Source organism: Lates calcarifer, linkage group LG12 (genome assembly GCF_001640805.2).
Source record: "Lates calcarifer isolate ASB-BC8 linkage group LG12, TLL_Latcal_v3, whole genome shotgun sequence".
NCBI lineage: Eukaryota > Metazoa > Chordata > Actinopteri > Centropomidae > Lates > Lates calcarifer.
The window spans coordinates 27,416,112-27,477,059 of record NC_066844.1 but is presented as its reverse complement, the minus strand read 5'-3'; the positions used below and the strand labels follow the sequence as shown (position 1 = coordinate 27,477,059).

The following is a 60,948-nucleotide window of genomic DNA, read 5'->3' as shown; positions in this document are numbered from 1 at the left end:
TGTTGGATGTGGTGCGCTTTTTCCAGGGTTTTGGATTTCTCATTATATGTTAGGTACATGAACTTGCATATGGTCTGATACATGGTGTTAGAGTTGACTGAGTACAGGGGTGTTCCCTGTTCAACTTAAAATCACAAATAAAATATTCTTTCATATAGCAGACGATGTTTTATTGAGGGGAAATGTTGTGGTGAATTAAATTCTTAATGTGGGACTTCTTGCACATGGTATAGCATCACTGTAGTTCTGACAGGAAATTAGGAAAAGTCTCCACAACTGCCTTTATATGATATTATCCCTTCATGGATTACAGGATTTTTGTGCTCTAGGTCTTAGGAAGTTTTGTGATGTGATACTGAAATAAGTTCATGTTGTTGAGAAAGTTAAGAGTGCATGATGTGGAGGTCAACATTAGCTCTGAATTCTGTTATGGGAATCTTCTGTTGAATAAAGCACAGAGTCAACGGTTGTCTTTCTGTAGATTTAATTCTTACGTTTGCTAACAGACCCACTGCACTTCTCAAGCATGCGACACACAATGAGTACCGAGTACAATAGATTACAGGTTAAATGCAAAAGAAACAAGGTTATGTCTGGAGACGAAAAGACAAAAACATTTTCTGGAGACTACACAACAGTGCAGCTCTGAGAGAAAAATGTCAGAGATTACACAACTATGCAGCCCTGTATCAGCTCCTGTCCTTGATGGGGCGAGGTGCTCTGTCTTACTGACATGTGGAAAAGTACTAAACATGTGAGATTTCATAAGGCACAATTGTACAAGTACAACACAAATGGTCAGGATTATTAATAAATCACAATTATCATGAATCATACAAGAATTTCCAATACAATTCATAATTTTAAAAACAAGTTTGATGATTAATTAATAATCTCAGTTATTTATCCATATAAAAATGCCTTTATAGAGTTGTAAATGATAAATTACTGGTTGGACAAAACAAGTCCTTTTTTTAAAGTGTAACCTGAGTTTCTCATGTTTAACAAAACATTTAGCATTTAATAAAAAAATATAATAATCAGAGAAACAGATTAATTGACAATGAAGATATTTATCAGCTGCAGCCAGGGCTGAGTTATGGTTTTTCTTTAGTAAAATGTTGTTTCTAGATTAACTATGTTAGGAGCAAAACAGCTCTCTAGGAAAAAGAACACCATTTGACTCTAAATGATCAAATTCATATCCTGAAGATTTCAGCTAAAAGGGGAAAGAAAAGCTTCATCTCCTCACCATCCCCCTGATGAATCTGGGTAAATAGCCCTCTGCTCTGTTCCAAATAATTTCCTTCCAGCTCTGTCCAGAGAGATTCCAGGGACAAGGCAGTTTGGGTTTTCTCCTTCAGAGAGCTTTAGCTCGGTTGGCTGCAGGGCTAAGGGTCCGGCTCTATCAACTAGCGCCAATGTAAACACAGCAATTCCTCCCCAATTAGAAACGCTAAATGCATTGGACTCGGTGCTCTACCAGGGCTGGTTGGTGCAATTAATGCAGCCTTGGTCTCCACCGGCTGCTTCGGATGGCTGGGATGGCTGAGATGTATACAGTTTCAGTTCAAGGCCAGGCAGTGGAAGTCTGATTGGGCAGGTTGGACTCATCATGGAAGTATAAACATGAGGTTGGATGGGCTGCGTGGTGGTTGGGGTTTTCTTTGGGTCAGCCGTGCTGGGTAGCACCACAGCAGGCCAGGAAGATATGTGTGGTAGGAAGGTCAGTCAGAGGGGGAGATGAGGGGAAGAGGAAGCTGCATTTCATCTGTGCAAACTCTTCAGATTCAATGTTAAAGAAGAAAAGATCCGATCAGGTCAGTGTGTGTATGTACCGGCAGTGATACATTCTAGCTTTGAATGAAATGACAGGGATTAACTTTTCTGTTTTAAATCTCTTCTGATAAAATATGAATGACCTACAAATCACTGCTGCCTCTTTTTATAAGTGACTGACTTTGAATAGGATAAATTAACATGTAGTCTGCACTTTGAGGTCACAGCTAAAGTTTTCCAACCCGTAAAGATTTTTACTGACCATTGTCACTGTTGTTTCAGGGTACCTGTGATAATTCAGCTCAAGTGACACCAAACATCTACTCATTTCTGGATTACCTTTGTCAAAATACTGGTGGTTAAACATATTTGTGTTTTTAATTGATGGCTCATAAACTGAAAAACTTGAAAATGTATACCACAAGAGGAAAAACTGTTACTTGAGACACTTTCCACTTAAAGGATCTCTCTAGTATATTTGTATAATTAGGAGCATCAGGTACAAACCAGCATGAGACACTGGAAACTACAGTAAAGCACAGAAACACAACTCTGAAACTGAAGTTTTGACAAAAGTAAAACATGTGAGACAGGTAGAGCAGACCATTGTTCTTATCTCCCTTTGTCCAGTGGCCATTGTGCATTGTGTGTTCCTGAGGTGTTGGTTTGCGCTCTCAGCTCAGGGCCCTCCACTCTCTCAAAGATAGTTTGCTAACAGAGCTTTCACTCCATTGCCTCTAATGAAAATCCATACTAAACATTTAGCTCTGTGTGAGAAAGGGGGGAAATTCAATAAGACACGTAACACAATTTATAAATTACAGGAAGAACCAATCGAACCAACAGGCAGAATGGAGAAATGTTTTTCTGTTTATATCTGTTCATTTTTGCTACATTTTGGGAACCACAGCAGCAGCTTCCTGTGTGCGGTGAGCGTAAAGAGGTCAAAATCTATTTTCTCAGCCAAAATGAAGTCCAACGCTGTGTTTTTACTCAGTCTTCTTTTCCACATAGATTATCAGTCATGCCGCCAGAGATGTCTCCACTGGGGTATTCCCCAAACTAATGGTCGCTCTTGGACAGCGCCATCGATAGTAAACTAATCTGCAGCCTGCAAGGCACAGGAAACAGATCTCATTAGCACTCATTGAACTATCTTCCAAGGAAACTTTCATCTTTAGACCACTCTGACAACACGCCTGAAAGCCAGACTAATGTCACTTACTAGTTCTGGTTTTAATGGCTGACTGAAAATGTTTAATAGATGGATGGGCAGTAAGAGAGGGCAGTTACATGGGTGAAGTTGTTTCTTGCATGTTTACATGCCCAACTACCGTTGTGTAAGGTGGTGTAGTTACAATAGTTCTGCAAGACCATGTTTTTTTTTCTTTTCTTTCTTCTTTTTTTTCAGAAACCTTTCATTGTTAAAATTTTAACATTATGATGATACTCCACAATTTTTCAGAATGTTTGCTTATGCTTTTATTTATAAGGTATTTGTATATCATACCAAAACCTTCCTCTACCCCTCTGTTGTATGTATTATTACTTTATTATATCCCCTGCTTACCAGACGATTATATAAACATGCTATAAACACTGGTGAAAATGATAACGATCATCAGAAGTGCCTCTTAGTAATTCGTTTCTGAGTAAGTAAAATATTATGTCCATATTTCCACAGCCTTCTGTTAAAAATAAAATGTTTATTATTATGGTGAATTTCCACTAGTGTCCCGCGTCTGGCAGCTCCATCTGAGCTGCTTGTTTATCAGAAACTAATGAACTGATGTTTGGAGTGATGTCTCCACGCTGTGGCCTGAACGACAAAATACAGCTAAAATTTTTTGTGACGTTTTATTCGGCCGCTAGAGGGCAACATCAGTTTAGACGAACATCCCGCGAGGTTTGCAGATAATCTCGTTGTTTGTTTACAACCTGGAGACTTCCTGTCTGTGAGTAGCTTCGTCCATAAGAAGCTAACTGGTAATTAAACTTCACAAGTCGGCTGTCAGAATGGGATGTGATGGTGGTACAATTCCTAAAAGACACGAGCTGGTGAAAGGCCCTAAAAAAGTCGAGAAGGTTTGTTATGCTTCTTTTTTTCTACCTTTTTCAGGTCTTTGCCTTTGGCGACGTTGTGGAAAGCTAGGTGTAGGTTGCTAACTGTTAGCCAGCTAGCAAGTTAATAGTATAACCATGTATTAACAATATTATGAGATTGTTGATTTGGCGGTTGTTTTAGGCACACTGGGCAGTCATAAAGATAATCTTCCCGGTGCCAATGGATTTAATGTTTAATTTTTTTTCTTGTTGAGGACGCTGTGTACACGAAAGTATGGTAGTCAGATAGCTAACGTTAGCTTCCATCGTACAGTTAAGGCTGTATAACAGTCATTAGGAAGTTAAATAATCCTCTGTTTATATGCACTTATTTAATCTGTCTTTTAACCAGGATCTCTCTCTTCAGGAAAAGGGTCTCTTTACCTGGACCCGAGAAGAGTAGTAATCATGTAGGCGCTATACAACCTTTACTGACAGCATCCAACACAGTAACATGAGAGACATAAAGGAGAGAGCTTGACTTCACTCAGAGCATGTTTTGATTGTAGCGTTTGAAAATGTGCGTCTAGGTCGATAAAAATGCAGAACTGGCCGCTAAGTGGAAGTACTGTGCCCTGAGCCAGGAAAAGCTCAGACGCCCCATCGTTTCCTGTGACCTTGGAAGGTGAGAGCTCACTTCACGTTCCTCCTCCATCACACAAAATCACAATATGTACTGAACTTCAGAACTGTTGCAGGCTCTACAACAAAGATGCCATCATTGAATATCTTCTGGATAAATCTGCTGACAGACCCAATGCTGAGGCTGTTACACACATCAGAGGGATAAAGGTATGATAAAGTCGCTCTCTGCATGTGTCTGAGTTTGTGTGTAGGAGAGTTAAATACCTTTGCATTTCTCTTGCGTGATTTAGTGCCTGTGCATGTTCATTCCTCTGCTCCTTTTCTAGGATATAAAGGAGCTGAACTTGACTGATAATCCTGAGTGGGAGGGAGAAAGAAGAAATGCCAAGGGAGACCGTTACGAGGACATCCACTGTGGCATGTTCATTTGTCCTGTTGTTGGGTTGGAGATGAATGGCAAGCACAGGTAAACTAAATCAACACAACCACACAATCAAAAGCAAACAGGGTGGAAGCCAGAGGGGAAAGAGAGAAAGACTGGATCAGTTTATATAGTGCAGCCAGGCCAGGTGAGCTGAATATGCCTGATGACCAAACTCCGCCCAGCAGGCTCCACCTGTTCAGGCAGGGTTGTTGGAAGGCACTCATCAGTTCTCATCACTCGTATCAAATCTCATATCCGTTTAGATTTAACAGTTAGAAATATACCAAACACAAGAGGTCAGTTACAAGTTTTAGTTGTAACTAAAACGTTAAGTTGTTGAACCTCAATGTGCATCAACAGAACCAGAAGGAAGCCCACACAAATCAACCTGGAGAATCTCAAGCCTGGGCCAGCTGACGTACAACTAACCGTGTGAACTCAACCCTAGTCTTCAGGCAGCTACTTATTCAGTGGAAACCAGTGGGTCCAGAAAGTCCCAGTTATGCAGTTACCCCCAGAAAGCCACGGACATGATCCCAAGCACACAGCTCCACCCAATTTCACTGCCACTTTAAGAGATCAAGTTGCAATAGTCTTCTACCAAAACCAAACAAGAGAAATCCCCAGGAATCAAATAGGCACCATAATGGAGTAACACTTAACCAAGTTTCAACCAGAACAGAGACAAAAAGGACTAGAATATTGCCCGCCCCCCCCCCAAAAAAAGAGGAAACACTGAACTAATGCATGACACTTCCCAGTTGTATGTAAACAAACAAACCCCCATTTCCACAGGAGGTACCAACACAAACGAAACCAGGTCAAAATACCACAAAGACCAAACTGATTCATTTGATCCCAGGATGAGCCCCAAATAAGGAAACTAACATTAATACTAACAAAATACAACCAAAAGCAAACAGGGTGGAAGCCAGAGGGGAAAGACAGAGACTGGATCAGTTTATATAGTGCAGCCAGACCAGGTGAGCTGAATATGCCTGATGACCAAACTCCGCCCATCAGGCTCCACCTGTTCAGACAGGGTCGTCACACTAAATATTATGAAAACATTGGAAGGCACTCATCAGTTCTCATCACTAGTATCAAATCTCGTATCCATGAGTTTAGATTTAACAGTGTTACAAATGCACCAAACACAAAAGAGCTCAGTTACAAGTTTTAGTTCACTTTGAGCAGTGAAGAGCCCCAGAAAAAAGGCAGGAAAAGTTAAAAAAAAAAAGAAAAAGTTTGTGTTTTATATTCTCTGATATTTTCATTTTCAGGTTTTGTTATCTGCAGACCTGTGGCTGTGTCTTCTCTGACCGGGCCCTGAAAGAAGTCAAGACAGAAATCTGCCACAAGGTGAGGATTATTTCATCTCGTCTTCCCCTGTGACTTATTCCTTTTATGTTTATGTAGCCTGCAAAGCCTTGTAGATGGTAGAAAATGTCAGACCGGAAATCAGATAGTCAATAACTTTTCATTGTTTATTTCAAATTTTCACTGTTTAGATTAGTTCTCATGAAACTCATGAAAACATGGCTACATATGATCTGCTTCATTTATAATTGACAATACTTGAGTTTGCAGTAGAGTTCTTTGCTGGATTAGTAATTTACCAGCTGTGTTTTTCCATTTTCTTGATGGATTTTAAATCTATTACTCCTTGCAGCTGCTCTCCATCACTAATCTCTCAGTTTCTGACAGTGACTCAGCTTGTTTGATTCACATATAGAGCAGTGGTGTGCCATTAGGAGCAGCAAGGCAAGCAGTGCTTGATCAGTTAAAGCTAAAAATAGACCCACAAAGTATCTGGTACTGCCTGTATGCTTTCATCTTGCAGTTTACTGCCCTCTTGTTGCTGCAGTAGGGTATTGTCTCTGGAGGCCAGGTTGGCCACTGACAAAGGCTGGGGCTTGTTAATTGGGAGCAGCTTTTTTTGGGTGCGTCTTCATGTACATTTTGAATAATACTGGGATATCTGAAGGGTGACTAGCTATAGCCACACGTGTTGCTTCCACTGTGGCTTCCACTGTTCTGAGATCAGTTACAACTCTGCACGCTTTACACACATTCACAGATTTGTGTGGAAACTGTATTGTGAATTAGAAATTACTCAAAAATCTTTTCTTCCTAAATGTTTCAAGGTAACAGTCACAAGTAAATGAGCAGCTTACATTTTGATTTATTACCTATTATCTTTAATCAGAATACACTGTCACTCAGAAGTTTTAGAATGTTCCATTTGTCCCGCGTCTCTGGAAATTTAAGGAGTTCAAGTTCCAGTTAATAACCTTAAATGGTACAAAGGTAAGCAAGATAAAAAAAAAAACAGCTCCCCAAGGTTAAAAAACAAAAACATCGCCAAAGCTGAAAAAGCAGGCAAAATTAATAGAAAACAGGCCTTTTCAGGAATTAAGAAATTAATTAACTTGGAAGTAAACGTTGAAAGGTAATGCAAACAATTCTTACACGTGCCCCAACTTCTGTTGATTATTTACAAACCCTCTGTTGGTACAAAGGCAGTGTTGGAGCAAACAGTTTCTACACCCTCTGATTATCAGGACAATACCATACTGCAGGAAGTAGTTCTGTATGTAAGGATCTGAATGATGAGGAAAAGGAAAACAGACTGGTTGGTAAGGAGTTCATCTTACAGGAAGATAATGACTCAAAACATTAGAGAATGAATTTCACACATCTGTTTGAGTCTGGTTTTGAAGTCGCATACTGCAGATGATTTCCTGTCTGTTGGTGTATCCATATCTCACCACAGATGGGCTCTCAAGGACGTAGTGCTTCTGGTGTGGAAGTGAAACCTAAAGAAACTCAGAAAACTTTTAGCAAATACAGATAATCATAATTTAGTGAAGTTTAAATGATTTTTAAAGGATTTCAGGAAAAAAGGAGCTGTTCTTTACATAATAAACTCTGCTTTTTTAAGATGGAAGAAGAGAGAGAAGCTCATTCTTATAACTGTCTTTATTTGTACCCCCTTAATTCATTAAAAAAGAGCAACAGACAATAGTCTTATCAACGAGTGCATTTTTCAAACAGGACAACATACTGAACAATATTACATAAAGCAGTATGAAATGTTTAATTAAGGCAAACAATATTTTATGTATGTTGCAGTAATTTATTCAATACTTGGTGCAATCTAGTTCTCTCAAAAGGAATCTGTTATTTACTTGTGTATTTTTTATGGCAGTCACTTCTGCTTCAACTGTATTGCTTTACTGTGAAGATATTTTCATCCTCTGACATACACACTGTCTGCTGCATATAAAAACAATTAATAGACATGTAAATTTTGTACATTTCAGTTTGTAGTTGAGTCTTGTTTTGGAGAAGCATATTGCAGATGATTTCCTGTCTCTCTTAGGTTTGACTTTACCAGAAATAGGAGCACCGCCGCACTGCTGAAAAAGGTGCTTCTGGTGGGAAAGTGACTGTAAAACCTTTAACAAATACAGTTGATCATAATGTAGAGGAGTTTTTTGAGAAGGATCAAAGGAACAAAAGACCTGTTCACTTCACCCTCTGGCATATTCACTGTGTCCTGACTATCAAAAAATAAATAGACAAATATATCTGTGAACAATAGACATGCTACAGGCTCTGGAAGGGTACAGTGCATCATCCCTTTGTTCTCAGTTCATTTTTGACATTCACAGCCACTGAGCAAGTGCAAATGTTCTGAACTGCATGTAGCCTGACTTTAGTTTGGGATATAAACAGTGTTTTCATGCTCCAGCACTGCTGTTGAAGTAGCTGCTGCTGCTGCTGCTCGAGTTGCTCTGTGTAGCTAGCAGCCATGACGGGTCTATGGGAACAGTTGCCTGGCTCAGCACCTTGTTTCTGTGCCACTGCTCCAGACAGTCCAGTGCCTCTGGAAAGGTGTTTCTCTCAAACTTATTGGCAAACATGCTGTTCCTGTTGATGATCCAAGGCAGGTCTTCTATTCCATAAATACAGATGTCTCGTACATAATGCCCTGGGAAAAGACATCAACAGTTTTCATCAGGTAGATGTGTGTATTTTATTTTTACATTTTTCTTTCCATCTTCTACCAGTGAAAGGTCATGTAAAACAGACTAAGCCTATTACATCATATCAGATGAATCTTCCCATCACTTCTTTTGTTGTGTAAATCTTGAGTTGGCTCTGCCAGGAACTGGGTCTGTACCTTTGCAGCCATCGTGCGTCCTTCCCTCTTGATCCCTCCACTTGATTGCTCGTATGTCTCCTGCCCAGCCTCCATCTATGTGGCTGCCTGGAGCTTCTTCAAACACATAACCAGATAAAATGAACCATTAGCATGCAACCTAATTGAATTCTATGGTTTTACTCAGCTCCATTTGGGACTCTCAGATCCACTGTGTGGGAGATGCCCCCCTGGATGCTTCTCATAGACAAGCTTAGGGAACCGGCTGTGTTACAGCTCTTTAGTGGAAGTAAGGAAGTTAAGCAGATGTGCATTTTCCAACTGTATGAAAGCACTTCCAATAAAACATAACTGTCATTATCACACTGATTGCAAACAGCATATTCATCATTTCCTACCGTCATTCAGTGCTATCATATCTGCTAATGTGCCAGTGCCACAGAAGCCAAGTTTACATACAATTTGTGCAAGTTAAACAGAATTTCAAGAAAATCTGCAACAGAAAATGTTAATTACTGCAAACATTAAGGCTTTGCTACATTGAGATAAAAAGCTGGCGGTGCTAAATCTCCAGTGAGGTGCCATTAAATCATTTCTATAGTATCTTCAGTCATGCTTCATTTATGCCTGTTTGTGTTGAACTTTGTCACATTTTCTCTTTATTGATACACCGACTTTTACACCTCCACCAAATCTACAAACGTTTTTACAATAGTTCCATTCATTTTCCTGCCACAATCACTGGAGACACTGCTGCCACTAACGTCTTCTCTCTCTGACTATTGACGCTCAGAAAAGTTGGTGAATTTAACTCCGGCCTTCCTTGTTTTCCATCATATAGTTTTAGGTTACACAGCCTTTGGAAATGTGAAATGACCTTTGCCATAAAAGCATAGTCAATGAGCCAGTGCAAAAAATGTACTAACCACCAAACATGCTGTTTGACCTTGTTGCATTGATTGTGTTTCTGTATCTCACGTCTCCTCGTGTTTAAACATCGTAATCACTCTAGTTAATATTTAATAGTGCCATACTAGTATTTGTGCTTCAAAACGTAGACAAAGGTTGTGTCAGTGGTAGAAGGGAGTTGTTGCTGCACATCTGTATACCCATTCAAAACAGGCAGTTTACCTTTGATGTGGTTGAGCGTCACCCAGTAGTGCTCATCGGGGCTGAATGTGTCTTTAGACCACTCCAATAGGTCGTGGGCTATTGTGCTTTTCAGAACAAAGTCTACAAAGGCCCTTGTGAGAGCATAGTAGGCTGTTCCAAAGTACACCTGCAGATTGTGGGGAGGAGGACCTTTCTTCAGCCCTAACCCTTTCAGAGCAACATGTGACCCCATGACCTCTGTGTGCTGGAGCTGTGTCCTGTCCCTCATAGAGGGAGGCTGTTTGACGCCAGGCGTCATGTTTCTGTCCCTCCACTCTTTGCTCTGCATGTACTGCACCAGTTCCAGGTTGCTCTTAACAGGGAAATCCTGTCCACACAGATTCACCACCTTCCTCCAGCCTATCTTGGACTTTGCCAGATCCTTCATGCAGTTCAGATCTGCTTGCAGGCGGGAAAATCCAGCATAGGTCACTGTCTCGCTGCGGCTGGAGAGGAAGGTGTTTTTAAAGCAGCTGACTAGCTTCCGTACGGCTTCCTGGTACTCCCATGGAGCCTTAGCGTCCACATGAATACAGTAGACATTGTGTGGCATGTAAATGGCCCGCAGCAGGCGCACAAAAAGTTCCAGCTCTTTGTGAACAGTCACAATGAATGCTAAAGGGTATTCTTCCTCCTCACGACTCAGAGGTTTTGTGATGAAGTGTAACTCTTTGGTCAAACTGGAACACTGCAGATGACTATTCAGAATATAGCTTTCCACCTGTGGACAGAAGAAACACGTTACACTGCACCTGTTCATTCATTATCGCAATGTCTTATTTTACATGTTTGTTTTCAGAGTCTTCAAACACAGTGAACCAGTATAACTGGTAGTCTTGTTGAGTTCTGTGAATTTATTTAAAATGTTACCCTCCCGAATGATGTGTCTATAGCACCACTTCACAGTTTAACATACATTATGGAAATGCAGACATGAAGAACAGGCAAAATAAACTAAAACATACCTGGCAGTCACGGCGGTACCACTCTACTCCTCTCTCAGTACCAGGCAGAAGAGCTTTACATTCAGCAGATAAGGGCCTGCAGCTCGGTGGCTCTAGGGGCTTGGGCTCTGTTGGTGTCATGGCCCTCAAGTACATGACTGAACAGATAATAATACTCATCCCCAGGCACAACAAGAAGCTGCATTTCGCCCCTTCAAGCTGGCGCATAATAGCCCGGCTTCACTTTACCCAGACAGCACCACCACAGATAAAACCTGCAATAAAGACATCCAGACTGGTTATTTGCAGAGGGGTCCTGGACCTCTGAGGGATATTAAATAGGGTTAAATATGTAGGTTAGTGCTAATTGATGAGGCCAGTTTTTAGCTCATGAAATGTGGTTTAGTGTGCCAGACTTAGACTGTTGATAATTGTTATCTGAGATGTGACATAACTGGCAACATGTTGTCTCTTCTTCATCTTTCTGAAACACAACATTTAATCATAGCATTGGAACTGATCTTCCTGTTGTGGGATTTTTATAATGATGCAGTGGAATAAATTTCATCAGTAGAGAGATGTTGTGTCTCGACTTTGACTATATTTGATCATTTCATAGATTGAGCCAATAGTTGATGTTCGTTTTCATTCACTGAAAAATAATTGTTAGCGATACTGAAAGTGATTTCAGCCTTATTTAAAAGTTGCTATAGTCTCACTGAACAAGCCTCAACAGATCATCTGGAAATTCAGGAATTCTTTAGAACCAGGTTCAACAAATAACATGAAGTGAACAAATGTTTTTGTGAGATATGAGCGGACTTCAGAATAATTTAGAGGGCAGCTTCCCAGTGAAAACTGTGACACTGTACTGTATGTCATCAGCTTGTTAACATTTAAAACACATTTGTTGTTGTTATTTGTTTAAGCCTTTTTGACCATTTTGACCAAGTCATTCTCAGAGCATCTTGACAAATAGTTTTTCACTCTTTCCACTCAAATCTTTAATTTTTCTCCTCGCACTTATCCAACAGATTTAGTATTTAGTGCTTAATTAAAGCCCTCCAGCTGCACTGAAGCTTTAGTGTTGTTCCTCACTTGTAAATCACTTTGGAATAGAAGCTTCTGCCAAATATGTAAATGGAATATCATGGTGCCAATTACTAAAATGAACTGGCGTGGATAAAGGTGGCTAGAGCATTTGCATCACATAAGTTGCTGTTTGATGTGTGGTGACGGCAGCATTTGTACTCAACATTATGCAATTTTGGATAATTAAATGAAACCTAATATCACATTCATTAACTCCAGAGGTGCTTTCACTCGGAGCTGTGACCTGTTGGGTTTGTGTAATGCAGAGTAAAAGACAGAAGGCAGATAAGTGCTGTGTTCAGAGCAGAGACTCTTCTCTGAGAACAGCTCTTAATCTCATGTCAGTGAAACTTTCTTATTTTAGTCATCCTGCTGTTAAACCCCCTCGTCAGAGATAAAGAGGTCCATAGGGGAGATTCCATGGAAATATGTGGCTTTCTAATCCACTGCTTCCCACCCCCCCACCCTGTCCTTAACTGACATTGACAGAAAAAACAACTGCTACCCAGCATGCAAATAAGGAATGGCTTGCTGCTTGATTTCCCTCAGTGTTTGTAGTCTGGGATTTTTTCTCAATTAAAAACCTTCAGGTCTTAGTTTGAGGTGATAATCATTTCACTTTCTAACATTCATTTTGGGATTATATCGGTCATGGTTGTGTCTGTCTAGATCACACATCTAAAGCTTAAAGCAACACTTGTAAACACACAAGGTTAGCCAGTTACCTTTGGGGCAGTTCAGTCTGTAGTCCTCACAGTGGAGAAATTAAACATTAGACATAAGCACCTTCTCTGATCATCGTTAGTGTAACAGCTCCTCCAAATCAGTTGTTATAATCCATCCAGAGTCTGACGGAGAGCATGTGTTATTTCCATCATCAGCAGCAACAGGAACAGCATCAGCTGAACTGGTTTCTGTTCAGTCTGAACTCCGTTATCAGGCGTGTTTCCTTGTTGTTTGTGGCAGTGACAGACCTGAGAAGCTGTGTTCTCTGAGAAGGAGATCGTATCAGAGTGAGACAGATTTTTTTTTCCTCTCTCTAGTTGTATTCGTAGCTTCCCTCCTACATCCTCGTGAGATTTGGTTCCTCCCTGCTTGGTTACCAGCAGTAACGCACACACCTGACTCACAAGAACACAGTCATACACACACACACACACTCTCTCTCTCTCCCTCCCTCTCTCTCGCTCGCTCGCTCGCTCGCTCGCTCGCTCCCTAAGGGTTTTCCACTCTCCTCCCCCATACAGTTTCCTACTCACTGCTGCATTGCATGTTTTTTTGTATCTTCTTGTTTTACATTATTTTTCTCACTTCCCTTTACCCCAGGTTCATTTCTGTTTTCTCCACAGTTTGAGGCGCTCATATCAAATTATCCACAGTGTGTCTCCTCTGAGTATTTCCTCTCAGTCTCCTTCAGCTTCTTGTTGCCCATCAGGTAGCTGGTTTAAAGCTGAAGCAGTGTCCTGGTTGACTTGTTCACTAACTTGTTCACCGATTCGGTGCTCAGCTCACCGTTGGCCTGTGTCATTGGGGTGATAGCAGCAGCAGAGTGATGGACTTCAGAGCGGCAACCACAGAGTTTATTTGCTGCTTGGTCAGCTTCTGAGATTATCCCTGTTGTGTTGAACAGAGCACATGGCTGGAGCTCACACCCACTGAGCCTGCATTACAGCCACACAATAGATCCCCTGCTGGTAACTCAGGGGTGCAATACTTGTGTTTGTATATGGGTGTGTCTTCCCCTTTTTATGAAGCAGCTTCTGTTAGTATGAATTTTAACTAACAGACAAATTCTGATTGTGAAATATGAGCCTGTTGCCGTCCTGTTTTGGGTTGGCCTACCTGAGAGAGATACAGCTGTGTTTAATGGTTGTTGTTTCTCTCTCTGTTCTTCTTCTATGAACAATTTACAAACTGATGATAAATTAAAGTTTGTCGCCAGGTAGTAAGGTACCCAGTAATACACCGGTCTGTAGAACTGGACTAGCTCGTTTAGCTCATGGAGGAGCTTCATCTGAGTTTTCGATTTTGTAGAATAATAGATTAAAAACACTGTGACTGTGCTGGAAGATTCACTGACATGGCATCAGAGTCATGTGCTTCTGATTGTACTTCAGAGTTAAAGAGCGAGGTTACAAAGCCCACCAACGTCTGTTTGTCTGTCTGACTGACTAACTGACTTGGCCTGTTTCCATCGCCTTGTAATCTGTAAGCTGAACCAAATGCATGCAAATAAAATCAAATGGAAAGTGATGTGGCCTGGATGTAATTTGGCATATTGAGCTTTCACAGTCATCTTCATTAACGTATCCAGCGTATTAAATGTTTATGTATTCACTGAAAAATGATAACAGATATAAAAATAGCTTGACTTATTTTACTGTGTCTTTTCAGTCTTCCTGTCTCTGCCACAGAAACTGCACAAACAATTTTCAAGATTTCCATGAAGCACAATAAACAAATCACAGCTTTGCAAGTGAAAGTAGGACTACATTTCTTCTTGTGCACCTGAACCTTTTAAAGAAGAGTTTTTGGTCTTTTAGTCTAATCATACATCATGGTGTGAGATGATGTGTTTTTAAAGAGGCTTACTGGATTATTTTTTCTTTTAAGAGGGATATGTCTATAAAGCATCTGTGATATGTTTCATGGTAGGAGTCAAAATGCCCCGCTCAGTCACATACTGTAAATATGTGGCGTGGAGGAAGTTTCCACAGGAAAACTCAAACATCGTGGTAAGACAGTGTAGCAGAGGCTTTTAGCTCAGTGGAAGGTTTAACTGAGTTTCTTAAACAGCCCAACCTGTGATTCAGTTATCAACAAAAGTTTACCCTGATCACAGAATATACAGGATCCTGGTTTCAGTCACCAAACAGCTACATTTTGAGACATGAATGTGCTTTAATGAAGTTAACTCATTATTTGACACTATAATGTTGTAATAGTTCTGTGCAGGGCTGGAGGGTACATTGAAATTCTAATATAACACATGCATTGATATGAAATGATCAGATTTCATTACAGTCAGCTTTGATCCAGTGATATGAATTTTATCAGCCAAAAGGTTTTGCTATTCTGCCGGTCACAGTCAGTGTCTGTTAACTGTTTGTGCTGTAGTGTGGGGACCCGTTTAAAGATGAGGATATTGTTGTGCTCAATGGCACCAAGGAAGAGGTGGAGAAGCTGAGGGAGAAGATGGAGGAGAGGCGGGCCAAAGCCAAAACCAAGGTCAGTTTTAACTTGAACTGAATTACAGATAATTGAAGGTAATGAAATGATCTGTGAGTGATTTGTTTGATCACAGTTGAATAATATTTGTCTTTATAGGACTAAAATCAATACATATTTTTGTAATGAATACATTTCCCTTTCTGTTGTAGAAATCAAAGAAGAACAAAGCAGCTGAAACTGTGTCCACACCATCTGAATCAAAAGGTCTGTGTCCATCTATCTTGTTCAGACAGATTTACATAAACAAAACCAAGCAGCTAACAAAACACTAGAGCCTTTACTTCTTCATTTGAATAATGTTTTCAACATCCTGTTGTGGAGTATTCAAACTCTCAGTTAATACTGAAGTCATTTGTGGTGAGCGACCTGGATCCTAACACATCTCATAGATGATATTTGATATAGATGATACAGCATTTGATTTGGGAAATAGCTCATCTGCTCTTTTCCACTGACAGTTAATGTTGTAGTCCATAAACGTGTATTTATTTATTTTTTAATGGAGAGTGGAGGTGGTGTTTGTTTCAGATGAGGAGGTCCACCTCTGTTGTGAAGCACTGGTGTTATTTCTGTATCAGAAAAGTTACTCTGGGTTTTCTCAGTTAGCAGTGACGTGTCATGGATCGGTCACACAGCCACTGTATTTCTGTTATTTCCTCATTCTTACATACTGATATCTTCAGGCTGGTCATCATCTCTCAGAAACACATCAATCGTGTAGTTACTGAAGATTGAGTTAGTGAGTTAGTCATGTTTGAAATCACTTCTATTTTAATCATTTCCCAGAGTGAATATGTGGATCAGTCTTATCATTTATATTGGAGCAGATGCAGTGTTTTTACAGTCTGGCTCTGTGTGTATGAACCTTAGATCAGAGACCTCCAGCAGTCCGTGTCCTCAGAGAGCATTGGTGTGGTTTCCTGTTTAGTTTTCCAGGACAGCACAAGGCTTTCACCTCACAAGTGAACCGGGCGTTGGCTGAAAAACACCTGATGTTTATTTGTGTTGCTCAAAGTTTCAGAGAAACCATTATCATTTTTCCTGACCATTAAATAAATGATGTTGGTCATTTGAACAGAACATTGAATTGATCCTCTGTCCTGTCCTGTGTTTCCTGACTGTGGTTTCTTCCTGCAGGTGACACACAGTCTCCACCAGTGGATGTAACAGAGGGGAGCTCACTACATGGTGGTGGTGAGAGCAGCCAGTCAGGTAGCTAACACTGTGCACAGATTAAATGTAGACCTTAACTCTGCATCTGACCATAGCATTGGTGTTGAGTGTAGCGTGACTGGAGTCAGACAGCATCGCAGTCATTCTTTTTGTTCTGTTGTTTATTGTCAGATGTTGCCAGATTAAACATAAAACGATAACTCAGCAGTTAATATTAAACTCGCTTGCTTAACTTGCTTAAGTATCCAGTTGACTTCTTGTTCTTAGCACATCGGGTTCTCAGTCATATTCTAGAGAGATCATCTGTTTGTTCTAAAACTAAATGAACGTAGAACAACATTGCTAGAGATAGTATTCCCCTCCTCTTTGAAATATTCGGACTCTGTTCTTATCCCCATCCTGCTGTCTTCTTTTCTCCCTTTCCTTTGTCATTTTACTGCTCAGACGTGGCTGGACCCTCCGGATCCTCCAAAGGCACAAAGTCTTCGACGGCGTCCACCACCAAGAGGTCCATCCAGGACATGGAGGGGAGGTCAGAGGCCTTCAAATCCCTGTTCACCACCCACAGCTCCGCCAAGCGCACTAAAGAGCAGACATCCAACTGGGTTACCCACACCCCATATCACTTCTAGTGACTCAGCCCGAAGACGGATGTTTTTAGATCGCTCCAGAAATTCTGACCCATTAAAGACCAATTACTGATAAATCTAGTTCTGCATACCCAGCCCCATCACACACACACAGATGTGCACATACAAACACACACATCACCCACATGACCTCTAATAGAGTCACCAATGTGTGGACTCTCCCCACTTGTCTCCTCAGTCCCCAGTAGCTCAGTGTTTACATGTTGTAAACATTTTGTTAATAGCTCCCCAGGCTGCTCAGACTCTTTGTTTTGTAATCTAATTCCTCCCCCATGTATTCTCCCTGCACCAACCTATTCACAGTCACAGGTGCTCTGAGAATTGATGCTGGGGTGACTTTATCATCTCTGTCACTCTGCTGTCTCCTAGTGGACAGACTGCAGCTCCTCTACAGAGATCTGTAAAAGGCTGAAACCGTCACAAAGCTGGTGTGAGGTAATGTGTATAGGCTTGATTTTACTTTTCAGTGAAGGTGAAAATCTATTTTACATTTCTAAAGCAGGTTCTACTGTGGTATACCTGTCTTCAGTCATTATTTTTCTTTTCTCATGAGTTCTAACAGTATGAACTTAGCCCTCATTTTTCTTTGCAGCATATTTAACAAGGTTAGCAGAGGACTCTCCAGTTATCTGTGTCTTACTGTGTTGATGACTTGTCTTTCTTAAAGAGTCTGGTAAAAAGCCAGGTTAACAATATAAAGACCATTGGTATTTATTGAAGCTTTGGGTGCTCATAAATAAATAGAAACTAAAACTGAAACAGCTGTAAACTAAGAAAAACTTTAGGTTCAGTTCTTTTCCTCAATTTTGAATATTTTCAGTTTTATTTTTCCAAACAAAGTACTTCCATCTGCATCTTTTTGGAAGATCTTTGAGGTGAAAAGTAACCGAATATGTTTTGTTGGTTTCCAGTTTGTGATGGCAGACTGTAATGAATTTAGAATCTTTTCTACACAAATGTCCTCAGACAGTTTTGGTTTTTTAAAGCAGATTAAAAACGTCTTCTTGTTTAAAGTTGGGCAGTTGTTTCTTTTTCTTCTCTTTTTTTAAACCTGTAATGAACGAAATGTCAAAATAAATTTCTGTTCAGTTACATTAAGTTGAAAACCGTTTCCTCACTCTGTGTATTGGCACACTGCACAACAAGTCGATTTTATTTTGTGTTGGATCTGTAATGTAAAGCTTGGTTATACAGTCCTAGGAAGAGCAATAATTACCTGTGGTGACAGCATCAACTCCCTGTTGAGCTCTTCACAGGAAAATTCACATCATAAACAAACTATAAAAAGCTCTTATTACACACAGCAGATCACATGTGTTTATGTGTATGAGGTGTGAAAATGAAATCTGTTGTGGGGTTTAGTGTTTGCTGTGTTGATCAGGAGACACCTCGCTGGTACCATCAAGAAAGAAATCATCCTGCTGCTGGTGTGGGTGTGGTACGGTGTCTTCTACTGAGCCAGGGGAATGGGTAACAGCAGCGTCTGGTCACATACTTTATGTAAGTAAAAGTAGCAACGCAGCACCACACAAATTTGGACAAGTAAAGGCGCATCTAACTGTTAGATCATTCTAAACTCTAATATGTGCACGTTTTGCCACTGGTGAAAATAATGCCATCAAGTAACTTCGTCGATGTTTGTAGGCCACGGTGATTTTTCTAAATGAAGAGTAAACCTCAGCTGTGATGTGAGGATGCGGCCAGCAGGGGGCAGCAGAGGCGTCCTTATCTGACCCTCTGCTTTTATACGATCAAACTGTGGCAGTGTAAAACACGGAGCTTACCAAGAGGAGTTCTCCTGCTTCTCATTAAATGTAAGTTACACCGTAAATAATCCAATCACTGCGGCTGAAAATTTAAATAAACACTGCATCGTCCTGTCATCATCCAGCTGCAGCCTGTCACCGGGGTTCAGTGTGTTGGTGAATTCTGTCTGCGCACGCTGAGATCAGTCAACACGGTGCTTTACAAAGAGATAATGCAGCAATAATAAGAACCACAAATGATCATGTGAGTGTTTTTTCTTCTCTTTAATTGACCTACTTTATTTGACCACAGAAACTCAGCTCTGTCCTTTGTTTTATATACATCAGCAGCTTTTTATGTGAGCCCATAATCTGGGGAGCACCAGGACAGATTTTCTGATGTGAATGGATGTTTCTAAAGATAAACTGACCACAGGCTGCATGAAGGACCAACAGGGACGGGCTGAAAGCTACAGGAACCATGAGATCTATACAAAGAAAATGTATTGTTGAGAGAAGGAGCCGTTTCAGAGTCAGACACACTCCTTTGTTTTCATCATCTCCCTCATTATTTGAAACCGTATTGTGAGGTGAAACCACAGTTTGATGGCAGGTGTCAGAGCCACACATCAGACAGGTATGAGGTTATCTTCTCAGGACCAGATATGTGAGCGACTTTCTCAACCACACAGCGAAGACACTTTGATGTGTTCATTAGTTAAAGCTAAAGTATTTGGGAGATCAGATAACAGGAGCCATTTTAGGCCTTAAAAAGCTTCAGTGGCTTTTGAAAGCAGATTCTTTTGGTCAGCCCGGGGCGATGTGGCTTTGGGGGTGGAATTACCTCATCTTGAAATTTCCCCACGTCTTTTTTTCACCTTTTCTTAAACTGCAGCCTCTGACGCTGTTTCTCTCTAACTTAACAATAAGGCCCAGCACATAATTAGGAGATGGACTGTGAGTCTGTCTCAGCCGGAGGTCTAATGTGAGTCAGTTAGACAGATATTTCATATTTCATATTTACATGATTTCAAAATGTATGGTTTAAAACGCGCTCCTTTTCTCGCCTGAGCTTCTCTGAGTATGCACACTACTGAACAGCAAGCAGGATAAATGCGGGTTTCCATCGAGGAACTACACGTGAGTTGTTTTTGATTTACCCCATCTACCCCACTCAGGTGTAGTACACTGGTGGCGCATGCGCACTGCTCGACCATCAGGTGAAGTCGGCAAAGTAAACCTCTCCTGGTTTCACTCATTCGCTGCGTCTCAGTGGGATTGCTGCGACTGGAGCCTTTCAGATGTCTGTACTGGAGAGGATAGACTGGAGGGTGAGTTTTTCCTCTTACAGCTGATTTAATTTAACTCAACCTGCATCACGTTTATCGCTTTTTCTGCCGAGCCCGTATTTGTTTTATTACTCTCCACGATAATCACCTGTTTGTAACCGCGCCGCGCCGCGTGCGCTTTGAATAACCCGTGATTAATGTCAGTAAGGCCAGAGCTGTATTCTCTCCAAAGACTTCCAGGCTACTGGATCACACAGCGGAGGCTGTTTACGGTCAATACAATCATTATTAGGCACAGGCCAGTGGATCGCTTTTTTTCCTCTTTAATTATTTCTACCTACACAGAAAACACAGAAGAATTTTATTTCGCTTTTCATTCTTAATTTTCGTGTTTGTATTAAATCATTAAAATGTCACAGAGAGCCGTTTTACAGGGATAGCGGGGTGAGGGAATCAAATGCTCTCATTATGGTCACCACTGACACACTCTAATACAGACCTCATGTATATAACGTGATATAGGTCAGGCTAATATTTATATGTAACTTACTACTTTTAATTCTTGTGGTGTTTATCAGGGGCTGATGCTCAGTATAAATAAAAACACTTTGTATTTTAAAAGCATTTATTTTGAAAAGTCACCTCAGCTTTTATTTGTTTAATCACAGTAAAAATGTATTTATGAAGCAAATTTAAAAACCACACGCGCTGTTTCACAAAGAGATTTAATGACTATCATTTGATTGATGATCACAATCAAACAAAAACTCGGGAATAATGAAAATAAATACACTGACAGACACTGTATCTGCAGCTAACTAGTTAAAAAAAAACAACAAACCAAAAAAAACTAAACAAAAAAACAACACCAAACAAAAAACAAAAAAAAACAAACTGGCATGTGTGATTTTTTTTATTTTGTCCCGGCATGGATCCATTTAATCTTTACACCTGAGCTGAGCTGAGTCGGTGATCACTGCAGCAAACTCCCATTAAAATGACAAGCTGAGCATGCAGGATTGTTGAAAACATCACCGTCAGGCCAAGCGCGATTAACTTCCTGCAGGTCTGCTCCAGCCTTACAGAACATTTCATCAGCACGTTTCACTGCTGCGTGGCATCACAACAAACCAAAGACCAACACGAAACAACAGATAATCCTCAGTGGACACGTCCTGTTGTTCCCAGGCTCAGCTCGGGTGGACGGACGCCACAGACAGACAGACAGACAGAGGTCTGTCCAGTAATCTCACTAATTCAAATCTGACTTTTAACACTTGTCAAATTATAAAGCAATTCATGAAATAACTCCAATTAATTTGAATTTCTGTTGAGGAGAGTGGAACCAAAATCAAATAAACGAACTTATCTAAATAATGAAGAGTTAGACTGAAGGAGAACACCGTCTTTTGTCTTCTCTCTGACATGAGACGCATATCAAAGCTTCAGAGCAGCTCTGTTTTGGATATTACAAAGCTCCACCAAAAATGTAAATGAAGTTAAGAAAGAGTTGTTTGTTGAGCTCCTTTGAGCTTTAGAGGTTTTTCAGAGACTGATGCTGCTAAGCCCCCGGGTTTACTGCGGTTTCAAACAGGCACTTAAACATCACTGTGAGACTCCGACATTAAAATATCACGGCCTTATTCCAATGCCTGTTCTTCAGTTTAGGCTCTCAGAGAGGACACATGCATTAGCCCAGTACAAAAAATAATAATACTGATAATACTGAGAATAATAATAATAATAATAATAATAATAAGTTGAGTCGGTAAATTCTGCTGCACGTCCACTGCACATACTGAGAATAATTGTTCCTATCAATAACCTCATTCTTAATGTGATTAGGTGTAATTAAAACAGCTTTGACATGAATGTTAATTATTTCTAGTGACACAGTTCAAATCTGAAATAAATAATGTGTGTCATTAACCTTCCTGAAACACCTGATGATAAATACAGTCTATCCATCAGTCCCAGTGAAGGCCTCTATCATTAAACCAACTGCAGAGAACTCCATCAAAACTCTAGAACAGCTCGAACCGAGCGATTTGATTGGCCGAGAGCCACCTGGTAACCTAGTAACCCCCAACCCGTCACGGCAACACTATCGGTCCACCTTGAAATGGTTCTGGTCTCACACTGGTCCTTATAGAAAACAGTTCCTACGTTTCTTCTGTGTGTTTGTTTGAACAGAAAGGAGTCTCGACTCACCGAGCAGAGAAAATGCTAATCTGAGGGATTATTTCAGAAGGATAATCTCTGAACATCATCCTGAAACAGAGCCTGCCTTTCAAATTAAAAGCCCTGTCTTTAGGTTAGTGTCAGGGCTCGAGGACACAGTAAAAACAAACCAGTGGGTGGTGAGAGACTTCACTCACTGTGAGCCACGAAGAAGGATATACCCAAGTCCTGTCTGTGACTGTCTGGTGCTGTACAGACGGACAGAACACTGATTGGACCCTCGTCCCGCCAATCAGCAATATTTTAACGTTCCCCTGTCACCTACATCACCGGGCAGGGTGCCGCCCACTCGCAGCGCCTGTGCAGATATAGCACACTGCTCATGTTTGCGCCAATAAGACTGAACGTCGCTGTTTTGTCCATAAGAGGGAGTCAAGTTTCTTAAATGCACCGTTTTCGCCCACTTCACCACCACAGCACAGAGCGCAGTGACCGGAGAGGGGGAATATCGCCTGACAAACACTCGTTTCTGCCATAGTGGCTGTGGAGACTCATCTCTGTGGTCGGAGAGTCCGTCGGTCTGTCAGTTCGTCCCTTCAGCCTTCACCTATAACTTCACCTCTCTCCTCAGCTGAACAACAAGAGGGTTCATGAGCACCAGGAAGCTCTGCTTTTTCCCACACCTGGATTAACTCACAGGCCACCGTTTATTTCTGTCTTTTGTTCTGTTTTTGGAAGTGGAGAGTTTTCCTCTGTCAGGATGTTGTGGAAATTAGCCGACAACGTTAAATATGAGGATGACTGTGAGGTGAGTTTCGGTGGAGGAACAGAAAGAAAAGAAGAAAAAAAAGTGACACCGAACCAAAGTTTGTGATTCAACGACAAGAATGTCAACGGCTTGATTTTTTCATCTGGTAATGATAATGATAAGATGAGATAAAGGAAGAGGTTTGTTAAACAGACAGTACATGTGGGGACAAAGTCAGTTAAAAAAAAAAAAAAAAAAAAAAAAGTTGAGAGACGCCTGCAACCGTAGAAATGTGACGCAACTTTCAGAAGAAATGTGTATTTCTGTCAAATAAACTACAGCGTTAGACCTTAATAATAATAATAATAATAATAATAATAATCTAAAAATAATTTCCATCCCTAAAGTAGTAAATAATTCTGCTGCTTTATTATTAATTATTATTATTCATTATAACCATGTGAGAGTTAAATAAATAGACCTCTTTATTTCTCCGGGCTTAAAGTAGAAGAGTAAAATAAACAGCGTGTTGAATTAAATATATTCCTGCTGCTCCCTAATTTTTTTTTTTTTTTTTTTTTTTTTTTATTGGACTGACAGACACTAACTTCCCCTGAGGGACAAATGTTCCCGCTACCTGCCGTGTTGTTGTCCTGTCTCAGCCGCTTTGTTTCTTCCGTCCCACAGGAAAGGCACGACGGTAACAGCAATGGGAACCCCCGGCTGCCTCACCTGCCAGCGGTCAGCCAGCACCTTTACAGCCCGTCTCCCGCCCTCTCACACTCGGCCAGTTCGGACTTCCAGCCGCCGTACTTCCCGCCTCCCTACCAGCCCATCTCCTACCCTCAGTCCAGCGACCCGTACTCCCACCTGGGCGACCCCTTCAACATCAACTCCATACACCAGTCGCCGTCGTCGAACCAGCAGCAGCCGTGGCCCGGGCGGCAGAGTCAGGAGGGGCTCGGCGCCCACGCGAGGAGCGGCCTAGCGAGTCAGATCCTGGGCCTGGAGGGAGGCTCGTCCGGGGTGAGGAGGGAAGCGTTCCGCCGGCCGGAACTGCTGCCGCCACACGGCCACAGCCTGGAGTCGTCAGTTATCGGAGACAACATGGGGATGCACGACATGGGCCACGGACTGGAGGACGTTCAGGTGAGTGGATCTGAGGCGGTGAGGGGAGAGAGGCTGAGCTGAGTCAGTGTCCAACCATCAAACAAGAAAGTCAATGAATCTGCTCTATTCTTCTATTAAACATCTAAAATCTATGATCAGAGTTTTTGTCTGTTTTGCTGTGGACAGATTTGCAGAAATTAATCTCACATTGCTACTTGTTTTCTTTTTTATCAGCACGTAGATGACCACAGTATTATAATGGCAGATCAGACAGTCATCAAAAAAGGTGAGTTCACATGTTTGTGTGTGTTGGTGTTAAAGAGCAGCAGCTCTGACAGAGTGTTGGACAACACTGCCTGGGGTACATGGGCCTCTGAACAACCAAATAAAGATGCAGCAGTTTCATTTACTGGAAGGACTGTATTTTTTCCACTCTCTTCATACTTGGAAATGTCATAACAATTACCTGTATGGTGGCATGTCAAGGCACTCAGTGTGAGAGAACAGCAAAGGAGGAGGCTTCCATTCGTGCTCACACTGCATACAGTGATAATCCTCACATAGCCATGAGATGCACTTATCTAAGCTCGATGTGATCCATGGCCTATTCTGTTGGTGAAGGTGCTTGAATGGATGCCCAGTGGGAAAGAACTGATCCCTTTGAAAAAACGGCAGGCCGTAGCTGACATGACATGAAAATTGAGCAATCTCACAGCATCGGTGTTGACTGTGAGAGAAGAGGAAAGCTTTGGATCATCTTTAGGCTGGTTAAGCTCGCAATTGCAGCTCTTTTCAGATCACGTTAACAGGAAATTATGAGTTGATCTCGAAGCAGTGTTTGGCTCTGCAGAACCAGCTTTTGCTGGGGTGTGGCATTAGGCTTGCATGTGAAGGACAGTTTAGTAATTTGTTGGGACATGAACTGTTTTGAGGGAGAACGTATTCCTGCTGTTTTGTCATCAGGGCTCCATTAAACAGACTGAGTTAGAGAAAGATCAGCTTGAGCAACTTTATTCCACTGCTTAGCTTTCAGTTTTTATTTGAACCATACACAGGAAAGACAGATAGACAGATAATACATTTAGTTATGTCCAAAGCTGTAGTACTTCATCATATTAAGATAAGTCTTCACGTTTCAGCTTTTCATTATCATGCCCGATCGGTATCTCAGCAGAATGTGATATTTGACAGTGAATAGAGAGTTGTGTTTTAAAGCACACTGGCAGAGAGTGTGACAGCGTTAAGGTGCACACTTAGAAGCAGAAAGCTATTGGCATAGCACAATAAACCAACCAGTCCATATTTGTCATGGAAATCAGTGACAGCTCATTATATTCTTCTCATGCTCAAGGGCACGCTATGGGCGATCTAGGTTTTCCACTTGTAAACAATGGCATGTCATTCCCAACCATGTGCCCCAGAGGAGCCTGAAGCACTCATGTGACTCTGTGATTTCTGTCTCAGTATTAGGACTACGAGGTGGCAGGAACCTTGATCGCTTACAGAGGACTTATTATCAGGGGGGCATTCTTGCGGGTGAGGATGAAGATAGTTGTGTTTTGTAGTGTGCTGTACTGTTCTGTTTGTCCGATGCCTGTCAGTGCTGTTGTGGGTGGTTAAAAAATTTTGACTCTATAAACCATTTGTCCATCTTTTGACGGCAGCTAAAACAAAAAACCAAAACAAAAAACACACACACTTTTGACACTTTAGTGCTGAGAAGAATCTGTGGTATAGATGAGAGGCAGTCTGTATGTGTGTACCTGTTTGTGGATGGTGTTTGGCATGAGGGCACTTTAGCTGTTTCACATCAGGCATCCAGTGTTTGGAAAACCACACAATATTTAAAAAGTGATTCTCTCATGCGGCAGACACTGGTTTCCTCAGTTGTGCAGAGCTGCTTACGCTCTCCTCCTCGTGATTACGAACAAGAAAACACAGATTCCTTGTTGCTCAGAGAGGATTAAGTTGATTAAAGCTTATGTACATACACAGGAAAACTACACATACAAACAAATTCTGTTGCAAAATCACAGTCTTTTGTTCTGTTCTTTTTTTCACTATTCAGCTTACACACGTATTTGTCTGCACCCTGCAGGTCCTGTCACTCTGCCCAAAGGCAACGCTCTGGGTCTTCCCTTCCAGAAAGAGTCCCTGCTCGGCATGGTATCAAACCCCACAGAGGTGTTCTGCTCCGTGCCGGGCCGCCTCTCCTTGCTGAGCTCCACTTCCAAGTACAAGGTTACCGTGGCCGAGGTCCAGAGACGCCTGTCACCTCCAGAGTGCCTCAACGCGTCGCTCCTGGGAGGAGTTTTACGCAGGTCAGAGCTCACACTCCTTCAACTTGACAGCAGGCTCGACATATTGGTGTTTCTCTCCTGTTGTTGTTTGTAAAAGACTTTAACACGACACAGAAATCCAGCAGCACTGACTCACAAAAACCAAGGGTGACTAACCCACGCATAATTCATTCAATTGCTTTCTATCAATAGCTGTGTTGTCTGAGAGCTGTTGATGAGGATGTGTGATTGCCTCAGATATGAACGATCATTAAACTGAGGAGCTGTAGCTCTGCAGATCTGGAAACTGAAGCTCGGCCGCCCATGGGAAAGGGTTTTCTGAAAGCACAGCTTGGCTCAGTTGCTCTGGCTCATCAGTTTTTGTGTAAGGTTCGTGACATTCTTTGTGTGGTCTGCAATTTTGGTTCTGTGCTTCCTCTGGGGATAGGTTACATCAACACAGTTAGTACCAATCTAAAGACTGTGTGGGTGTGTTTTCACTGCTTGTATTTGTGTGTTTGTCAGGAGCAGCATGGGTAAGGTTTATCTGTGGCAGAGCCATTGACCTTATGGCACATATGTTAGTGTGGCAGTCTGCTGAGGGACGGTGACGTTACCGTATGTCCTGACCGGAGCTTTTTGTGCTTGGAGTGCACGTTTGCCACTTCCCATGTGTCTGTGTTAATGCTGACATGAACACACACCAACACACACGCAGACATTTTTAAGTAGGTCATATAGCAATAGGAGCAGGATCGTTATCTGAGGGACAGAGGGGGGAGCAGGGGATGAAGGGGTGGGGGCACTTGTACACACACGCCCCCCCCAAAGATGCTCCCTCTCTCACCCGCCGTGGAGAGGGAGAGCCTGCTCTCCAGTCATGCGGAAAACTGAATTGGCCATGGCAAGTGCAGAGTTGAAGTGTCTCTGCAAACATGTGTATGAGTGATTTCTCAGCTATGCTTTTTGAGTGTCAGTGTTTTTTAGGTCAGAAGAGCCTGCTTGTTTCTTTAAATCCAAAGTGTAGGATGAGGCCCTCCACAGGAGCGAGTGCAAGGCCTCTTCTGTTGTATGGGCTTTAATGAAAGCACAACCATACTAATTTACCCAGTTTGTTCCACATCATTTTTGGTTTAAATGTCCCCAAACAGATACTAATCAGAAGAAGATTATCATGATAAAGTGTGAAGAGAGCGGAAAATGCCATATTAATTTCCTAATCCTCCATGAGCAATTTTCTACAAACTTTAATTTTGACATGATGAGTGAAAAAGAGGTCATCTTCTGTAATAATCTGTGAATGACTTCATGACTGGAGACTTAACATATGTTTTTGTGTTTTCCTGCAGAGCCAAGTCAAAAAATGGAGGTCGTTCTCTGAGAGAAAAGCTGGATAAAATTGGACTGAACCTGCCTGCAGGAAGGAGGAAGGCAGCCAACGTCACTCTACTTACCTCACTAGTAGAAGGTAGGACATGTCACTCAGTGGTTCAGAGCACCTTCACAGGTAATTGTTGTTTGCACTGGCAGGAATGTCGCTCTCATAGTATGAGAACGTGGGAACGTCAGTCTCTTCCACATAGCATGTGTTGTTTAAGCGTGTGCACCTTCTTAACACATTCTCCAAACACCATTCATCACTGTTCTAAGCAGCAAAATGTGTTTTCATGAGGAATTTGATTTTTCAAGTAAATCTGAATCCGAGCAGAGCTGACATGTAAGTGTAAGCTGTCCTCAGCTATCAGATGTAATCCTTGTCAACTCAGTCTTTCTCATTTTGTTTAAACCTTGTGGGGAAAAAGAAGAGCTCATAGAACAAGTCAGCACCAGTGTTATCACTCTATCATCCAAGGTTCAACACAGCACTGTAAGCCTGACTTTCTTTAGTACATCCCTCCTTTAACTGGTCTGCATCATGTGACATGGCCACAGTTGTTTAATGTCAGGCAGTCATGTAGTCATGACGACGCAACACCTTTACCTTCCTCTGTCAATGCTTTGAATAGTAAAACTGCATCATCAGTCATACCTCAGCCCGACAGTGACGCTCCACCGTGATCATCGTATCACTTTAATCACATCTACGTGCCGCGGGCTGAGGTAGAATATTTTTTCCTCTCTTGCTCCCCACACGCCTGATTTTTATAAATGGGGCTGATGATTTTGTGCAGGAGAATGACTGGAGGCCTGTGTTATTTAGAGACCTTCAAAGCTGAATTAAGCCTTGTTATCTTGTGTTCGGCTCGCCAGGAGGGCCAGCTGACCTTAAAGCTTGTGCTTCTGAATAGCTGCCCGCGTCCTCAAGTGATGTGCGTGTCTATCAATAAGTGGTGCTGTTGGTGCCGTGGGCACTCTGTGCTAGCATTTATCCACATAAGCCCGTTATGACCATGCAAGTCAAACCACCCTGAAGACGGAAATATATTCATCTCAGTAGTTCTTCCCGCCCCGAGCTAGAAGACTGAGCGCAGCTGATTATTCTGTAGTTCAGCTGCTTCACTTCATGTGCCCTGATGCTTGGGTAATTCAGGTTTAAAATGGACGACCAGTGTAACGCTGTAAACTGATAAATTACTGAGCTGACCAGCTTACTGATCTTTGCCCAGTATGTGGAGGAGCATGCTGTGATAATGTCTGTGTAAATAATAAGAGTCTGTATGTATTCATAAACATACAGTCCTGTGAAACAGCCACAGGAGAATATTTCACTTTAACTCCAGTGTTGTCATGGACTTGGGTTTACAGATGACTGAGTTATTTCTCTTCCTTTAGGTGAAGCTGTTCATTTAGCAAGAGACTTTGGTTACGTGTGTGAGACGGAGTTTCCTGCAAAGGCAATTGCTGAATACCTCGGCAGGCCGCATGTGGAACGCAACGAGGTTAACTCTCGCAAGAACATGCTCCTCGCTGCCAAGTAAGTGGTTCTTCTGGATGGATACCTCTAATTTGCATAGAAATACACCTCTAGCAAAGTAGGATGTAGCAAGTTGACACAGCCTTTTTTTCAAATGCGTACATGGGTTTATAGCATTTTTGGATTACTGGAGTATTTTGCTTTTTGAATTAGCTGCAGTGTTACCTGTGGAATTTGTTCTCCAACCACAATGATCGAAGTATTTTCCTCTGTCCTCCTAAATCACTGCTTTTTTTTTTCTTCCTTCAGGCAAATCTGCAAGGAGTTTACTGATCTGCTCACTCAGGATCGTTCACCTCTGGGAAACTCGCGGCCGGCGCCCATCCTGGAGCCTGGAATCCAAGGCTGCCTGACCCACTTCAGCCTCATCACTCATGGCTTCGGCTCTCCGGCCATCTGCGCTGCCATGACCTCACTTCAGAACTACCTGAATGAGGCGCTCAAACAAGTGGACAAGATGTACCTGAGCTCTGGTAGCGACACCCAGGGATCCTCAGACAGTGGGAGCAAATCTTCCGACAAAATGGACAAGCACAGGAAATGAGAGCTCAAAGGAAAATCCCTACGAACTCGAGATCCCCCCTGAGTCCCCTCTTGCTCCCTTGTCTGCCCTTTTTGGACTTTTTTAAAATCAATATTTAGTATTGTCATTACAAGAGCTGAATCTGTGTGTGTGTGTGTGTGTGTGTGTGTGTGTGTGTGCTTGCACTGTTGAATTTATATCATATTTTTTAGAAGTTGAGGATTTCTAAAACCTTGTCACAGCTGGCTGCACATCAGTCTGTTTGGCACCTGTGGTAAACGCCCGTGGACTGATTCTAATGCGAGCACCCCCCAACCCACCCCCCCGAAGACGTAACACACACCGTATCATAGCACCCACTATGCAGTCCTATAAAGTTGCCAATGTGCCGATGCTACGACCATGGGACCTGCACTCTGTTGACAAGAAGAGGAAAAGAACAAAGTGCATACTGTTTTTTTTCTCCCTAGAGGACATCATTTCAAGATGAGTTGCTGTGGCTGTGAATTCCTCTCAGCTTCCCCCCTTCTGCTCCGTCTGGATCCAAATCCACTGATTTCCTGTGTCTCAATGGACTTGCAAAGGACAGTTTTTATATATGAGAAAGAGAGAGAAGAAAATCCACTTCATTTTCTTTGCTTTTTTGTGCTTGATTCGTACAACCACTTCAAAATGGCTCCAGTGTTATTGTGCTTTGTTCACGAGATGATTTGAATCTTATGTAGGTCTGAATGAGAAAAAAGCGATTTTTGGTTTGTCAGTCTGTGTTTGGTCAGAAACCAGAGACTTTAAAGTCGGTATAATAGAAGCCTCTTCAGTGTTCATGTGGATTACAGGCATAGCAATGCTTCCATTGTTACTCTATCTTTTCTACCTGGCAGTGAGAACATGTTATTTTTGTGACTGTATTTGGTATTCATCATCCTTAGTATTTAAAAACCCAGGTTAACATCAACCTACCAACCAGTTCAGTCCAGAGTGTGTGTGTGTTGTGAGAGTGTGTGTAAATGTACATATTTCTTTCTTTAAAAATGTTTTTAATTAGACATTAAATTCCAAACATAGAATTTTATCCAGTGTCTCATTCTGGATGTAAATATTTTCTAATTTATGTTGTAATTTAATGGGCTTGTGTAAATAATGGTATCATTCTGGTGTATGGTTTAACTTTTTATGATGATGTGTTAAACTTTTATAAATGGGTTAGTTTTTTATCGAGTAGAGGTTAGGAAGTGGGCATGATATACTTTTTTGAAAATATGTAAAACAAACAAAAAAAAAAACTGTTTTAAAAGTTTCAGGAAAAATAAAGATAAAATGAAAGACTCAAGTCTGATTCAGTGAGTCAGCGATGTCGCCCAGGCCACACAAACACACACATATTTTGTTAATGGATAGCACTATTGTTCTGTAGCCTTCTTTTCAGCAGTATTTCACAGACGATGGTTAAGTCATGTGTTGGAAGATTTTCCTATTAATAAACAGCAAAGAAAAATCCCCCAAACTAATGGGAACAGTGGCCATCATTATCTGCTCTCACTTAGCTTCACAAATAGGCTGTGTGGCTCAGTGAAGGCGTAGACCTCAAAACGACATCATGTGATGAACAGAGATGCACAGCTGAGAGCAGACAAATGCCTTATTTATGTTTGAACTTACTGCTGAAAACTGTTGACACGTACTGAGCAGACTGGACTGAAGGCCCGCCACTTTCTGAAATTTCATTTTCTATTTCCTGTGCTTGGAGCAGGTGTGTACCTGCTTCAAGTGTCCCTCTGCTTTTAGTTTGAGGTGCTTTTGATGACTGGAAATGCGGCCCTGCGAGTTTCACACTGCAGATGACACTTGCTTTGATGTCTGTGAGAAAGCGAAGCAATGCAGAGCTGCAGATGGGATTTACATGTGGCACAGGCTTGCTTAATCATCACTAGCCCGGCCAGTCCCTGCTGATTCATGTGGTCTGTCTGTTTATGTGTTTCGGGAGCTTCTTGCTAAATGGCTTAGCCATAGTAACACCAAGCAGAGACTTGTTTCTGCAGTTACGACTGGACATATAACTGGATTTCTGAGTAAAACTATTACAGAGCTGTAATCCTCAACAATATATTACCACAACATTTCTCCTCAAACGTGCTGCAGTAGCCATATATCCTGCTTCGGAGGTCAGTAGGTGAAAGCAGTGTTTCACAAAGGCCAGGCTACACGTTACAGAGACATCAGCGGCAGCAGCAGAGTGCTGTACCTAGCAGTTAAACAAGTATCAGCCTCTCCCCTCAGAACCTGTTTAACCAGACCTGTCAACCCGGTGGATCTCTGCCCTCGCAGCAGGTTGACTTTTAACTGCCTTCAGTTACTCTTGTTAGCTTGTACGCTTGGCCCTGAGAGAGCAGATAAAGGGAGGAGGAGGTGGTGGCAGGAAAGGAGCAGGAGGTACTGCTGGAGGTTGGTGGAGGGGGAAAGAGGATTTCCAGCGCCTTTGATGACCGGTTGAGCATGGTTGTGGCGACACCTCCCTGTGTCTGAGGCTCTGATTGGAGGTTTTTCACCTTGGCTGTCGCCATGCTCTCTCTGTTCTCTTTCATGTTGTCACTCTGTTAGCTGTGTCACATCACAGGGCTCGTTTTGGCAGCCGTGAGCTATTAAACATGTCCTGTTCACTTTCATCACCTTTATTGTCAGAGGAGGAGATCCTCTCTCTGCAAGAGCCTGTCAGACGAGTATCAAGAAGTGTCCGGTCTAAAGTTGGATTTACCTGATTTTATTAACAGCTCCATGTTAAATGTCAGTGAAGGTAAACCATGTATACACAGTACCATTAAAAATACAGAGGTGAATAAACATGTACCAACAACATTTAAAAACAGCCACAGCCTGCACTGGAAAATTATCATGTCTTCAATCAGACCACAGTGCACCTGTTTAATATGTGTCATTCCTTATCGTGTGTTTTCCAAAACACAGGCAACATGGTAACTGGTCAAACATTTTCGTCTCAACTGTGAGACATTATGAGTAATTCACCTCTGACACACCTAATAAAGCTGGGAAAAGAAGGCGAGCACAGACTTGTTGAGGTTACCTGTTACCTTCACTTCTTCTTCTTCTTCTTTTATGGAGAAAAAAAGAAAACGCATATACTTCTTTTATTTTCAGAGATTATATCTGCACACTAATATAATCTTTTGATCTCATTAGAACGCCCAGGGCTACTTGTCAACTCCAGATTCACTGAACTGTAGTCGTATTTCACGCCAGCTCTGACTGAATGACCTTTCTATGTAGGTCACAGCGAGTCACATGATGAAGCTGTCAGAAAAGAAGAAAAAAGCACCAAAAAGGAAAAACTTGCTGCAATATTTGACTTTTTATAATCTCATTTAAATGAAACAGGATCTCCTCTTTCTTCATTGTTGTTTTTTTAAATTACTTTTAGTGCTAAAATGACAGCACTTTGGGATGACTTTCATTTTATGAAAACAACAAACATTCATCAGTTTCTTACAATAATCTGAACATTGCTGTGACTTTCATACACTCCTGTTACAAATTTCACAGCTTGTCCGACATGTTCCCAGGTACTTAGCACTTTACTTTTACCCCTTTCCATTAAGTCCGACCACTTCCCTTAGTCAACTGCCTTTGGAATCTGTTGTACATTAAGGCTCATTTGCAGTCAGACTAATCGCTTGCTTGCAGTTCCCAACCACTGAAACCACTTTATGAGTTAAACCATAGTCTTAATATCCCATGTCACAAGCGACAAGTCATCCCGACGACAGTAGATTCTCATGTGTAAATCAGGAGTCAGGCTCTGATTCAGTAAACACAGGAAGCAGATGATCATTTAAATTCAAAATGTGTCTCATTTGGAAAAAAATATCGAGGAGCATCCAATCTTCAGCTAATTCGGTTTGCTGTTTTAGAAATCAGATTAAGCGACATGACAGAAACTTTATTGGTGCAAACCAATAAAAGTTTCAGCATGGACTGTATCTTCATCTGTGGTGTTAATAGTACTGGAATATCCCCCTCAAGAAGAATTTAGCTGACGTAAAATGGAGCAGTAAAATTCAGTGAAATGACTTGTGTTGAAAATCACATTAACTCCTGAAGAGAAACTTCAGGAGTCCTCACAGGGAAAATGACTCATTTGTGACCAAAAAGACGCACAGTGTTTGGATTTAATAGTCACTGTGTCTTTAATGAATCATGGACTGCTCCTCCCTGACAGGTGGAAAAAGTAGATGAACTTCATGCTGCTTATAGTGACATATCTGTGTGTATAGATATATTCTGGTATATTACTATTAAAGACATGCAGAGTTAATGAAAGAAAATGAAACAAAATGAAAATGAGGTCAGTTTCTTGCTTTATTGGTCATTATATGAAGATTTTAGATCTCCACACATTTTAGTAAATGTCAGTTATTTCTGATGAGTTCTTCAGGATGGACTGTGGGTTAAAGAACAGAAGACAAATGTAATATTATGTTTAAGAAATGATGTTTTAGTTTCACAAACACACTGGGGTCTTCCAAGTCCTTGTGGCCTAAATACTTTTTAGGAAGAAGAAAAGACAAAGGGGAGATGAAGACAGAGGGGACAGTTTACTGTAAACTGTACAAGAGAAACAAATAGGTTTTCAAAGATTCTCGTATTTACTTGTTTTGAAGAACGTCTGACTTGCGTCTACTCCCAGCATGACTCGCTCCTGTGTGGCATTAAACCAACACACCTGGAGTTACGGTGAGTATACTCTGCTGGTATTTGCCTGCTGAGCTGTTGTCAGCAGCAGTCAGAGAACATGGACGCTGCTGGTTTTACATATGTTCACTGTGAAATGGTTGTTGAAGCATCCTGACAATGATTTCTTTTTATCCCTGTTCAACTCAGCGACGCTCCACAAAAGTGGTCACATCTTTTGTTTGTAAGAAAAAAACAAACCTAAATGGAAAATCCTCCTGATTGTTCCATAACAGGCCACTTAGGCCAATAATTGCTGCCATTACAAAAGTAGCGTAGCACAATGTGTCTGGTGACAGTGTCAGAAAACAGAATAACTGAGTTGACTTTGGTTTATTAATGAGATTAAATAAGACAAAACTGTTTTTCACAGAGCCAGAGGAATCATTTAATGACATTAAGATATCAACACTGATCAGAACTGAGAGGTTTTCATTTCTGGGTGTACACTTGTGTTTGTGGAGGGTTGGGGGAGGGGTGGGGTCAGCTGCGTGGGGGGGAGACGTAGTTCAATAATGAGAGCATTAAGCAGCTATGGTGGGGGGTGAGCTGAGAGTGCGTGCGTGTATGCATGTGTGTGGAGGAGGGGGGCAGTGGGGGGTGAGGGGGTTGCAGCCTAATCCCTGAGGAAAATGTGGAAGAAATTAATCTAAATTACAAGGATGAGGCTAGTCTGGAGTCTGGGTCTGGAAGGGCTACAGAGGGAAGGGAAGGAGGGTGAGAGGGGGGAGGAAGAGGGGAAACATCTATTACTCCTGTCCTTTTCTGTATTTCGGTCGCAGTTTTCCTTTTTTTCCTTCTTCTCTTTTTTCCTGATCCTGTGGGAATGTGGTGGCCTGTCTTCCTTCCTCCTTGGCTTGCCACCCAGACACCCCTCCTTCGCCTGCTCACGCACAGGCCTCTTACCAATTAGTCAGCAGTGTAGCCACTGCCGGTGTGGACAGGACTATGGGGACCCCTCAATCCCTGCTCTCCTCCCTGTGCTCTCTTCTCACAGACAACAGATGTCTTGGTTTCTCAGGGAACATGCGTCTCTCTGCTGGCCTCTTGCAGCCTCTGCTACGAAATAAAAGATCCTTCCCGTCCCCTCCAAACCTGCCACATCCCAGAACTCTTAGCTAACTGGAAAAGGATTAGCCGCTGAGGAGGCCTAGACACTCTCCAACACACAGACACACACACAAGCTCATTGGCACACAAACACTCCACTCCAACACTAGTGAGAGCCCCCTCTTCTTTCTTATTTACCCTGACACAAAAACAGATAAATTACACAGGATGGTTGCCGCCGCTCATCTATCTAATGAAAAGCATCTGGCGTCTCCCCTGCTAACCAACATACAAGCAAGTCTTGTTCACCTAGGCCCGAGTGCGGTAATGGGAACAAGCTGTTTGGTCAACAAACAGGCCTGTAAACACAAAATGTACTGTGTTTTACACACAGTACTCTTCACTGGTTTACTGGAGTCAGAAATCATAAGGACAGGGTACAACAACAGGAGGTTCCAGACATGGTCTCACTGGGCAGACGTTGGTTTCTCTAAAGGTTTTACACAGATAACAGTTATTGAAGTTATCACAAATCAATAGAAAACAGATACGTCTCAAAAAGTAACATTTGTTACCCACTGTTGTTACTGTTAATGGGATTATGGATTAGCAGGGATTATTGATCTGTCTGTGTCTCACTGTTTGTCAGTTCATCATCGGCCCACACATGGCTGATTCCCAGGCCCAGTGAACAGAGCCTGTGGCTGCATGGCTGAAGACGAGGTTAATGCCACAGTAATGGCTGTGTCTCATTGGTGAGGCATGAAAAAGAGTTTCTCAGAAACCACCTGCTGCCATTATAGTGCTGTTCTCACAACACACGATGAGATGGTGTGTTTGTACCTTAATGTTAATTCATCAAGGAAATGCTGGAGGACACATTACAAAACAATACATGCTTTCTTCCAAAGGTTGTTGAGCAGTGGTGTGCAGCATCCTGTCAGTTCATTTGGTGGATGACAACCTAAACAACAGAGACTCGTTGAGTATCTGGTCATTTGCTGGTGTTGCTGTATTTCCCGAGGCTTAATAAGTATATTATTTTTTTATGATGTTAGTAGAGGAGGTCTTAGTTTCAGCCCGCCTCTGCTATAAAACACCCTGGAATAAAGTTAGTGCCTGAAAAAAACTTCTTACTGGATCAAACCATTCTCTGTCTTACTACTTTATTTTCCCTGTGTGATGCATATTGTGCACAAATTACACGCAATTGCTTGGAAAGCACGGTAACAATCACAGGACTAAACTGTATGGACATCAAAATTAGCACGTTGCACGGCCTCAGTCACGCCCTGTTTGTCAAACTCCATCTACGTTTGTCCTCCATTAACTCCTCGTCCTACAAAGAAGTCATGGTGTATCATCTCCTGTCGTATGTCATCAGGCTGGACGGTCTCATGTGGCTTCGCTGACACCTTGAAATCGCACACATTGACCTTTCTGAACATCATGAATGTATGGACGTGCTGCTGGTCATAAGGCCCGGCTGTGGAAACAGTGAATACCATTCATGATTCAATTGTTTTCTGGATCACATGACAGTGTTTGTTGTTTTCACTCCATAAAATATATGTTCCATTGTTTTCTATGGACAAAATGATCATTAACTCTCACTGTGTATATCTTTGATCCAATACTGTAGGACCTTGTATCACCTCAGAGAAGAACTGAAATGATCATTAGAGCATCTGGTCATAACCTCCATCATTCAGCTGAATTCAACACACAGTTGACAGTTAAGCTGAAAGATGTGATTAAAATTCTCTCTGGGTTTGTCTCTACAGTTCCTTTCACGCCGCATGCGGTCATTTCATCCATGTTTAATATAAACATGGTTCAGCCTTAATCATTGTAATAACACAATGTGCCTCAGAAAACATGACAAATATACAAACTCAAAACAAAAAGATGTACAAAAAAACAAAAAGAATAAAAAGTGATCTTTAAAAAAATTTCCTATAGGTTCCTCTGAGATGTGTGAGGAGGTGGTTCCACATATTCACTAAATGCAGAGTAACTGTGGACTTTTATCATTTAAACTCAGTCAGCTGAAAGCAGCGCTGTGTTAGGGTCATTAAGTGTTGGTAGGTCATTGTTGTTCTCTGGAACAAGCTCATTACAATCTAAAGAGAAGGACTGTAAATCAGTTCCATAGTTTACAGGCAGCCACTGAACTAATTTTAGTGATCACAGTGTCACAGTAACAACACCTCTGGGGGAGGGAGCACCTTGAAATCACAAACGCTGACCTCCGTCATGATTCAGCAGCTCAACAATCAAAACCCTGACAACAACTGGAGTCTTGTTGTCTTCAGTTGAACATGACGAGGGGTAACATTTAAAAGCTGGAGAGTGGGAGTCGTTAGCACCAGGGAGATGGAGCCCTGTGAGCGTACATGCACATGTGTTTGTGTGTTGTCCTCACTTCAGAGCGGGAATGCCCATAGGCAGGCACCAGCCTTTATGGTTCAGCTAAAGGTAAAGCTCATTACTTCGGCTGACAGTCCTTACCCAGCTGTACTGCATGGTTTAAACTCTGGCCTCAGGCACTTTGACTTTCCTCTAATAAAGATAGCAGAGAAGAGATGTAGAAATGTGGGATTCTGCAGAGGAAAGGGGAAACAAAAAACACGCAAGTTATTAACAAGAAAAAGACTAAATGAAAGGCAGGCAGAGAGAGAATAACAGAGCTGAGTTTTTTAATCATTTTTACTGAAAATAAACTATTGAAAATGGAGCCTGTTGGGAAAAAAAATCATTAAATCTCAGACACAACTATTCAGGTTAAAAGGCAAAAAATCAAAACATGTCCTGGGTAAGGTGCGTTTCAGAGGTAGGAAATAACCAAATGAAAAGATACATATCTGCCAGAACAAGAGAAAATAGTAAACATGTGAAGCCAAAGCTGCTTTGAATGGATTTCTTTGACAGCAAATGCTTCCAGTATGGAGTGAATCATTGTAAAACCACATTCATTTCCTGCCTGTGTTTATCCAAAGAGGGATGAGATACAAAGCTGTCCAGACTTGTTTGCAGTGTACAAGATAGTGTACAGAGCTGGAGATGCGCTCATTTCAGACAAGGGAAAGGCCATACTTAAGCAACTTGTCCTAACACTTAAATGAATAGTAGTTTGACAGCCTCATGGCTACTGGATAAAAAATTAATGGATTCCAATAAGCGGATTATCTTTTTTACAATTTAATTTACTACCAGATTTTGAAAATCCAAACAAAGGACTGCTGTCGTGCATTTTTTCTCCCTAAATTTGAATGAATCATTCATGAACGATTTAATCAAAGACACGGAGCTGTTCTCTCCTTTCTTCTCTCTGCTTATTCCTTCCTTCCCAGCAATTTATCCTGCCCATGTTTGGCATATGGCAGCCACAGACTTGCATGCCTCAATTATGTTGGACGTTATTGTGTTGTAGGGAGGAAGAGAAAGGGAGTGATGTTTACAGTACCTACCCATGGCATCCGGCCATGACGCTGTTTTTGCATAAAGAGGGAAGGTGGTGATGAAAGGTGTCAGTGTCCACTGTCAGATTGGCGTACCTTCTCTTTAAACAACTGAAAGGCAGAGACAGAGCAGAGGACAAAGTGAAACACTGAGCATATTTTCTGCTGTGGTTTTAGTTAAGACAGAGAATTAATGTTCTGATATTAGTGAAAAATAAACTAGTAGACATCTGAAATCGGCACGGCGGCCATGATCATTTTTCTCCTATGATGTGGAGGAACAGGGCATTAAACAGATTTACCAAGAGAAAACTGTTACAAGTCATGCAGCCTGGATAAAGGGAGAGGGGAATATGCTCATATCTGCAAGTGGAAATGCTGTGAATCAAAGTGATGTCTCCAGGCTGTATTTGGGTGAAGTGTACAGTGTGTGTGTGTGTGCACACGTCAAACCAGGCAAACACATTTGAATATAAACTCTCACGTTTGATGTGCTGCTATTTGAACAGTGTTAGAAATCAAATCTGTTCACAACAAATAGAATTATTCAAAAAACAGTTCTTAGTCAGTGCTTAGTTATGTGTTTTCTTCTCCCGTGTTTAAGTGCAGCAATGTGTGTATGAGAGAGAGAGAGAGAGAGAGAGAGAGAGAGAGGTGGTGTATTATAAGCGTGTGTTTGTACACTAACATGCACCTGCTTATCCAGGATATAGAAAAAATAGAAGCAGCTAAATTAGCGTGACAGCCGCAGACAACAGTTCTGCTGATGTAACCACTGCTGGATAAACTGGCATGTGAAAGGAACAAAAAAAAAAAAAGGAACATGAAGAGCACAGGGGAGAAGGAGAGAGAGAGAGAGAGAGAGATCCCAGATGTCAGTGATATGAGGGCGATAAAGCTCATATCTCAGCATGTTTACACTCCGAGAACTGCTGCTGTATACTATCTGATTGTTTAGTGAGAAACAGAGGTGTCACACTTATCGACTCATCCACTTTAAACCCTTCAAACTGGTAGAGAGAAATGAAATCAGAGAGTACAGCTCATATTTTTCACATACACCTGCATACTACACTTTCATATACCTGATGGGTATCAGACCTGGGACGATAAGAAAGCCTCAGCCATGTTTTTTCCACGTGGACCTCTTGTTTATATTAACAGGAAGTGACTCTGCCAATGCAGGGGAAGAAAAATAGGATGATGGTGACATATTTCATCATTCCTATTCAAACAAAGATCTGTCAGAGTGTTGGGAAACGTATTCTGGGATACCAGGAGTTCATAAAACAGTAGAGGCATCTGCACAATGCAGAGCTGGTATGAGAGCACCTGTTATGGGTGTGTGCTTGTGTATGAGACACTAGATATCTAGTAACATGACCTTCATACAGCATATCATAATAATCTAACAACTGCCTCACATCTCGGATTTCAACTTTTAAAATGCAATAGTCTGAGTCTGAACATTTACTTGATTCCTCAATAACAACACGCAGAGTAACATACAGACCAAAAAGGCAGATTAATGATGTGAGGTGAGTGTGTGTCTGTCTTCATCTGTGCATGCATGAGTGAGTGTGAATAAGAGCTGGAGTGTATGATTACACAAGTGTGTGTAAGTGTATAAGTCTGAATGTATGCATGTGTGTGTGTGAGTCTGTGTGTGTGTGTGTTTAGTGCTTTGTCCAAACAGACAGACAGAAGTCTCCAGCAGGGAGAAAAATGTGCAGCTTGAAAATATCAGTCTTGTTCTGACATGTCTCATCATTTTCTGCTCTGCACCAACTGCCTCACTTAAAGCAGAGCCATGTTACTGAACGGCCTGACAGTAGCAGGAAATTCACGCCACCAGCTGATCAAAAGAGACAACACAAAAGTTCCAAAAGTTTCTTTAAATCATTATGTAATCTTAAAGCTGGTGTTTTTAATTAGCTCCCACTTCAATATTATTTTTATTTACACAGATTTGAACAAAAACACAATAAGGCAAAATGGACAAATCTGAATTAGAAACATAATACCAAAAGTTCATACATGTGTGAAAGTAAAAGTGATGAATAAAGCTTAGACACCCGTCCAGCAACCAGCAATAAGGAAAAGAAAGAGACTGCAGTGTAAAGCATCTGTCTACATCACCAGTTGTTTTTCTGTGCTGAAAATCCCTGAGGAGACTTTTTTCCTCTGTTTGGTCAGTGCAGAGACAAAATAAGTGGAGAGCTAAACGTAGAAAGAAGAAAAAAATCAGTTGGTATTCACTGATTTATTGCAGACGAAGGTAAATGTCCAAAGGGAAATGGGTAAATTAGCTCCCCATAGAAGCTGAGCTTACAACATAAGTCCATTTCCTCTGTTCACAGGTCACCGGTGCCTTAAGCTGTACAACACAGACCCCCCCCCCCCCCCCCACACCGTCCTCTCTCCTTACTTTACCTCTGAAGGGGGGGGGGCATATTCGTATGTCTAATCTCCATCTGATTCCAATTTCCTCTAAGTGTCCTCTAGAAAGCAGTTTCCTTAAAGAACTGAATCTGCATCCCTCGACAGAGATCTGTTCACCCTGATGCTTCGTTTTAACTGAGAGGTCAAATCTGAGCTGGTATTATAGGTGTTCAGACAATGATGTTAAAAGACTGATGCAGCTCTCTGTTACTAAAACAATGGAGCATTTCAGTCTGCCTCCTCCTGAGTGACACGTGTCCTCACTGACCTGTGATCATATCCCACCAGGTCTTTCAAACCGTCAAACAACAACTTCCTGGTTTCTCCCACTGGCTCAGGACTGGGTCCTGCCAGCTTGTTCTCCTCTGTGTAATTATCGTTCTGGGAAGATGCCATGATAAAGATGCCGGTTCACCATGGGCGAGGCTCAGGACAGCCTGGTTTCTGAGGCTAGATTCCCTCACAGGGGATCCCCAACCAACGCAAGAGAGATAGCAAAGGATGAATTATGTTTCCACACAGTGGTGTTTTGGTGGTGATACTAGCAGCCTGAATTGTAGGATTGAACTCACTGACTGTTGGAGCGTGGCTGTAACTCCAGCCTGGCCTGCCATACATCAGAATACAGTGTTTATCCAGCGCACTTTAACAAAGTGAATGGTCTCTTATCCAGTTTAAAACCGAGAGAAACCACAGTAGTGAAAATGATTTTCATAGATCACAAAACATGACTTTCTGATACTGTAAAAGGATCCTTTCTACAGGTTTGTACGCGTCGTGGTCACTGAAGTGCACAAGAAGCAACCCATGGAATCTAGTCTGAGTCCACGCAGCCCCAACACATCTTTTTAAGAAGATGCACACCAACAACAGTGGTTAGTGCAACAGCGAAGTCATTTTGTTTTTGCCCACTGTGTTGTAGTTATCCTATTGAACAGGAATGAGCACACATTAGTAAACAGATTCTGAAAGACGGCTCAACCTTTATTTCTGAACTGGGAAACCTGTTTTTACTTTCCAGTAAATCATCATGTAACAAACAGCTGGCTGAGCCACTGCTAATGTGAAATAAAATGGTATCATATGGCTGCTGCTGTCACCAGCTCACGCTCATGTCATCTTGTTAGAAATATGAAATATCCCACGAATAACCTTGTAATTTACTTAATGCATGTCAAAACTCTGCTGATGTTTAAATGGTTGTTCGATGAGATCCACACGTTACTTTGTGCTCACCCACCTCAGTGTTCTCAGCCTTCAGAAAGAAAAAAGAGAAGCTAATTAGGAACTCTTATTTTATTGGTGAACATACCGCGGTGAGGGAGGGAGAGAGAGAGAGAGGCTGTACTGTACTGCCACTGCTGTTAATCATGTACACACATGTGCATGACTACACAAACGCTGGCATCCAAAGCATGGTCATGAAGTTCAGACTTTGACCACGTTCAATGTGCTCATACACACACACATAAATATGCAGGGTTGGGCAGTGGCAGTGTGTTTGTGCTGTGTATTCTAAACAGGAAAAGTAAAATTTTATTACAATGCTCACAAAAAAAACCCATCTGTCTAAGAATAATTTACAGAGTGAATATGTCATCTTTAAAGAGAAATCAGCAGATTCTCCTCCGTACATATTTAAAAAAACACACCTCTGATTAATTCAGTACACCTGTAGGTTTTGTTCCTACAGCCTAATGTTAGGGTTAGGGTCTGTTAGCTGACCGGCTCTCACTACGGAAGACGAACTTTAAAGTAACGGTAAAGTAAAACAATAGTAAAGCAGAACATAAACATGTTCCATGTCAGGAGACACATTGTGTTTGTGGTTCCATCCCTCTTCAGTCAGACTGCCTGATGATGCCCTCATCGTGACTCATTGAGCTGGGAAATTTCACATTTCACAGATGGAGATGTTATCTGGACTTTTTAATGGAAACAAAGTGAATCATTGGCCCATCTCTTTTTCAGCTTTATCAGAAAAGTTTGGGCAGATTTTACTCATTTCCAACATTATCACTGATTTTTACTGGAGATGTGATGATTTCAGGAAAAAAATAATCTATAATTATGTATTATAACTATAGTTCTAAAAATATTTAGAATTCAATTAAATTTTATTGTATTTATTATTTTCCTACTTTATTGTTCTTGTCCTTTCTATTTCATAAGACCTGACTGTACCTCTCAGTTACAATTGTTTAACACTTTGTGATGAAGTGAAATTTTGTTTTGATTAAATCTAAATCACCATGTTATTATCATTGTAACTGCCTGTTGTGGCCTCAGAGCTGTCCAATAAAACGAGAGTTTAATGAGGCTTTAAACCAGGAGCTGAGGCACAAAACAATTTTCTTCTCATGCTTTAATATTTTCTCATCTGTACTCTGTACTTTAACATCTCAAACAGGCATAAGAAATCAAACATGCCAGCTAAAGAGGATATCATCAGTAGTGATGGTTCACTGCAGGTTAACTCCAGCAGAACAAACTGTGACCTGATGACACCTGTACATGTATCGGCCCTCGCAACTGCAGAAACACACAACCTCATCATTCACATTCCTTCAGCCTCTGACAGCAACATAACAGAGCAGCTGCTGGCATTTATCACCTGGCAGGTACACACACACACACACACACACACAGATGAGGGTAAAGCAACAGGTAACAGTGAGGTGAAGCTGTAACAGGCAGATAAATATTGGCGATCTGCTCAGTCTACTGTGTCGCTCTGAACAGAGCAGAAATACAGTGTGTGTGTGTCTGAACGCACACATGTGCTCACATACGTGTGTGTCTGTGTGTGTGTGGTTTTTTCCCTTTTTTTTTTGGGGTGGGGGGGGGTGCATGTACACACATAAACATCCTCCAGGCAATGGGAGTCATCCTGGGAATATTTATCTTTGCTGGTAACGCAAAGAGGCAGCCAACCTCTAATCTGGCCCTCAGCTATTTTCTCTGAAATCTCTGAAAGGGAGGGGAGGGGTGAGGGAGATGAGAGGAAAGAGGAAGGAAGGGGGGAGACGAGCAAAGTCAGTGGGGAAGGAAAGAAATCTCTGAGAAGGTGGAGTATGGAGGGACAATAACTGGGAGAGACAGAGCTTGTCTGGTGCATGTGCATGTGTATTAAATGTGTGTGTTTCTTGACATCCTCGTACGTCCGTGTGTGTGTGTGTGTGTGTGTGCACAAACTATAGGTGTGTGTGTTTTTGTGCGTTTCTTTTGTGCATGTCTGTGTCCAGGCAGGTCAGGAGGGGTGGCCAGGGGCTGGGTGATGAGGCGTGTTAGGACCTTGTGTTTGGTGCGTCTGAGAGGCAGAGCGAGGTGGGGTGATGGAGGTGTGTGTGTGTGTGTGTGTGTGGCAGTGGCCATGCCCCCCCAGGCTGAGCAGGATCTCTCAGTGTGCAGCTGATTCAAAGTGAATGGCAGCGTGCCGTGTGGCTCCATTGTGGCCAAATGATTTCTGACACTCCTCGCCTTGTTGTCTGATGTCTGAGGAGACAAGATGACACACACACACACCACACACACACACACACACCACACACACACACCACACACAATGCCATAACTGGAACGCTAACATTACCCCCCCCCCCACCCCACCCTGAACACACACACACAAACAGATACATGCTTACAAACACACACATGTGCACAGAAAACTGGAACAATTGACAAGATGTTTCATATTTCTGGCTCCAGTGTCTTCAGATGGAAAATTTGATGCTCCAGTGTTTCCTGAAGAAGGAACATGACAGTTCTGGTTGTTCTGTTTGCTTTCATTTACTTGTATCTATTTACGCTACATGTGTTTTACTTTAACATCCCTGACCTGAACCAGTATGGGCCTGGGGGAGAAGGACCGTCAGGGGATGCAGCGCACACACAAGGAATGAGAGTTTTTGCTGCGCTGCCTCATCTTTCTGTTTATACTCCACATGTCTACATACAACATATATGAATGTATGTAAGCGTGTATCATTTACTGCTTGATCACTACCACCATGACCACACACACACACACACACGCTGTTTTCCCGGGCAGTCAGTGTGTGTCCATTTGGGTTTGTTTGGAACTCTGTCATGTCACATACTGTCTGCTTGGCGCTGCGCTCGTCCTTGCCTCAGGGTGGACACGTACAAGAAAAGCACTTGATTTGACTTGGGCCATGTTTTCTGGTACACCACCACGGCTCATCACCACTGAACTCTTTGGATCTCAGCTACAACAGACAGGGGCTGTTTCCTTAGATTTTAATGTCCAGGGAAATGACCGAGGGGTAAGAGAAAAAATAGATCCATGGATGAAGGGAAATGATACTGGTCGCAGCAGCATAAATAGAATAGTTCAAAAAGTGATTATAGAGGAAGAAAGAGTCACTGTCTTATAAGAGATGAAGCTGAACTCAGTGTAAAGAAATGTGAGTAACCAGTTGTACAAAACTCTAATTAGATTAACAAAAAAGTTTGCCGTTACCAAGAACAGTGGACATTAGGGTTACAAACTATTAACCTAAATGAGACATGAGTATTTTCCCCAAAGAGTTCATATTAAATGAGTTACAGTAAATAACTGTAGTAATTGTTACTTGGGAAGTTTAAAAAGCCTGTAATTCATGCTATATATATATATATATATATATATATATATATATATATATATATATATATATATATGATAGAAGTATTCTCTCCAATAGGTGAATATTAAAGTTTTGCAAATGCCCATAAACCATTATCCTGACTCCGAGTTAAGTGAATAAACCATGTGTACAACCAAAGTAAGATTTTCCATGTAACTGGAGCCCCACACAAAGACTTTATATCGGAGCGTAAAATTAAAAACAGTATCATACTAGGTGGCTAAGTGATGGTTGATTTATGGTGCAACAGCGGTGATGAGCATGCCAAGGCCTGCAGGCTGTGTATTGTGTCATCCTGCATTCACAACCTGGACTGAGAGGAGAGATCTGGGTGATGACTTAAAATATGAATGTCGCCATTTTTATGGGTAATTTAGTGGTTTTCTACTGAGCCCCACCCCAATTCGCTCTCTCTTTCAACATCACACACACACACAAACTAAGAGTGGATGGTTTCAGAGTTAAAAATAGAGTTTCAGATGATGTAATTGATCACACAGCCTGAAATCTACATTTTGAACGTTTTCTGTCTGATTTGGAGATACAGATTTGTTTTCCTTTTGTATGTTGGTGATTTGTTTATCGTTAACCTCTGCCATTGCACACCTACATTTATCTTTTATTTGGTCAGAGCTGACTGACCTGTTTTATTTTTCCTTTTGTAAAAATCTAGTTTTCATGGTGCCATTCCACAGACTGCATCACAGTGATGTGCTGTGTACTGGATGTTGTGGTACTTGTTGATGATGTACTGTCCTCAGTAATGTTCTGTATATCCACTGCTTTGTGTGCAGCAGCTGCCTCATTACAGGTTGTTTGTTTTACCAGCAGTGTGAGTGGGATTAGAGTGTGTGTGCACAGGCTCTCTCAGTCATCAGACCCTTTTACATTTATTCAATGAACCTGTTCACATACACAAGGCTGCTCACAGACTACATTCCCCAATGTGCATGTGAGTGTTGTGGGTTACATTTTCCTCTCTGCTTCTGACTTTGGTTTCTTCCAGTCTGTATGTGTTTCTGAGCATGTATGTTTGTGTGTACAGGTGTGCATTTATATTGACTCCACTCCTTCTGTGAATATGAAGGAATTTTCTAAGGTTCAGACTGAAAACAAACATCATCTGCATGTTGTTTTAAAGGAAGTATTCGGTGGTTTAAAGTCAGCTGAGCAGCAAAGACAAAAAGGACGGGAAATCTGCAAATCAACAGCCTGAGTTTTTCATTTCCCACCTGTTTTGTTTCTGTCAGCCATGGATAAAGACATCTTTAAATTAAAGGAAACAATCAAGAAAACAACTCTGCACTGGGCTTCAGTTTCTGTTTGGGCCTCCAGCAGCAGACAGACAGACAGTGCAGCCTGCACATGTCTGCATGGACTGACAAAACCCCCAACAGGTGCTTCAGCTCCTGCTTATAAAGACAGTAGCTCCTCCTACTCCAGGAAATATCAATTAGACAATCAATTAACTCACAGCAGTGATTTACCAATCACACAATAGATAACCATTATAAATCCACAATGGAAAAACATGACTAAACACGTTAGAAGAGTAAACATGATCTCAAACTGCCTGAAATCAACATATCCTCCCAACATCTCCCCAAACCTCCCCCTCCTCTCTATCACACTTGGCACGTTCCTCCAGGAACTGGACCATAAAAGGAGTCCCAGTGGGCAGGGACTGGTTCAGCAATTCCTGGGTCCCAATTAGAGAATGAGCATGTGTCCGTTTAGAGGGGAGGAGGGAAGCACACAGATTAAACACAGAAAGATGTTGTTAGGTCGTCAGGCTTCAAGAACCAAGCTCTGTCTGTGTGACTGTGGCAACAAAGCACAACAACATGACACACCCACAACTAACAGGCCGCAACCCTCAATCTGTGCTGATTAACACACACCACACACACCTGCTGAGTGGACTGTGTGTTAACGTGACTGAGGTCAACAGGAACTTTGTGTTGCCTTACTTGAATTAGAAGTTAAAAGGCATGACAAGTAAAGTTTGATAATTCACAGAGTGAGATGAATTACTCTTCACGCAGGAGCACAGCACTATGCTCAGTACTCTGAAGTTAAGACTCTGTCATATACAGAAAAATCTCAAATTTCAAGCTTAATGAAATAAAGCTACACACACACACACACACACACACTAAAAAAATCACAAAAGTCATAAGAAACAAATGAAAGTACACACACACAGGTTTTCTTTCTTATATAAAATGCTCTCCTGTCTCAGTATTCTGTGGCACACTTTGCCAATCAGCCAACGTATCTCTCCTACTGAGCAGGGCTGTAACACATATACATGACAGTCCCACTTTTACCCCATGTAACCAGCATATTATGCAAGAGTGGATTATGTGTTGTGTTGCATCTAAGGGCAAATTACATACTTGTCTCTTTCAGTGAGTATCACCCAGACAAGCACTATACATGACTGTCCTTCCCTCCAGCTCACTATAACCCTTCACTGCAAAACAGAAAGAAGAGAGATAGAGGGGTGTAAACAGAGAGTTTAAGAACAAAAAAAGTTTACATCACCATGATCAAAACCTAGAAAAATCCATTCTAACAAAATGTGGAATCAAACAGAGAACTCATAAAAGTAACAGATAGTTTAAGGCTTAGTGAGAAACATGTGGTGCTTCGAGGGATAATATATCGCTGCTGATGTCATTGTCAAACTTGCTGTCCCTGCCGTCACACACACACTCAGCCATATCCCCCCGGCCCTCTGCCCTTACCTCTCTGCCGAGCGCCCGTGGCCCTGCAGACGAGCTCTGTGAGGATTAATTAACCAATTAGGAGAGAATCCCCTCGGAGGCGTTCGAGGGTCCCCTTGTTGTCATTACACACACACACACACACACACACCCCTCAATTAGGCTGTGCTGTGATAGGCCTGGCTAGCTGGAAGATGCAGCTCCAGCAGCAGTGCTTGAGTGACTGAGTAGGTGAGTAACCTTTTAATTGAATTATAGTTATTATCCTGATGTCCACTGTCTCTGCCCCTGATGCCCCCCTGCCCCATTTCCCCTGAGGTGCTGCATGATGAAATTAAGCCCCCCTCATATGAACGATGTGAAGGTTGGCCCTCCTCTCTCCTCCACTCGTCTCTTTCTCTCTGCAGAGATCAGTGTTCATTCCATCGCTCCGAGCAACAGGCTGGAGAGCTTTGTGTCTGCAAATTTACCTAAAGGGAATGTCTGTCTCACACTCAACCTATATACACACAGTGATGGAATGATGACAGGATGCAGGAGAGGAAATGTACAGTATGAGATTAATACCTGTAAATATCTGTCTCTAAAGTGTGTCTGCTTTTGAAGTCTGATTTCTCTCCTGCCCTCCCTCAGTAGACTGACAGGGACAGGGATGCTGGTGGACTGTTGGCCATGCAGGGCTGCAGTACAGTATGCTGTGTGTCAGCGCTGACTGGCCTGATTAAGACAACACCACAGACAGCCACAAACACAGCAGGGGAGGAGTGGGAGCTGGGGGGGGGGGGGGCTGATGCTGCTGGAGACAAGACAAGACAGGCCCCCCGCTTCTCATCATTTCCTCATTTGTCTGCTCACTTGGCCAGCCATCACAGCTGATCTCCATGCCAGCATATGACCTGGATAGGATGGGATGAACATATATTTGTTAAATGATGGCCTGACCTCTTGGCTGAGACACTTAACCTCTGTGGGAGACCAGTGCTGGGCCCTCAGATCAGTCAGCTGACCCTCCCTGAGCCCCGAGGCCGGTCCATGAGGCTCCATTACAGTATTTTCATACATAATGTCCAGGCCTTCACACATACAGTGGTGGTGCTGAGAGTCTGAGCCTAATCATGCTGTTGTTGCTGTATCTATGTAACCTTTACTTTCCATAATGTAAAGGGTAAAGAAAAAACCATGAAAGTGACTTTGTAACTTTGGTGAATGTCCATGGGTTACTCAGAAAAAAGAACCACCAGTGAACAGGCCACAACACACAGACTTATTATAGACTCACTCTGTTTATATTATGGGTCATTTGATACACAGACAACCTCACACAAGATTTCAAAGAATGATATTACGTAGGATTAAAGTATTTTTAAGAAATATATGAACAGTATAAATACAATTCAGATGCCAAGACTCATGACAATTTTTTTGTCATGATTTCTCACTGGAAATTTGCTGATGGGGCAGAAAGTGCTGAGAACAGCTGCACCAATGTAAACCTGTTTGGCACTGTACAAAACACCAGACTCTAAGTGACAGGTTTAGGAAACATACGACTGCTTTGTGCAGTTGATGTGAAAGTGATGTCATATTATGAGATTTCTGGGTGTTTGTGTTTACATTTTTCAAATAGCTACCATCTGCTGCTATGAAGGACTGCCAGCTTTCCTCAGACTTGGGTCATGGATGGTGGTTATGTTCACAGATTCTTTATCATGTTATTGCGTTTTTATGCTGGCAGTTTGATCGTAATGTGCATGAACACACAGAAAGTATTCAGAGGAACAGTTCACAGCTCAGGGGGTCTTGTAGAAACTTCCAGGTACTGATGAATCTGTATTTAACACACAGCTTTTTATCATTTTATGATTTATGAATTGTACTTAATGAAACGTGTGAGTGAAACGGTTTCATGTGACGTGTCAGTGAAAGGACAGAGACTGTCAGAAGGTCTCTTCTTCGTGATCCGACTCTATCTCCTCTCCATCTGTTAGTGATCTCCAAGAGCTCTGTGTGCTGTGAACGAGCACAGGGGAGGAAAAAGGGGAACGAGGGGAAAGGAAAGTAGAGGTTTTACTGCATCCTGGTACATCCTGCCTTAATGAGGCCCCCCTCTCTGTCTGCCCATCTGTCCCCAGCGGGATTGGCCGCACAGGGCCCCCATGTTAGCTGAGGAGGATGTTTGTGTGTGTGTGTGTTTGTGGCGGGGAGATGTGCTCGGAAATAACAGTAATAGTTAAGGTAAGAGTAACTGCATCCTCTGTGAGAGGCAATGATCCACTCAACACTGCAGAGAGCAGGTAACTGTGTGGAACTGTTAAAGGTTTGTCTTTTGTTTCACCACTTTCTGTTTGCTCGGGTCTTGAAACAGCAGTCACAGGATTCCCCTCCGATCTCCTGTAACTCCTCAGCTGGAAGGGGACTGAATCATCCAACCTAAACCCCCCCACCCCACCTCTGATGACCCCTCTCCATGGTACAGTCTCATTAGCCTGAGCTGCAGCGGCTTGTTAACCCCACTAATCGAAATGGGAATGAGCATAAAAGAGCCCAAGAATTTACTGCCAGCTCCGCACTTCAAAGGGACAGCGGGGAGGGAGGGGGCATCATCCAGCAGACTGAGCATGTGTATAGGTGTGTGTTGTTTTAGTTTGATGAGTTGGTTTTGGTAACACTTTGAAACAATTTGCTTCTCACCTTACATTATGCAGAGCAAGTTTCATGGTTGTCACAGAGAAGCACAACAAACGCTGCCCCTCGGCCTTGGCAAATATATGGCAATTTTCAGCCTGTGATTTATTTTTTTAAAAACTTGACACTCGAAGTTGAAGTTTTCTCAGCTCAACTACAAAGTGTGTGCTCTGCAGTAGGCTGGATCCTGTGTCAAATTCCCACAGTTCTTTAAATAATGTATGTGTAACAGAGGCAAGCTGCAGCGCGCCCTGCTCTCATCATCTCTGGTTCGAGCTGCCAACACTGACAGACTCCCGTATAACTAATATCTCCACTTTACCACCACAGCACGGCCAATCCTCTTTACACATTCTGCAACTGCTGGGTAACGTGAGTTATAAAAGGTCACATGCAGCTTTAATGCTGTGGTCTTTTTCCTCTAATACTACATTTAATTTAAGTTTAATCAAAGTAAACCAAAGCACCAACCACTGAGCGTCTGGAGATGCACTAATATTTCAAGAATGTGCTTGGTCTGTTACAGCAGGAAAAATAAAAGTGAAACAAAGTAGAAAACCAACAAAAGCAAGATGCTGGCCTGCCAACAGCTGTTCTATGCCTCCGAGCCGAGTGTGGAGTCTCCTCAACCCACAGACTGTTAAAAAATGCAAAGTGTATCGAGGAGTTTGAGTGTAGACCTAATAAAATGAATCTGGTGACCATAATCAAGTAGGAAAATATTACTGACTCTGCCTGAAAAGCTGCATGGATCAGTCAGCACACCCCCCTCTGCTCCAAATCTATTCACTCGACCGGGCGTGGCAGTCAACACTTGGCAAACTCCAAAATCCCAGAGGTGCAGAAAGCTACTTTGTCAAGGGGAACATGTAATCCATTTATTCAGTCATACATGTTTATCTTTTGGATCCTTTGTGTCACTTACACTGTGCTTGTTTGCTTTGTGTCATTTTCAGTGTCAGCACAAACTTCTCTTTTTATATTATTCAAACAAAGTGAGGCACTGTGGTTTGGTTAGGTAGGCCCAGAGAGGGATTTGGCTCGTCCCGATTCACAGCGCACCACAATAGCTGGTATGAAATCTGTTAATACTGGCCCACTCGCGACTATCTCAGCCCTCGGGTGCTTTTGGATACGAGGCTCGGTGAGAGCACATAAAATGCCACAGCAGTTCTCAAAGGATGATTGGAAGTTTGTTTAGAAAGCCTGGCTTTTTTGAACAGGAGCTGATTGATAGAAATGCATCCGCAAATCAACACTGAGGTCAGTCATGATCCACTGCTGAAGTCATCACAGATCTGAAGTACATCACTGTACCAACATTATTAACTCACTCACAAAACCTGTAAAGTGGTGCTTCTCTGTGAGTAAAGACCTAGCAAAGATATGGTTTACGTGTAGCTCCTGTATTTTAGAAATACCTTTGTCCTGTCAGGCCTGTGAGTGAACTCCAATACAAACTTTTCAGCTCGTAGCTCCTCTGAGGCCTCTGCTTGTGCCCTGTTTGTTTTCATCCTGGTACACACCAGAGTGACTGATTAAGATCAATTTGTTTGATGTGCACCATGAAAAATACAACAATCAGTTGCTCCAGAGGGTGTTTAGCAGAGGCAAGCTTTGAAGGTTTTTGTGCAAATTCGTCTCGTTGCAGGGAAATGGGAAAAGAAACAGTGGGACACTTGTGTGGTTTGGCTGGTACTGGTTCTGTATGATGCCTCTAATTTTCACCACATGCTATTTACCAACTTATATGGGCCTCACAATAGAAGTGTAGTTCTGCAGCAATGGAGGAGCTTTTGTCTTTTGTGCAGGATTGTGGACTTATTGTCCCTGTGTGTTCATGATTATGTAAAAAACTGAAAGAAAAATGTGCTGCCCATGTTTCCCCCTGTACTCGTTAATCAAAAACACTATAGGAGTGTCTGTGTTGTGACTGATGTTTTGCAGCCAACCCAAACTTGTTCATTCAAACAGCAAAAAACTTTGAATTCCATCTAAAAATGAAGAAAAGTTCTCAGTGCTCCAGTGAAGCAGCTGCCGCGATCAGCTGTGAGAAAAGCTCCACATAAATCTCAGCTTTGTTTCCAGTTAGTCTGCATTCACAGGACAAAATGCAACTTTAACATTCAAGTTTGAATTTGAAATAAAAAGCAAACAAATAAAAACTCCCATGTGCTTTAGTGACATGTAAGTAGGCGTGTTAATTGTAGCATTTCAGGCCTAATCACATTTGTAGGCTGTGATCAAATGAAAAAAGCAGAAATGTGATTTACAAGAACATTACAAGCATGTAAGTCCTAGCTGACATCAGTATTAGATCACTTGTCAACAAAGCAGCATTATCTGGGCCAGAGAGTCTAACCAAAAGGCTCGAGTTCTTCCAGCAGAAGGCCAGAGTGAATATTTTTAGAAATCTGTGTCTCTGTCACAGGTCTTTACAGGCAATCATGTGGCCATAAACATTAAACCATGAAAGATGTTTTACATCTTTTCGTGAATGTTTGTGAGGACAGTGTGGTTAGGAGGGATCAAAAAGCAACTTTGTGCTCTAACAGATTGATAGAGAGATTAAGAAGGAGAGAGATGTTGATGGTGACTACCACTGTAGGCTGACGGCTCTAATGCTGCAGGAAAAAAAAGGTTCACTGAGGGACAGTGAAATGAAACACTTCTAACCCAGACCTTACACATATTTTAGAGGGCTTGTGTAAGTGGTACCATATTATATTCATTATCTCATTTTGTTGAGTCAATGTGAGCTTCCACTCGTTCGCTGCTTCCCTGTGTCTGAAGGAAACTGTGTAAATGTGTGTGGATTGTGTGTGAATATCAGCCGGTGGCTGTGCTTTGACAGGTAGGCTGCATTTGATTAATTTGATGAGACAAGGACGCAATAACCATCAGACAAAGCAGCTGGAGTGGGAAGTGACAGCCAGAGAAAATATGAAGTGAGGAAAAATGTTTTCACACCCATGTTTGAATTTTGTGATGAGTTCAGTGTGTTTGGATTAAAAAAATAGAAGGATGCCTCATTTTCAACACTTGTCATGTTTGGGATGAGATTTGAGGATGACAATAAAACAACCAGGGAATATTCTTCTACACAAACATACTCGTCCTAAAGAGGAAACAACGTGTTACCATTTTAAAGGGCACAAAATCTGAGGCAGCTTATGGCTATATGTCCAACTGAGCAGAGTCTTTCAATAACGCACATAATTAGGTCTGAATGAATTAAAGTAAGGACTTTCCATGGGCTATGTATTAATGAGAGGGACAATTACAACAAATAAAATATAGAAAATTAACCCAGTGAAGCCCTGCAATTCTTTAATCATGTCATTTTTCTTCTTTTTTTCTTTTGCTTAACTTAAAAAAAAAAAAAAAAAAAAAAAAAAAATTATCTGTCATTGCACTTGTCACTTTGTGGCATGTCAAGAGTGGAGAATGTATTCAAGCCTTTGGCAAAGTGTGACCTTTTAGGGAAGCCCAGGCACAGTTTCTCTAATTAACCCGTCCTCCTCATGCATACAGACATTCGTATCCACACACACCACAGCGCCTTCTTCATTAGACAGACACGGAGATCAACAGATTAATTTAATCTGCATAAATGCAAATGTCCTACTTGAGCGTCCTGAGCGTGCGTGGAGATGGTGAGAGCAGACGACAGTGTACAGGCCGAGTGATTTAGTCATGTCAAAATGTATACAGTGTATTTGTAAAAATGCATGAATTTATTCTTACTGCAAGAATCTATTTATATATATATATATATAAAATAGATAATTTTTTTAAATATATATATATTAAAACTTTACGAATATATATGATAAAAACTTGACTTTCATTGCAGTTAAAATAAAATCGAAAGCTACAAAAGGTCACTCTAAACTCGCTAATAATCTGTATATAGGAACCCTCGTTTCTTAAATACATAACGGGTAAATTCTAGGTGATATTATGATAATGATTTCTTCTTCCTCTTCACTCAGTCAGATATGGGACACTTCAGCCAGGCCTCTTAATTGATTTGGAGACAATGAGCTCTCGTCAACAGCCTCATTAAGACATTAAAAATACACTCGTTATTAGTGCAAATTAACCTAATTCTGGAGGTTCCTATAAGACGCGTTAACGTTGGGAGATCAAAGCAGTGACAGTCTGTGACTGGGTCCAGGCGCGACACACGGAGACGGAGCTGCGTCTTCCTGCAGCGCTGCGTAAAATCAACCGTGAAAACATCCCGGTATTAGATACGCAAAACAGCAAACACATGTTTACTCTCATAGGCCGCGTCAACACAAAGACGAGAATTTTTAGTGAAAAAAAATGTGACCGAAATGAATACCTTCAGTGAATCTGTCAAACACGCTCAGACGGTCTTTTCATTTAAAAAATATTGTTAAATAAACGAAGGGAACAAAACAGAAAAAAAGAAAAAGAGAAATGTTAAAAGCGTAATAAGTCAAAAAGATTGTTCGGGTATTATGTAAAACACGGTGATAAATACTTTCCTGGCATTTTGAAAAGAGACATAAATTAATTGCATTCAGTGAATGGTGAAAATGTCACTGACTGTATTAACTCAGTCAGTTGTTCTTGGAGACCGCAAGAAAATGTAACACAGATTGAGACGTAAAAGGCCATAAAACACTGGGTTCACTTCACTTCAGAAGTCAACACGAGTGTGCCTTTAATTATCAAATAAATAAAGAAATATCCTACATGGCAATTTGAGGCTCTGACTGGCAGCTCAGCCTTATTAGTATGAAACGAATATAAGCCACAACACAGCCACAGAACACAGACACAAGCTGGAAACAGACAACAAAGAAAAGAGAAAAGAAATCATTAACACAAATCAAACGTCTTCAACAACCTACAGGACACAATCCCTATTCTGTCAATATGTTTTCATACTAATGATTACAGTGATAATAATAATCACATGAGAAGATCACGTTCATTTCACTGCACCACTGGGACGCACACACACACACACACACACAGGGCTGTGTTACAGAGCACTGGTGGTGTTTAAAGTGGCTTTATGAAGTGCCTGAGTGGCAGTGATACCTAAGAGGCCTTCAGCAGCCTCACAACTGCAGCGTCTCCTTCATGTCGGGGTGTGTGCGGCAGGGCCATACTGGCCTGCATTTAACAAGTCCCCCCTTCGCTTTTTAAAGACGTTTAAACAAACACAGCTCTTTTCTACATCCCCCCGCCAGCCTCCCTCTGAGCCCGGCACAGTGTGAAAAGGTGGAACTGGACTTAAAGGGTTTGTGCGCTGCAGTGGGGAGAACAAGCAGAGAGAGGGGCGAGCGAGCGAGGGAGGAGTGGTGTGTATACACCGACTGACTGTGGGCTTGGCCTTTGGTAAATACATGTGATTTCACAGAGGGGCCAGGGGATGAATGGGAGCTGCCGTCCTGGAGAATAGAGGCACCGGGCCTGTGCTCATTAGCCTCCTCAAACTGAGGCTGGGGGATAAAGGAGGGCAGGGCAGCCCCTGTTCCAGGTACAAAAGAGGGTCTTCATGAGTATGTGTTTCCCTGCTGGGATCCCACTGAAATGGAAATGCAGTTCTTGCAATGATCTGATGAATTGTCAGCTCCTCCCAGGCTGTATTGGCCCCATCGTCCTGCTGTGATCACATCACTGCGGGGACTGGGGGGCCCTTGGGAGAGAAAAGGGTTGACCCTCAACAGCTGATCTTACATCAGGTTCAGTTGAAGCTGAGAGAGGGAAAACCTCGTCCCTGCCCCTGAACAACTGCTCTGTTTGACACTGCTCTTTAACTTACTTTCTCTGTTAAAACATCTTCTCTCTGATTAATCTGGGCACAAGTTGATTGTTGTTCCTCCTCCATCCTTCCCTCCTGCATCACATGCTAAGTGTGGGAAAAAAGCATGAAAGCCCTGTGATCTCACATGACAACAACACGACCTGACATAACAAGCAATGTCTGGCACTTAAAGCAGTGGCAACAACAATGCTGTTTTTTCTGCAATTAATTTGGTTCACAGAGCCGATTGTATGGCTTTCGAAAAAAGCCAACACCAGGCCATGTACATTTAGAAACACAAACTACTCTAATTGAAGTTGTTTGGTCGTCATTTATCATCGGACTGAGACTTTAAGGAGTGTGAACAACCTCTCTGCACCCGACAAAGCCTTTTCGTTCATCATGTTAAGCAAGACCGACGTGCCTGTGAGTTTCTTCTCCCTTCTCCTGCGGCACATCTAATTTACCCACTGCATGGAGGAGCTACAGGCTTTGTTTGCAGTGTCCCTGCCCTGAGACAGAGCAGCTCTCCTGGACTACACTAAGCTGGCTTGGCAGCCGGCGTGTGTGTGGTGCCAGGCTTGAGGGAGGGTGTGTGTGTGTGTGTGTGTATGTATACCCATATCTAAGTTTGCCTGTGCAGGGATGGAGGCGTTCAGACGCTTTGCATCATGGGCCTGCGTGTGCTTGTGTCTGACACACACACACACACACACACACACACACACAGTCCAGTGTTGGGGGAACACAAATCGGGCGAATGAATCCTCGTACCACCTCTTTTGGCACTCATCAGTTCGTGACTTGTGAAAAGCGCCAAAGTGAGGATTGTAAGTGAGCAGGACACTCGTCACAGGTCCGCCCATGAGACTCAGTGACACCTGTCATCACAGCTTACTCTGAAGACCTGCTACACACCACCTCCAGCCTCGCCTCGCCTCGCCTCTGCTGCCGACAAACGGGGGTGGCGGTGGTGGAGAGGAGTGTGGTGGAGGGGGTGGATTTATAGATCCTCTCTTTCTCTATTCTCCATACTGGTAGCGAGGTTAGAGGGCACAGAGCAGTGGAGAGGAGGGAGAGGGATGGAGGGATGAGGAGAGTCTGCTCGGTTAGCGTTTGTCCTTCAGATGAGCATGCTTCTCTGCCCCTGTGGCTACAGCTCGCCTTCCTGCCTGACTGCACAGCCAGGACAAAGAGGTTGTGTGTATGTGTGACATAGGATGCTCCAGCTACTTAACAGTTCAGTTTTCACTTTGGTAATGAGTCTATTTCCATGTTAATGTCCCTTTTAAAATGTAGTTATGCAGATGAATAGAATTCTTAATGGGAAGTTTCACCATATTAGTTATTGTTTCAGCGTGGAAATGTTTATTTCTTCTCCTCCAGCTTTATTGCTCGGTAGTTCATTATTGTGCACTGAACAACACAGGGCTGATTGTGGCCCCTGCATGAGTTGCCGTACAAAAAGTAGCCGTGAAAGAAAAGAAGGAGAGAGAGAGAAAAAAAGGCTTGTTTGGTTGAGAAACCATTTAACAACTTCCCCTGGAAATTGAAAGAGGAAATAGTTTTGGGCTGGATTGCAGTAGGGGGGAATGAAGCCCATATGAGGACCAGATGAAGAGAGTAAGCAGCCAGGCAGGACTGACAGTGGGAGAGGGAGGGAGGGGGGATAAAAGAGGGGAGGGAGGGAGGGAGAGGCTTTTGATGTCCTTCATTTACATCTCACAACAAAACGGAGGAAAAGCAAACTGAAATCACTGTAAAACAGTGACAGAGAGAGAGAGAGAGAGAGAGAGAGAGAGAGGAGGAGAGGAGAGAGAGAGGAGAGAGAGAGAGAGAGGAGAGAGAGAGGAGAGAGAGGAGAGAGAGGGGGGGACTTGGTGTTTATGAGGTCATTTACCAAACTCGTGTTTTCAACATTTCCTCCCCACTTTAATTTTTCAGCTTTGTTCTAGTCTAATTACTTCCATCCACATGTGAGAGTGTGTGTGTGTGTGTGTGTGTGTGTGTGATGTTTGTGGATGTGTGCCCAAGCCTCTGTGTGTGTGTGTGTGTGTGTGTGTGTGAACCCATGTGCTTGTCACTGCAACTGTGCATATTGCAACATAGACAGAATGAAAACATGCCCACTTAACTTCCTTTCTTTTCACATTAACCCTTAAATGTTCCCACTAGGTGCTCGTACAAATTGCCTCTCAGGACAGAACCACAACTGAAGAACAAACGCAGCAACGCTTCACGGTGAAGGCGACGACACTCTGACATATGATGGCCTAAATGAAGCGAACCTCTTGCAAGAGATCCATGTTCTGGTGGGAGCCTTTTAACATTTGAACATTTTAACATTCATTTTAATGTTGTGATTTTGTTGGAAAATCAAACATGACAATAAACAACATGGAATTTTTTTGGTTCTAAAAATATAAACTGAGGAGGCAGTTGGTAAAGATGACTACTGAGCATTGAAAACAGTTGTTTCTGTACATGAAGTTTTACATAAATAAAAGTACTGTGGACTGAAACTGAAAACCGTCCTCACAAGAAAAAACAGCAGCACTGGTTGTTTGTTTCAAATGCTCAACACAACCTTCAGTGTTTGTATTAAACCTGTAGGACCTAGCGTGGTATCCTAGAAATCACAGAAATGTTGGGCAGTTCTTGGACTTTTACATCTAAGGCCAACGTTTGGTGACAACACAGGAAGAACCGTGTCCTTTCAGAAATTATGTGTGAGATCAAAACCTAGTCATGGAAGGCGACTGTGGAAGGTGCTGACAGATAAAAGATTAAATCTGTTTTGGGGGACTGGACTGGGATTGAGGGTGGAGAAGTGAGTTTTAAGCCTGAGTTGGACGATAATACGGATAGTACGGATGGTAATTCATCCTGACCTAAGAGGGGTATTAACTCCACCTCTGTCACAAGGATAGATTTTTACAGACTTTTCTGGGGAGGATTGGAATGATGGGTTCTATTTAAATCAGTGTATTGATTTAAAAAAAAGATTCATCTAACATTTAATATCAGAACCATAAGAGAGCCTTTAAAAACTAAATGAGTTTAATCTACTGCTTCTTGGCAGTTCAAAGAAAATGGCAGCACACCAACTGAGATCTCAGGTGACTCATTACAACTGATCTTCCACAGAATGTATTTTAATGTTTAATATTAAATCCAGCAATTAAACAGTCAAACACATCAATAGTTGGTTTTGTTAGTCATTCCGTACTTCATTACTGTCAGGAGCCTCAAACAGAGAGTTAGTGCAGGTGTGTCCCCAGTACACGGTGCTCAGACCTGTCTGTGTTATG

The 60,948-nt window shown here is 42.1% G+C and overlaps 3 protein-coding genes across 7 annotated transcripts; 2 read left to right on the top strand and 1 right to left on the bottom strand.

The window, feature by feature from the left end:
* The first annotated feature begins 3,691 nt into the window (after positions 1-3,691).
* Positions 3,692-18,407, top strand: rtf2 (replication termination factor 2). The gene is made up of 9 exons (XM_018703857.2): positions 3,692-3,864; positions 4,413-4,507; positions 4,581-4,674; positions 4,794-4,933; positions 6,175-6,253; positions 15,365-15,475; positions 15,628-15,682; positions 16,616-16,690; positions 17,096-18,407. Exons 1-9 carry the CDS (start codon positions 3,796-3,798, stop codon positions 17,281-17,283), a joined length of 906 nt encoding a protein of 301 aa, XP_018559373.1. The 5' UTR covers positions 3,692-3,795; the 3' UTR covers positions 17,284-18,407.
* Positions 7,856-15,345, bottom strand: gcnt7 (glucosaminyl (N-acetyl) transferase family member 7). 2 transcript variants are annotated; one of them, XM_018703856.2, is made up of 5 exons: positions 12,973-15,342; positions 11,177-11,430; positions 10,191-10,932; positions 9,081-9,176; positions 7,856-8,888 (listed from the first exon to the last, which is right to left on the bottom strand). In XM_018703856.2, the coding sequence occupies exons 2-5, from the start codon at positions 11,381-11,383 to the stop codon at positions 8,638-8,640; spliced, it is 1,296 nt and encodes a 431-aa protein (XP_018559372.1). In that variant the 5' UTR covers positions 11,384-11,430; positions 12,973-15,342; the 3' UTR covers positions 7,856-8,637. The 2 variants fall into 2 exon arrangements, with proteins under 2 accessions (XP_018559372.1, XP_050930309.1); XM_051074352.1 differs by having other exon boundaries at positions 8,746-8,888; positions 9,002-9,176; positions 12,973-15,345.
* Positions 18,408-20,273: 1,866 nt separating the features above from the next.
* tfap2c (transcription factor AP-2 gamma (activating enhancer binding protein 2 gamma)) lies at positions 20,274-31,415 on the top strand. Of its 4 annotated transcripts, none has more exons than XM_018703852.2 (8): positions 20,274-20,377; positions 23,952-24,413; positions 24,609-24,660; positions 25,839-25,910; positions 26,473-26,695; positions 28,003-28,121; positions 29,426-29,567; positions 29,817-31,415. In XM_018703852.2, exons 1-8 carry the CDS (start codon positions 20,348-20,350, stop codon positions 30,109-30,111), a joined length of 1,395 nt encoding a protein of 464 aa, XP_018559368.1. In that variant the 5' UTR covers positions 20,274-20,347; the 3' UTR covers positions 30,112-31,415. The 4 variants fall into 4 exon arrangements, with proteins under 4 accessions (XP_018559368.1, XP_018559370.1, XP_018559367.1 ...); XM_018703851.2 differs by lacking the exon at positions 20,274-20,377 and adding an exon at positions 22,851-23,324; XM_018703854.2 differs by lacking the exon at positions 25,839-25,910 and having other exon boundaries at positions 20,275-20,377.
* The last annotated feature ends 29,533 nt before the right edge of the window (positions 31,416-60,948 follow it).

Coding starts and splice junctions, on each gene's coding strand:
- tfap2c (XM_018703851.2), top strand. CDS start 23,277: ATGTTGTGGAAATTAGCCGACAACGTTAAATATGAGGATGACTGTGAG. Junction 23,325..23,951: donor AATATGAGGATGACTGTGAG/GTGAGTTTCGGT, acceptor TCCGTCCCACAG/GAAAGGCACGACGGTAACAG. Junction 25,911..26,472: donor TCAGGGGGGCATTCTTGCGG/GTGAGGATGAAG, acceptor TGCACCCTGCAG/GTCCTGTCACTCTGCCCAAA.
- rtf2 (XM_018703857.2), top strand. CDS start 3,796: ATGGGATGTGATGGTGGTACAATTCCTAAAAGACACGAGCTGGTGAAA. Junction 4,934..6,174: donor GAGATGAATGGCAAGCACAG/GTAAACTAAATC, acceptor TTTCATTTTCAG/GTTTTGTTATCTGCAGACCT. Junction 15,683..16,615: donor CACACCATCTGAATCAAAAG/GTCTGTGTCCAT, acceptor TTCTTCCTGCAG/GTGACACACAGTCTCCACCA.
- gcnt7 (XM_018703856.2), bottom strand. CDS start 11,383: ATGCGCCAGCTTGAAGGGGCGAAATGCAGCTTCTTGTTGTGCCTGGGG. Junction 10,933..11,176: donor GGTACCGCCGTGACTGCCAG/GTATGTTTTAGT, acceptor TTCTGTCCACAG/GTGGAAAGCTATATTCTGAA. Junction 9,177..10,190: donor GACGCTCAACCACATCAAAG/GTAAACTGCCTG, acceptor ATGTGTTTGAAG/AAGCTCCAGGCAGCCACATA.